The sequence below is a fragment of the Bacillus rossius genome, chromosome 1, assembly GCF_032445375.1.
Source record: "Bacillus rossius redtenbacheri isolate Brsri chromosome 1, Brsri_v3, whole genome shotgun sequence".
NCBI classification, from domain to species: domain Eukaryota; kingdom Metazoa; phylum Arthropoda; class Insecta; order Phasmatodea; family Bacillidae; genus Bacillus; species Bacillus rossius.
The window spans coordinates 10,664,846-10,736,934 of NC_086330.1; the positions used below are offsets into that span (position 1 = coordinate 10,664,846).

The window sequence follows — 72,089 nt, forward strand, 5'->3', positions numbered from 1 at the left end:
TAATTATTCATTGGCATTTATTATGAGAATGAAATTTTAGATGTCAAAACGATTGGTTGATATTTTGGTAATTTGTATTTTGTAATTGGTAATTATCGAAGCAAAAAAAAAAGAAGCTTAAAACATGTTTAAAACAAATGCGACACAAGTTTTTTTTCTTCGAAAAATTGAGATCTAGTACCTTATTTTATTTATTCAGAAAAAGTGTCAATTGGAAAAACGACCACAGTAAAATAACGATCGTTTGTGAATCTTCATGTTTCTTCCGCGACCCGAGAGTTGTTGCTGTAGCCAGCCACACGAGGAACTAAATTTGGATTTGACACACCCTCCTTACCTCCCACGCTCTACTGCATCTCCCACGCTCTACTCCCACCCACGCTCCACGCCCACCCACGCTCTACACGGAAGAAGGGATAAATCTAGTCCAATAACACAGGAGCCTGTTTCCGTCGCAGCCAACGGGACTTCCTTTGCCGGGGCGAATCCATCTTCGAGTCCCGACGGCCCAAGAGCGTAGCAGCAATTGGCTCGGGCAGTCGTTACATTCGCAGTGGGTTGCTCGCCTGTTCCCGTGGCTGCGTCCACGCTTCTGGTTGTGTTTCTCTATTTTGCCGTTCTTCGGTAAGATTTACTCCCGGCGCTCGTTATTCGTTTTTTTTGTCCCATCACGTGTAACATCTCAGCTCTCGGAATACTGCATTTGGTAGGAGTAACTTTTGTTCTGCCGTATGGTTACTTTAAATGCGTTGCTTTGTCATATTTTTGAATTATGTTATGCAATGTCAAACGTCATTTTGTTAAATTCTTGTGACTGTTACTCATTGTTTTTGCACTACCGTTTCTGAATTTGATAGGATTGTGGGTTTTAGCTTCATAAAACGTGTAAATAACGACAGCTGCTGTTCAGGGTGGTATGCTAGTATATGACATGCATATTGTCTATTTACGATTATTAAAAAAAATTGAAACATTAGCCATAATTATAAACCACTGTCTGTAAACTGGGGATAATTAAATTTATAAAATAATGATGTACCGACACCACGTATGGTTTTGACAGCGTTTTCGGGACACATACAATAGTTCTCCAAATAAACGTCTTATGAAAAGCTTCACAGATTTTACGTTGCTAGCCCCTGAAATTGGTTTATTTTATTGATTCATAAACATCTTAGCTCTCGGTATACGGATTTTGGTAATAATTTCGTGAAAATAGAACGCAAGTCGATGAACGGAAATGTGACACAAAGATGGCGGACCCGCACGAACCCATAAAAAGTCACTTTCGTAAACATAACGAAATGGTGTGCCAAACTAAACTTTATAATAGTAAAATCATCCTTTAACACTATATGTTAAAATGTATAGTTATAAAAATAAATTACACCTTCAGAAATACGCAAAACAATTTTGACAATGCTTAGTTAACATCGGAATGCTGTGATAGCGCAACGTTCGTCATACTATGTAGCGACAAGAAATTATTATCACATAAATATATTTGACGCAATTTTTAATAACATATTTTCTTGGTTTAATTTTTAACTGTTCAATCAGCTGAATAGAATAAGTTCGTAGGATATATACATATATATAATATATATATAATATATTGCTCAGCAGTCGGCATTTTATCCGCCACAAAATCATTGACAACAGCAAAGCATGTGATGGAAGTACACTTGAAACAGACCCTAGGTTGAGGACGCTGAAATTGTTAATCTAAACGCAAGTCAAAAGTACGTAAAAAAAAAACATGCTTTCAGGTTGTTTTTCTGAACTGGAGTGGGGACTTTCCTTGTTATCATGCCGGGTCCTCTCGTAGCTGTCAATCCATCCGTCCTCTTGAGGGGGGTAGAGGGGGAGGAGGTTCTCTCTCAATCCCAGAGCTCGGTCGCCAACTATCCCCCCCCCCCCCGGTGATCGACAAGCCCCCTCGGTAATTAGTTTTCCTTGATTAACTTACCAGTCGGCCGGCCCGTCCATGTCCGCCGACGCACTGAGCTCCATGGAGACATCCTGCAATCGCCGTCTCATCGTCCGTCGTGTGGAAAAAAAAGAAGAAGGAAGGAACTGACGTCACAAAACGAATGTTCAGCATTGTTCCCGTGTTTGTACGACCGACTGTGTTACAACCCGATCCACAGCGACCGTCGCCGAAGTCTCAGGTAGCACGCATGAGTCGTGCGTGTGGTACGTGAAGACGTTGAACTTGGACGAAACATAACTCCTGAAGACCACTGACTGCACCGACAGGCGAATCAGCAAAGAGTTATAATTTGTTCTGATAAATATATTAGCTATGTATGTTTACGAATACACACTTGGAAAGCACCCTATGCTGTTTAACATGAACCTTCTGACGTTTCATTGTCATTACCTGTTTGCGATTGGGCCTTACAAAGATTTATGTGCCAAGTAATGTGGCACGTTTTTAATGGACTGCGATTATCACTGTGACTTACACATCAGTTATTACCTGCGGCATCTTTGTTGAACGAGCTTGTTGGGTTGTTTACTTATTTATTTTCTGAAACGTTACCCAAACAATGGTTTTATTGGGGTATGGTGTGGTTTTGCGGTTCATATTGACAAATTAAAGAGGACAACATATAACTATTCATATCTTTTACATTTACATACTTTTTGGAAAAGTCACAATACATATGCTGCCACAAAGATTTCTAAAATTGCGAACAAGTGCTAAGACAGCCTTTATCTTTGTGAGCCTCTTTTGTAAAAACAACCTTCTATTATGTACTCTGTGATATTTCCGTTCATTAGCCCCCACGGTAAGATAGTGGATTACATTAATACAAAAAAACACGTTTTAAATATTGACCAAGGAATGAAAAGTTGCACTAAAAAAATGTTTATTGACAGAATTATAGCGGGAAAATACTGATTTGTTATGAGTATATATATGTGTGTATATATATATATATATATATTTGAAATAGGCATTTGTGAGCTGTTCGAAACTAGACAAAAGTTATCTTCGATTCCAATCTAAAATTTATTTGAAAGAAACATGACAGCAAGTTAACTAGAAATTGTTCAAGATAAAATATATGTGAATGTAAAAAATCTTTTTTCCGGCTAATTCAAAAACCACTCTGCTAGCTAGGAATACTCCATTTTATTTCATTGTTTACGCATTTTCTCATTGCACAGTTTAATAAATGTTCTCAAAGAAATTCCTTTGATAACTGTTATTACATTCTTTAAAAATAATTGCAGTGACTGTTAATCAAACTTTGATTCTGCGAAGAGGGAATTGGACGTCATACAATGAAGACTAATGAAATTTCCGATTATAAAAATATGCACCAAACGGTAAAGACTCAGCAGAAAGCAAAGCGAAAAAAAAATTATAAGTGTTCTCATTTAATGTATACCTGGAAATCTCACATAGTAGTTAAGGAGAATACCTGAAACTATTTGCAAATAGAAGTCAGAAGGTTGAGAACACATGCATATACTGAGAAAACTAATGGTAGTTATAACTATGTTGGAGTTTTTGAAATGCAAATAAAGGTGAAAATTAATGGAAGAACGTCTAGTTGGTTAACTGTGCTGATGTAAAGTTTCGCGGTTACATAAATAATTTAAAATGCATTCTTAGTCTTACCTCACTTTCAGATTTGGAGGTTCTCTTTATTACTCAGACGTGCAGATACACTGTGAACAGATTTTTAAGGCCAACGACTATAAATTTTCAACTAAAGCAAAACTCTAAATGCTACAGGTTGTGCGAAGTTTTTTTTTGTCTATGATCATCACTTCATCACACATACATATATCATGTTGGTTATTTAATTTGTAAAACATTGCATTGGTATTACGGCTATTCCTGCAAATTTAATAGTATAACTCTCTTGACTGTTATTTAGTTGTTTCAAATATAGTTCCTTAGCATTATTTGCAAGTTGTGAAATATCTTCCACGTAACCATAGTAATGCACATTTGCGTGAATTTTACCACTATTATATAACACTTGCATAGCAGTGGTTGGCAATATTTATGACGAAGCAGAAATTGCAAGAGAGATATCACGGTAAATTTACACGATTGGCTCTCAATAACAATAAAACTATTAGAAAAAACATGGCACGTAGATTGAGCCTTAAGATAAATCAATAAATAAGATCCCAACGTTTTTGTCGAAAACATATGAACGGCCATTAGACTGCAATATGGTATGTTTTCGCCACTGCTTACTTCCTTGTGATTGGCGGCCTTCTGAAAGAAATGCCGTTGCCTTATTTGGCCAGGCGAATCAGGACTCTTTTGCTTTTGCACAGTATTGATGTGATTTTTCTGCCGACAGTTGACATTAACCTGACAGAAATTCGATCAATCATGAAACACTGACTATGCTACAGGGTTTTAACTCCCAGCTAGTCTCGAAACGTTTTCGCGAAAAAACATAGGCCCTTAACAATAAACCGGAATACCTAAACGGGAAGAATCTTGTATATTATAAGACTTACAAACACTTTGAACGCATTCAATGGTGTGACTGAGAAAAGAGATGTGATTATTTTGGTTCTCCAAGCCATATTTTTTCCAACCATTTGCAGTTTTGGTTGGTAGTATCAAAAATGTTTTAAGATAAATGATTTTGGTATTACTCTAACAAGTTATAATACGTTTAAACTGATGTCAATTCATAATATTTTTTTTTGACGTGACAACGTCTAATAAATCGATGAAAGCCGGCTGCACGCACGAAAATGTGTCCCGTTACGCACATTGTTCCGTTACGCGGTGTCCCGTTACGCTCATTGTACGCTTGCACCGCATATATCTCTCTTCCACTCGACTGTTTATAAAGTGAAGTGAAAAGTTAATGTGGTTTTCATTTCTTATTACAACAACTATTTCGGCAATAAAGGTTAATTATTCTTGCATTTTAAAAATCTGATTACTAGTATAATTTAAAGTATTTATTCTTTTATTATTAAAATAAAAAGTATTAAATTTTATTCATAAAGTATGCAATCATTTCATCGATGTTTTGTTATGACGTTGACACGTTAAACTATCGTTCGTAAACCGACTTTACAGACAACCAATTTTTTGCTTTAATTCTAATTTTTTTTTCCTTTCTATACATAATTTTTTGGCATGTCAAGGGATAAATCTTATCTCAAGATCTCCTATACTTCGTCGCAAACACATGTTTACTAACAGGCTCTAGTCTGTCAGCATTACGTATTTCACGTGTGCGACTAGCAATATCGTGATAATCATACCAGTTCACTAGTAGTTTATGCTAAGTCCTGTGCCATTTCCAGTCAATACAAATTAATAAAGAATTATTATTGCATGTAATATAAAAATACGTGAAATTGCAATAAGGAAAGCCCTAATCCCCCTTAGGTGCTTTTTAATAAGTCTTGATCACTGGCCTCTGCCTCATTATTGTGTCTCTTTGAGTAGTGAGTAGTGGCGAGTCTGTGATTCAAGGCGGTGGTTTATGGTGGCCATACCCTGTCATTGAAGCCTAACTTGTTAAAACAACTTTTCTTCGAAATTGTGTGTTTTGGCCAGCCACCCTTTAAATTTTGTTACGCATTCGTTTTTGCCTCGATAATCCTTTTAGAGAGGCACTTATCGCCGTTTTCGTAGGGATTATTTGATTATTTTCCCTTTTTTGACGCTACACATGTTTCATGTCTCTCGCCTCGACATAGTCAAAACATTTTATCTTCAATCTACGAAGAACGCTGGTTACAAACTATACAGGGATCTTAGTAAATTTACGGACACTGATTTCACTTACCCTGGACATGAGCCCAAAAGAATATTCTTAGTATGTTAGCAAAACATGAAGAAACTGGTTATGTCTACAGCTCATTTTTTGTCCACTTTGTTTAGAATGAAATATATAACGGGAAATTATAAATACGGCGTAAATTCTACGAAGATTAGGTTATTTGAAATTATGATGAGCTCTTCGTTTGAAAATTCCGTAAACGAACTGCAATTTCTAACAGTGCATGAACCATGTTTTAATTGAGGGATCTTGTTTAAACGTTGGTACGAGCTAATGTGACTTCTCCCTGGGAGCTAATATTGTCGCATAACATGGTTGATAAATTTGAAAGCTTTTTTTGTGTCAGCGCATATTTTGGTATCAACCCTATACTCCGATCCGTACGATTTCAGCGTTTAAGCCCCTGTGTTGATACAGAGAAATTATGTCGAATTGTCAAATTAACTTTGTACAAATTGCTCTCGCTGTTTTATCATGCTTGTACCTGAGGGTATTTAGCTTATTTTACCGTGCTTGAACATTGTAACGGACGTAAAGTTGAATGTTACCTGTGGAGCCGTCATTGCGGTTTAACTTTATCGTTGCTTGCAGAGCGTTTCATAACATTAAGTCTATCTGTATAATCTTTGTTTTGTTTACTGGTCTATTAAATGTAAATACTCTTTGTGTGACATGAGAATGATACGGGATTCTAAATTGCGATCCATGAAGGATACAATTTTTATGATGCACATCAGTTTTATTTTTATGAATCACATCGTTTATTAGTTCTCTCGGCTTCCGTTCAATTTGAGGAGAATTTTCAACGTATCGGGATCGTGGTTCGAAGCCAGTACGGTGAATTTGGGCAGAACTGACCTCTTGATGTTAATTTGGTAAATATTTACCCTCTATATTCATATTTCTCTTCATGTCGTCTGTATGTTAGCCTATTAATTGTGTGAAATTATTAGCTTCATATATTTTATTTTAAATATTTTCATGAAATAAATTCATAATTTTAATTTTTCCCCCCACCAAAACTACATTGCTAATTGTGGTGATTTGTCGCGAAAAAATCCAACTGTTTGATGGATTTCAATTCACTTTGGCCGTTATCTGGATCATTTCTCTTCTTGTTGGCTGAGACCCGTGGGAGAAATCTCGCACCGCACTTGACTCTGCCAATGAGGAAGTATAACCTCACTGATTCGCCGTAAAATAACTTTGCTGAGTGAAACATATTTCTTTCAAACCGTAAGAGCCAGAAGGACGTTACAGAGGATATTTCAGGCGATAACTCACTATCTCTAGCCGTTGCTTCAACACTTACTTACACAGTTTGATGAGATAAAAGGAGTTAGTAAAAGTTGACTCGCGTATTTCGCTAGGATTCAGTTCATCACACCCTTGTCTCCATTACGCCCCGAGAGAAAAAAAGGGGGAGGGGAAGAAGGACTAATATTCAAACATTTTAGTTAATTTTGTTTTATTAGGCAGTTAATACTCGAAAACTATTCAGGGAACAGTTTACAAATATCTTCAACTATTGGAGGTACTGGAACAACACAAAGCATAAATGACTGAGTAAGAATCCGAATCCAGTATTACTGCGAACACCATTTTGTAGTGATACGGTTGTTTTCATGTAAATACACAAACTTACAAATGTCCGTAATTTTACATGAATATTTATTGTTCCATTTACAAAGAAAATACAGTGCAACCGCCAACAGATTAAAAAAAAATGTTTCTAAAACACAAGGTAAGTGCTATGGAGAAGGCTATTCACAAAATAAACTCACAACATTGGTTTAATTAATTTGTAGTTGCGAAAGTTAATCGACTTTTTCAATATATGATTTTATACTAACATCAGTATTATGACAAACAGCTATATAAATCATTTTACATTATTTATCAGCCTATTTTCAGTAGGCTATTCATGTTTACAAAGTGGAGACCGAAGATATAAAAAAGATCTTTGACTCCTTAAAGACCTTTCATAATGTAAGAGGATTGCTCCTTTAAATTTATCACCCTCTTTCCGATTCATCCTCTCCAAATCTTGTTACTAAATCCGTTTAATTAGTTTCCCGGCAGGAACTAGGTCACTACTAGACTTTGACAGGACTTCCACTAGTTCCTTCACAACATCCTGCTGAACTCGAAGGTGGGATGACTTCCGATGAGGCTGGATTTTCAAGAAGGAACGGGAAATTTATTGAGGGTTTCAAGTCACAGTGGAAATAATAGCCTTAAAATTATGTTACCATGCACTGAGAAGACGCAAATATAATGTATCACGACCAATGAACTACAGATATTTCCACTCACTTCACATTGAGTACGAAAAGTTACTTTTTATTTATGAAACGAATTTTAGAAGATGGAATAATAATATATTTTATCTTTAATCCAGATTATACTTCCTGGTTTCGTTGTTAATGATATTTAATTTAATTTTTATTTGTTAACTTTCTACATAAATCTATTTCTATTGAAATTAATTTAAATTATCGAACCACTTAACGCTGATAAAACATTTATTGTTCACAGGATAAGTACTAACCTATTAGTAGAGACATAAATAATTCGCGAATTCATTTCGCGATAGGCTAAAATACAAATAGTTATACCTGAGTGCTGCATCTGCTATTGGCTCACAACTCACCTGGATGTCTCTGGGCCAATGAGAAACACACAACCTAAGGCTTTATCGAATCACAGGCTGCTACGTTGGGACGTCTCACAAGACAGCAGCCAATAAGTGGGTGGCATTTGACCGAGTGTACGTAGAACTATGGAGTTCAACCTACAGGTCATTGAACCCGCGATTTTTTCCGGTCACTACCTATTAGATATACAAAAATGATTTTTTTTTTCCAAGTTTTAATTTACGGAAATTTCTCACAAATATCATTCGGCCGGCAGTGCGCGACTCAACCGCTAGGAGCACTGCGATCGCTAGGCGAGGGAGGAGGGGGTGGAGGGGTGGTAGGAGCAGTACAGGGGGAGGGGGGAGGGGGGGACGACGGCCGTAACTCGTCCCTCTGGAGCGCTGTGATTGGCCCGCGTCCAGACGCCACTCCAAGGCGCCAGACGCGAGCCTCCACGCACCCTGGGCCTCCCAGTGATGCCGGCGGCCATTGCCAGACGATGCTAATGAGGGTCGCGTCGCTTCGAGAAGGGCCACGGACATTACTGTCCTCGGAAGCACACCCCGGCGCTTTAGCAGCCAGCGCGAGAAGACACTGCCCATTAGTACGATTCATTGCAATTTGTTTGTGTTTGTATACTATATGTAAGTTCTGGCCACCAGTTCCACGCCAATGAGGAGTCAGCATCTAAGCGGACAAGGAGTGAGGGACGCATAGAGACGTTTACATGCTTTTTGACGTGACAAAGTTTAATAAATCGATGAACTCCGGCTGCACGCACGAAAAAGTGTCCCGTTACGCACATTGTCCCGTTACTCTGTGTCCCGTTACGCTCATTGTACGCTTGCGCCGCATCTATCTCTCTTCCACTCGATTGGAACAACCATCGATTTGACTTTTTCGAGGCACATTAAACTTGAAACACTCCCATTCGTTTCCTACTTTTCCTATCATCGTCCTATACTTAACAGAATAACACAGATTGGAAGAAGTTAAATAGCAAACATGTATAAAAGTTATAGTTAAAATAATAATCTCTTCGTTAAAGTAATAAACATATTTGAATTAATGAGTGCAAATAAAAGTAAATTTATCATTTAAATTGTAGATTTCATTTCACTCCTTCTTTGTATCCATACCAAATAATGATAATTCAATAAAAATGATTCAATTTTATTCATATAAGTATGCAATCATTTCATCAATGTTTTGTTATGACGTTATCACGTTAAACTATCGTCCGTAAACCGACTTTACAGACAACCAATTTTTTTTTCTGAAATGGAGATGGGAAACCCACATTTTCGTACAAGTAATTTTGGCTTAAACAGCGTATGATACTGAAAGTCAAGCATCGAACTCATCCTCATGTTTTATTCTGACAAACCCGGTGTGAAGAACGATTCGGTATAGAACTAAGAAAGGGAGTAAGGAAAAAGCTATCGCACGAGCAAAAAACACCGTCTGTGTTTTCTCTAGAGTATTTATCTAGGCCTTCTGGTACTTTACTCTTTCGACTGTAATGGTTAGTATATTTGTGTATGCATATATAATGTTTTTGTGATTCTTCTGATTGTTGAATCTTTCGTAGGTCCGTTTCTTTTCTGACAATAGCTTAATTGCTTCTTGTTGTGAAATTTAGTAATTTTCTATGAGTATACAATACAAATATGTAAAAAAAATGTTTATGTGATACATCTTGCATTAAATAAATTTACATAACATTTTAAACTAAGAATGATTAAAATGTAAATAAAAAACAAGAATCCATTAATATATCGCTAAAAGTAAAACCGGGGCAGATAAGTACAGTATGCTACAAACAGAAAAAGGTTCATTAACATAATGACGAACATCTTGTTGATACGAATTTTGTGTTTTAAAAAGATGTGTATCCTGTGTTAAGTAGCATATTTCTGAATGAAACTCAACTGTTGGGATAAAAACTTTGCACCAAGTTTTAAAACCACATATAAAAAAAAACAACTTTCAATTAAGTTATGTTTATTGTGTTTTGTACGAAAGCTGTACTACCACAAAGTGTCCGTACAGACATTTAATTCTTATTTAAATGTATTTTCAGTATTATTTATATACTTTCTTTTGTTTGAATTAACCTTCTCTCGTGTCAATGTATTTTTACGAGCACGCTATTGTTGATTTACCTTAACTTGAAAAACACTATAGGCCTACCCTGAAAACAAGAACTTATAAGTATTTTGAACCTTATTATTATGAACTTATTTTTCCTATGTATTGTTGGAAGTCCTACTAATTTTCCATGTATGTTTCATCCTGTTAACATTTTTTTTATTTGGAATTTTATTGTTTTTCGAGATATTACTTACCTGTGATTTAACACTATTGTTGTGACCGAAGGCCATGAGATGCTGCTCTGGATCTCCCAGACAGGGTCTTCACGGGATTCGGCAGCACCGGAACAGGAAGTAGATTAAAAATTAAGTTGGAAGGTTTTTTTTGGCGTTACCACGTATAGGCTGAGGCCTAACGCCTTGGTGATTAAAATCTATAAAATATGGTTTTCTTGCATTGTTGCTTATATGGTGTAATGTAAAATTGTGCATCTCGACCCAGACATCGAAGTGAGTAAAGTTGTTATGGTACTAAGCAAATTATTTTAGGTGCAAATTTTTATTGAGTTTCACTAGTAAAGGTACGCCATAAGCAAATAGCGTCGCCATTGTACTAAGCAAGGGGCTTATAGCAAAAGTGATTTTACGCCCGCGTTAATTGTTGAACTGTACCGTCACGTAAACTATGTAACCTTAAACATTATTTGGAACGAAGATCAAATATTTTTGGCTGTTTTTTAAAGAGAAGTACGTTTTCCGAACACTCAGTGGTCCTTCAGATCGATTAAAAATTGCTTCTACTGAGTAATGCCGTGTACCTTAAGTAACTATTATTTTCTGTTTTCGTTATAACTATCTCTTTGAATTTAAACTGTATTAAAGTATCTACAAACATTTGAAATTTATCTGTGCCTCCGTATCTCCCAATGAGTTTAGCTACAATTAGACTCCAGAAGGGATTGCTCACATGTAAATTTTAAATATTCAAAATAATTTTAATATATTATTTTTTTTTTGCTCAGAAATAAAGCCTGTAAAATATTATAAATTTTCCACTAATCCTCAATTACGTCATACACCAAAGAGAATTGTAAACTTAATGTAAGATTTTCATGTTTATTAATCTTAATATTGTTTAAGTAAGATTTTGAAGGTTTTCAGTAATCATTGTTTGGTTCTGTGTGTCAGTGTTTTGTTGTTAGTGAAAGTGTTTGCTGTGTTTCGCCTCCTGTTTATAGTCATTTTATATATCTACCATTTCCACCTTCAAAACTATATTTTCATCCAGACTGCTCTTAATTTTAAATAATAAATCTTCCACCATTAATTTTTTTTTTCATCATAATTCTCTTGTTATTTCTTTTTCTAACTGCATTCCTACCAGTATACTATAGTCTAGGGTTCCATAGCATACTGACCATATCATTTACAGTTTATCAGCAACAGGAGTCATTTGTTGTTGGTTCATTTATTTTAATGTATTTAGTGTTCAAGGGTTTTAGTTCAAATTAGTTTTAAATATGTCAACGAGTCATCAACACCACAGATTAAACATTTTCTTCACCTCTGTGGTATCACCCATCATACTCAAGTATTAATTCTGTAAGCTGAAGTATAAGGTTAAGTTCCGAGCTCAGAAAATAAATAAAAATATACATAGAAGGAGTGGGGGACTGCCCAGAGAGGGTAAGTGGCGCCCGCAACGTGGTGGCTCCGAAGAAATAGTGCCGAACATAGCAACTTCAAGAGTAAGTGTGCATTCTACGTGTTGGCACCAGGGAAACGACTTCTCTACTGTTGTACTCCAAAATGTCATTCAACAAGGTGTATGAGTTGAGGAACCGGTCTGAGACCAGCAGTAATGTGGGCGAGACTGCACCACCTGTGCCAGGCCAGGAACATACGACCACAGCACAGACCTGCCAACAAGAAAAGTACGAGCAGGTGTACCAACATCTACTGGATGTACAGCCTGGACAGGACACACAGTCCTATGTAGCTGTACCTGAAGGTATACTGGTCCTCACTGAACACAACACGCCGGAGAGGTGTGAAACCAACAGGGAAGGTGGGACAGCAGCAGCCACACCTGCAGCTGCTACTGAAGAGGAAAAGGCACCAGCAGGGGAATCGGATATGTCTGCCCCCACCACTCCTACAGGTGACATACCATCGGCTGATTTAACCAGCATCTTGCTGATGTTGCAACGTATGAATAGCAAGATGGACATCAACGCCCAGAACATGAGTGAAAAGATTGATGCAGTCGCGGGGCAACTGGACGCTAACCTCTGCGAGTTAAAGAGTGAGCTGAATATAAGGATAGAGAGCTTAGATCGCCAGCTGCAAACAGGCCTCAGTGACCTGGAGGTACGATTGGATGCCAGACTGCAAGAGCAATCTCAGTCAGTGGGACAGCTGGCCAGTCAAGTGCAAACACAGCAGGAAAGGGTGGAAAACCTATAATCCCACACCACGTCTCTGATTAGATCTGTGGACCGAGTACGGATGGAGGGACAGGGCCAGTCGCAAGTGATCCACCAGAGGCTCGAACGCATTGAAGAAACCACAGTCACTCTACAGGCAAGAATTGAAACTGTTGAGTCAGGAGCAAGATCAGCCGCCGAACAAGCTGCACAGGCATGTGCCAGCGCTCTCCAGCAACAAGTCCAACAGCGAGTGGAAGAGCTGCACAGCAGGATGGCGACAACAAACACCTCCATGACCGAGCTACCCAGCCTGCAGCCTGCAGTGACAGCCAGCCAAGACTCACCACCACCCCCAGCTATCTCATCACTTGTCACACCACCTCATCCCACCTCATCGTGCAGCACCCCACATCTTGACCAGGCCGCATTACTGCATCATCCAGCCAAACATTGGGCCGAGTCCATGCCCATGTTCTCTGGCAAGTCATTGGAGAACCCAGTCAGATTCCTCAATAAATTTGAGGAATACGCAAAGACTTTCTCATTAAGTGACAGTGAAAAATTGAAGTGCCTGAATGTAGCACTCAAAAGCACTGCTTTTTTCTGGTGGGAGCTCCAGAGCCTACATATCACCTCCTACGAACAGTTCAGAGAAAAGTTCAGAGCACAGTTCTGGAACTTAAAAGTGCAAGGCAATTTGAGGGCCCAATTGCACACGGACCGGTTTGACTGTCGCAAGGGGAGTAGCCTGGAAGCTCACATTTCAGCTATGTATGAGCGTACACGGTACTTAGATATAACTATGTCAGATGATGAGTTCATAGCAACCATGTTGACACAGCTCCCACTCGCCTACCAGATCCAGATGTCGGGACACACATACAAAGATGTCACCGAATTCCGAGATCATGTTCTGGCAGTAGACAAGCTGCAGAAGCTGCAGCGAGGGCAAGGAGCTAAGGATGAGGCTGAACGAATACCTCAGCAGCCTCCCAGTAAAAATGTGCCAGTGCACAATTACTGGCAAAATCGGCCCAGGGATGACCGCCAGGCAAATGTGCACACCCTGACATGGGAGAGGTCAGGTAAAAATGACGAGTACCTCAGCCAAGGGCAGCAAGGGAAAAATCACAAGGGCAAGTACAACCGCAAAAGCAATCGTAACAAGCCCTACCACAAGACCACCTGGTGGTCAAGCAAGCAGACCTGCAGCGACGGTGAGGAGGACCCCAACAGCCAGTTCCAGGGGAAGACATCAACTGAACGGCCACCCAGGAAGTTCACCTACCCGCAGCGCTACGCCGAGTCAGATGGTGAGGCTGACTACCATCACCAGGGCCAGAAGCGGTTTTATTCTGACTACGCTAGTGGGAAACCTGAATTCCGCCCGCCACACCGCAAGACCCCTGCCAGTCCGGAGAGAAGCTGCAGACCACAGTATCACACCGGCTCATCTGGCGGCATCCAAAATCATTTTCCATACCCACCACCCTCATTCTCATCGCAAGACAATTCCCAGCCTCAACAGGGCTACTTCCAGCGCAATGCGCCAGTGAATCCTGTTGCTGCAGAGTTTCAGGCAGCAGTAAACAGGGCTTCTAATGGTCCAAGTAATTGGACAGGGCCTAACCCAGCAGGTTCAGCTGCCCAGCAGTGCAGCCAGAACAACCAGGATAGAGCGTTAAACTAGAACGGGTCAGGTTTGCATCGCCCCGAACTCATACCCGCTATCCAGAGCCTACATGTCACCCCTTATGAAGCTCTGTATCTGGATAGATCGGTGGCGATCGACCCGCTCTATATGCCCAAATTTGACATGGAAACTGATCAGGCAGAACTACCCACAGGTAGTGAGGTAGAACAGTTGATCAACGACCGCCTACAGTCTGAGGCGCAAGCAAGGCAAAGAAGGAAGAGTGCTTCTAAAATCAAGCAGTTCAGTATAGGAGACCTAGTGTTATGCAGGAGTGCAAGCGGGAGCAAGAAGTGGGACCATGTTACCAAGAAGTTGTTCTTGCTGTTCAAGGGACCCTATGTGGTCATAAACAGAATTCACAACAACTGCTATGAGTTGGCAGACCCTGCCACCAACATCATCATAGGCAGGTATAACCTAACCCAACTAAGGGCCTACCACAAGCCTATTGTCCCACAGTAACATGTGTTGTTTGTGTGCTAGCTAGTATAATTGTTTTTTTTCCATGTGAAGTATAGAAACAACATTAGTGTACATGTTGTCTACACTGTGTAGTCCTATGTGATCAAGGACCTGTACATCGAACACTGTTAAGTGTGTGAAGCTCAATGTTTCGTGTCCAAGTCAGGACCTGTGCTAGCCAAGGTTGTACGGTACGCTGTATTTGTTAGTGTAAGGAAATGCACTAGTCTGGTAGCCTGATGAGCTTAAAACCAGTGTGTTGTCTCGTGACGGTCTAAGACTAAGGCTCTGCCGCACTGGGATTTGTTGTCCAGCACTAACCTAGGGTTATTATGGTACCGTAATGTATGGCTATGGCATGACCTAAATGGGTATGAAGCTTCGGTGACACATGTGAGCAGGACTAGATGTCTACTAACAGTGTAATCATGTTGTTTACTCTGAAGGAAAAAAAAAACCTACTGATCCACTATAGTGTGAGCTAACCAACCTAACAAGAGTGACTACTATGTGTTAATTTTTTCGCCGACCAGCTGTGTGACTCCTAAGCAGTACATGCACATTGCGTACTACAAGCACAAGAACACTTGCAACTACTAAGCCATGCACACTCTAACTGCTAGTTACCTGCAGATATGATACTCCTTCTTGTAGCACTCTGAGCCTTAGCTTGTTGTTGTATCACCCACAAAGCTATCTAATTTGAAAAAAAAAAAAATTGAAAAAAAAAATAATAATAATAATTTAAAAATTTAATAATATTTTGCAATTTAAAAAAAAAAATTTTATGGAAGCTTGATATGAAGAAATTTGTGGAATTTATTTTGCTCAATCAGAATGAAAGAAAAAAAAACTGCATTGGAACTGATTTATTTTGGAATTTGATTTTATAAATTATGGGCACAAATTAATTTTATGAACGCCAAATATTATTTTTGATGTGTAACACATAATTCGAAGCACTGTCATCTTGAGGATCACACTGTCACGCGAGTGACGTCACTGTTGTTCAGCAGCACATGATGATGTGATTGTCTTCTGAGTTGTTATCCACAGTAGCAAGGAACACTGGTGTTGCGAGAGAAAGTCTGCTCTTATGCTGCCCAGTTGTTGTCTGAAGTCACTGTAACAGAAGTGTGACAAATGTATAAAAGTGCAAAAAATTTTTATATGTCAGTGTAAATAGGTGTAACACCTGACTGGAAGATCATGAACATTCTTGAAATGATATGAGACTCTGCATCAGCCAGTAACTGACAGGCTATCTAACAAGACAACAGCATTCTGCAAGTAATCTACTGTGCAGCTGTGTCCAGAGTAACAGAGTGAGAGACTGTGAACAATCAGCTGAAAGCCTCACCATATTCAAGAGAGAATACTGTACCTTTCAAAGACTGTATATAAATTATTATTCATCTGGCAAGAAATAATAATACTAGTCTTGAATACAAATAATAAATGTCAAGGTATCATAAGAAATGATAATATTTGATTATGTATAAGCTTAAGCATGTATATAATTTTTCAACTGGTTATTTTTGTGTGTAAATATTTTTCTTGTGTTATGTTACTATTTAATAATCTCTTAGAATTGTTTTCCATGTAATAAATAATTTTGATTTGTGATGTATGAACACCAAACATCACATGAAAGTGATATATCCATATGTAAACAAAACCAAAATCACTGAGATCAAATAGTAAAAACAAAAAAAAAAAACTCTTGAAGTGTTTTCAGAATTACTCTATGGAGTATATTTCCTAAAATGCCAATATCTATAATGTAAAATGTGGTCTAGTTGGGCGCCGTGAAAACTCTATAAAGTACTAGTGCTGTGATTGTGTATGTATCACAACTACTAACCTCTACAGAATATTAACTAAAATATGTCTTGTTATGTTGATAGTGAAAATAAATTATTCTCAAGTTGTATGTACTGGTGTAGTTTGACTCAGTGTGAATACCAAACAATAAAATGTCGTATAATTCCTTAGCAGTATGTCTCCTTCTCTTTGGTGTAAGTATTCTGACCTTAAAATCAACAAATATAAGTAGTGTGTTTAAAAGCATTAACTTCTCTATGACTGCTGATTTCAGTGTAATAAAAACTAATTATTCTTTCAAGACAATCCAAGCTAAATATTTCTGTCTATCTGGTTTAACATACACATGATATGTAAGTATGGTTATCAATCGGAAAAATAAAATATAATGAAAATTTAACTTTTTACTAGGGTCAAAATCATGGTTGTATGGGTGACAATACTCTTTTGCAACATATCCAACTGTAACATGAAAAGTGACAGAGTCAATGATTAGCAAGCAACATACAAATACCTTTGAGACAATTATTCATGTTTAAATAGGTTTTTCATTAAACAAAATTTCAATATCCGTTATACTTAAATGTCTTTCAGAACTAATTACGTTTTACGTAATTGTATCACTGAATAATAGTTTGGTTATCAGTCAATATTTTAAATATTATTGAAACACATTTTAACTGGCAAATTAGTCTTTTCTTTGTTTTTACTAGCTCAGTCTCTTTCGGTAGATCAAACTGTCTCAAGACTTCTGGACCTGGGGCTATTCTTTAAACATTCAAGACAATTAATGACTTTAACAGATTTTAATTTTGATATCGTACATATTACTGATCAATGTCAGTTAACCAGGTCCAGTATGTACAAGCTACAAGTCTTTACGTAGTTAAGTAGTATTAAGTTGTTTTGCGAGTTTCAAATTAGGTCTTGATCGTAAACATCATAGTTTAAGATATCTTGCCATTAAAATAGGACAGGTAACTTCTCGCTGTTCTTGTTAATTCGGGGATGGGGCAAACAAACCTCGTCGCGTCGTTACAATACCAAGAGGCTGTGGAAAACCTCTCCGAACCCCTGTCTCTCCTCCGATGTTGCTGGTTATATCTCACTCTCCTCCGATGTCGCTGGTTGGGTCTCCGTCTCGATGCACCTCCTCTCGTGCTGCTGGTACTCCAGCAGGACTGGCGTCGGTCACCTGGAGTCGTCTAGAAGGATGATGTCCTCCGGTACACCGTCTACGATGCCGTCTACCGCTGTCGAACTCCTTCCATATCGAAGATTGATAGTCCTTTTCTTCGTTTCTTCTTAATTCGTCGTTGATCCAGTTCTATTTATGCTGTTAGTCAAAACTTATCGTCGTCGTCGATTCTTTAGTAGAGCTTCGAACATCGGTAACTACCTCTTCTTCATTGTGTAGTTCCGGTATTTATTATAAAATCATCAATTTCACGTAGATTCTAGCTATTCCGTCGTCGTACCAATGTTTTACGTGATATTCTTACATTCATTTATGACTAAATCACGGAGCTCTTTCTCTCTAATCCTTCTCCCATGATAGTAGAACAGAAACTCAAGTTCCAATTTGTTTCAAACAGTCAAAGCTTTCTCTATTGAACACTCTCCGAAATCACACTGGAAATACTAAATTCTTTAAATAAAATATATGCGCAGTCGAGCGTCCAATCACATATACTCTTTCCTCAGTAATGACCCAAAAACAATATTAAAAGGTGTAAGCTCATTTCCTATTCGTCGCCGTTTAACAAATGTTTGCAAAGACATTTCATAAAATTATTACTTAGATAAAACATGAAAATACTTAAAGAGTAAAACCAAATTGACCTGACCATAGAGATACAATACTGGTAAATATAATTCATAACAGGACTAAGACAAAGTCATAGAGGTAAGAAGTAAAATAATAAACATAAAATTCATTTCTATTGAGGGCTTCTCAAATACCTCTATAGAATAGTCCCCTTCAGAAATGTGACTAACGAACTATACTCTGATATAGGTCTTAGGACCATTTCTCATCATACAAACATCTCATCTATATTCTAATTATTTGCAGAAAATTTACATTTCATATTATTGACCTTATTTACATACTTACTTGCAAACATAGAGTATTGTCACCGATATATGTCTTCAAACGGACATATGTGTAACAGTGTATACTATTCTACAGGAGTGTAATATTTCCTCAACTGCGTTATATTATAGTGTCCTATTACTTGTTTCGTTTTAATGTCAGACAGTTCGTAACAGTTACTTCTAATAATCTTCGTGATCATATATGGTCCATCGAAGAGTAGAAATAGCTTCTTAGTAACGTACTTCCAAAATTGGCTTACTGGATTCGTTCTCTTGAGTACTAAATCTCCACAATTAAAACTCATCTTGCTGGAATCTTTCTGGTATTTTCTCCGAAGATCCGCCGTGGATGTCAACTTGGCTGCGACCAACTCTTCAGTTTCCTTCTGTATCTCGACTAATTCTTTATCTTCTGCGGCCAGAGCTTCATTGTGATGTCTCGGTAGTAACGATGACGGTATTATCAATGATCTTTTTCCTGTTAACGCTTCATATGGAGTAACACTGGTAGAACTGTGTACAGTATTATTCAAAATGCATTCAATGAAAGTTAATTTTGTTGATCTCCCTCGCGTCAAGGCATAAACGTACTGTTCCGTCTTTCTTTCGCACACAGAGTATCGCATTCGTGAATGGGCTAGGCGCTCGCTTTATTACATTCCATTCCAACATTAAGTCTAGATATTCTTCAGCCTCTTTCAAATATTTCGCCGGGATGGGATACGACTTTTTATGGAATGGTTCACCGGGTATGACCTGAATACTAGCTGTATATAATTTGTTTAACCCAGGTTTTTCGGAAAATATATTTTGAAAATTTCTTAAGACATGAAGAAGATTATTTCTACCGGTTTCATTTACCATGGTAATTCCCTTTACAGCTTCTATTAAATCAGCTCCGGTCGCCATCAAATTTATGTCACTATTAATACACGAAGTTTCCTTATGAATGATTGCAATGCATTTTTCCGAAACTTCCCAATTTTCAGTAGTTTTCGTATTTTCTGTGTCATCCATAGCAGTTACCATCCAACCTGCAAAATTCAAAATTATTTTATGGCTAGTTAGAAAGTCTACACCGAAAATTACTGGTTTAGCCAATCCTTTTACGATTAATACATTAATGTACTTGGTGCTACCTAAACCTTCTACTTCCAATAAGGTCTGACGATTAATGATGGGACTAGCCCTTGATGTAACCCCTAGAATCTTTAAACTCGGTACTGGCATTCTCGGTAATGATATTCCGGTGCTCTCTATCATGGCTACGCAGTCTTCGCTGATGCAGGATATCTCTGCGCCGCTGTCTAATAGTACAGGCACTTTAACTCCGTTTAAAGTTAACGATATCTCCGGGCATAGCGCTTGTTTCGCTTGAACTTCGGTTTCTGTGGGCTCGCTGAGTAAATATTCACGCTAGTTTTCTTTGAACATAATGGTGTGTATGCTTTGACAATTAGTCTTGTCATTTGCGTCGGGATCCAATTTTATACTAGCCCCGTCTAACTTACAATTAGGGACTGACGTGCGGAGCGGGTTTTCGCCATCCCTAATTAGTTTACCGCACTGTCCTTAAATCCTCTAATTTGCTCTTGTGACAAATTAGCAAATCCATTATTTGCATTCGGTGAAATCAAAAATGTGTTACTACCTCCTTGGTTTGTGTCTGGGTTTCTGCTAGATTGCATGCGCGGCCATTCCGTGTTGCTTTGCTCGTGACTTGGCGCTATAGAATATGAATTTCTTTCTCCTTGTCGCGCGTCGAGAATGGTGGTGCTAAAGCTGTTCCCTTTTTCAGACGGTACAAACGTTTGTGCATTTATGCTGTACTGACCTCCGGAATGATTATTGTAATTTGCCGATCGTTCTTTCGTTGTTCGATTTTCGCCTGAATTCTCTCTGAAATTAACTGTCCCCTCCTGACGTTTATTCTCCCACTGTGATTCATTTTCGCGTCTGTCTTGTCGCTTCTCGTTTCTACGACGATAGTACTGTGGTTTATAAAATCCGTTACCATATCGCTGACCTCGATATCCATTGTGATACCAATTACTTCCGCAGTTTTCAACGTTCAGTGTGTGAATTTGAGGTTGTTTGTGTCCGCTGTTCTGCCCTTCATTTCGGTTACGCCAGTTATTGTATAACGGTGTCTGTTGGTTCGTGTTCTTGCGCTCGTTAGTTTCTTTGTGCGTTACCGTTTTATCGAGCTTAACGAGTCGTTCATACGTTAACAGTTGTTCCTTGAAATCTACAATATTACTGTATTGCCGTCCACTAAGTTGTAATTGATAATTGAGTGGTAATTGCGAAATTATCATGGCAATAAACTCTTCGTCTTCCATACGGCAATCAAGATAACGAGTTCTCTCGTACATATCGCTGATATGCGCCTCTAAATTTTGAAATTTACGATTTTCGAATTTTTCAGAATGCAACTGTATTCGCAAATTGCTTTGGATACGAGTATTCCAAAATTGGGATATGAAAGCTTTCTGAAACGATTCGTATGCGTCTACCGAATCTTTCGCCAACTCCCACCAATAATATGCCGTGTTTTTCAAGCAGTGGCTAACGCATTTCCATTTTTCTGCGTCTGTTAACTTAAATGTGTGGCAATATTCTCCAAACTGATTTAAGAATCTTCGAGGGTTTTCATTACTTTTCCCTGAATATGTTGGAACGTCATCCAACCATTTCTTAGAAGGGTGGTGTAGTGTAAGTACCGGATCTGCTGACATAATTGCAGTACTAATATTCGCGGGATTTCGCTCGGCTTCTATCGTTATCGATTTGTTTACCGGCGTGTCTTCCTTGTCGGTATTACATTCGCTAGTGTGGTGAGTCGTTAGTTGGGGCGAGAATGTTGCGATGTGTCTGGATTCTCTTTCTATTTCCCCTATTTTCGCCTCTACCATATCTAACCTTCCTGTTAGACGCTCGCTTAAGTGTACTACTTTATCGTCAGTGCGTTTACTGAATATTTCTACACCTTCAATACGAGTGTGTACACGGGAAAACTTCTGTTGCATCTCGTGCTGTGTTTCAGTTAAGTCATGCCTGATTTCTGCTGTTTCATCTGCAATCCTGCCTAAAGTGTTATTTAAGACTTGCACTAAATTGTCTAGTCTTTCGGCGTTTTCTCGCTCCTTTTGTTCCCTTTCTAACTTCTCCTCCTGTTCTATACGCTCACGTTCTTGTTTCTCCCGTTCCCGTTCTAGTTTCTCCTCCTGTTCTTTACGCTCCCGTTCTAATTTCTCCTTATTCATGAACTGGAACAGTGCATCTAGGGTAACAGTTGGTGTCGGCGGCGAATGACCCAACTCCATTTCCTGCTGTGACTCCATACCAGTAGTCTCGATGTGCTGTTCTGGTACTACTTCTCTAGGTTCTCGTTCAGGACTAGAGTCAGAAGTGTCATTGCTACCTCTCAAAAAATATGACTTCCTACCTGTGTCTGTCATCTTGACAAAATAAAATTACTGTCTGTATTTTTCAAAGTGTCTTGAGTTGTTCAAAAAAAAATCATAAAATAGTCCCTAACGTTGGCTTACACGTTGTGCGCCAAAAATTCTGAAGTGTTTTCAGAATTACTCTATGGAGTATATTTCCTAAAATGCCAATATCTATAATGTAAAATGTGGTCTAGTTGGGCGCCGTGAAAACTCTATAAAGTACTAGTGCTGTGATTGTGTATGTATCACAACTACTAACCTCTACAGAATATTAACTAAAATATGTCTTGTTATGTTGATAGTGAAAATAAATTATTCTCAAGTTGTATGTACTGGTGTAGTTTGACTCAGTGTGAATACCAAACAATAAAATGTCGTATAATTCCTTAGCAGTATGTATCCTTCTCTTTGGTGTAAGTATTCTGACCTTAAAATCAACAAATATAAGTAGTGTGTTTAAAAGCATTAACTTCTCTATGACTGCTGATTTCAGTGTAATAAAAACTAATTATTCTTTCAAGACAATCCAAGCTAAATATTTCTGTCTATCTGGTTTAACATACACATGATATGTAAGTATGGTTATCAATCGGAAAAATAAAATATAATGAAAATTTAACTTTTTACTAGGGTCAAAATCATGGTTGTATGGGTGACAATACTCTTTTGCAACATATCCAACTGTAACATGAAAAGTGACAGAGTCAATGATTAGCAAGCAACATACAAATACCTTTGAGACAATTATTCATGTTTAAATAGGTTTTTCATTAAACAAAATTTCAATATCCGTTATACTTAAATGTCTTTCAGAACTAATTACGTTTTACGTAATTGTATCACTGAATAATAGTTTGGTTATCAGTCAATATTTTAAATATTATTGAAACACATTTTAACTGGCAAATTAGTCTTTTCTTTGTTTTTACTAGCTCAGTCTCTTTCGGTAGATCAAACTGTCTCAAGACTTCTGGACCTGGGGCTATTCTTTAAACATTCAAGACAATTAATGACTTTTAACAGATTTTAACTTTGATATCGTACATATTACTGATCAATGTCAGTTAACCAGGTCCAGTATGTACAAGCTACAAGTCTTTACGTAGTTAAGTAGTATTAAGTTGTTTTGCGAGTTTCAAATTAGGTCTTGATCGTAAACATCATAGTTTAAGATATCTTGCCATTAAAATAGGACAGGTAACTTCTCGCTGTTCTTGTTAATTCGGGGATGGGGCAAACAAACCTCGTCGCGTCGTTACAATACCAAGAGGCTGTGGAAAACCTCTCCGAACCCCTGTCTCTCCTCCGATGTTGCTGGTTAGATCTCACTCTCCTCCGATGTCGCTGGTTGGGTCTCCGTCTCGATGCACCTCCTCTCGTGCTGCTGGTACTCCAGCAGGACTGGCGTCGGTCACCTGGAGTCGTCTAGAAGGATGATGTCCTCCGGTACACCGTCTACGATGCCGTCTACCGCTGTCGAACTCCTTCCATATCGAAGATTGATAGTCCTTTTCTTCGTTTCTTCTTAATTCGTCGTTGATCCAGTTCTATTTATGCTGTTAGTCAAAACTTATCGTCGTCGTCGATTCTTTAGTAGAGCTTCGAACATCGGTAACTACCTCTTCTTCATTGTGTAGTTCCGGTATTTATTATAAAATCATCAATTTCACGTAGATTCTAGCTATTCCGTCGTCGTACCAATGTTTTACGTGATATTCTTACATTCATTTATGACTAAATCACGGAGCTCTTTCTCTCTAATCCTTCTCCCATGATAGTAGAACAGAAACTCAAGTTCCAATTTGTTTCAAACAGTCAAAGCTTTCTCTATTGAACACTCTCCGAAATCACACTGGAAATACTAAATTCTTTAAATAAAATATATGCGCAGTCGAGCGTCCAATCACATATACTCTTTCCTCAGTAATGACCCAAAAACAATATTAAAAGGTGTAAGCTCATTTCCTATTCGTCGCCGTTTAACAAATGTTTGCAAAGACATTTCATAAAATTATTACTTAGATAAAACATGAAAATACTTAAAGAGTAAAACCAAATTGACCTGACCATAGAGATACAATACTGGTAAATATAATTCATAACAGGACTAAGACAAAGTCATAGAGGTAAGAAGTAAAATAATAAACATAAAATTCATTTCTATTGAGGGCTTCTCAAATACCTCTATACTCTTAAAATATGTTATAAAATTTGTAATAATACTGCTAATTGCATTAGTAGTCAACAAGTTTACTCAGCTAATAGTAAACAAAATGCTGTTTAAACATTTTAAGTATTGTAAATATTTTATGTTTGTTATGATTCAAATCACAAGACTGTTATATGTCAGTAAAATAAGCTGAATAGCAATTGTATACTAAATTATCATAATGTCTAAGGATAATAATTAGAATGAAAACAATTTTCATAATTTTTCTGAAAGGAAAAAAATGCCAACCAACCATGATAAGTATTTCTATTGTAATTGCAAGTTTTATGGTAACAAGTTATAGTATTATTGTACAGTACCAAGGCTAGAGTACTATATGTAAACAAAGCCAGCAAGACAGTTAAACCATTGTACAACTGAAAGACTAGTTAACCAAGAATAAAACTAGCAGTACCATTGTGTAAATAGTGTATTCCTATCATATTTAATAATTATAGCAAAATATTAGTGTTTAAGAAGTAATAAGATGTTATGCGATTGTTGCATACTATACTGTATTCTCATAAGTCAATGATAATTAATTATAAGAATTCTTAATAATTTCATATTTTTCATAATAATGATAATTTTTTTTTTGTATGTGATCACATCCCTATTGTTGTCTTACACCAATGCGACAGTGAGGGCGAATCCAGAAAGCAACCAGTAAGCACAGAACATTGTTATGATTATTTATGGAGTAAGTTATGAGACCGCGAGATACTAGAGACACGCCTGTCATGTGCCTTGTGCGGAAATGAAAACGAGTGTAGGACACGGCCATGTACTTAGCGGTGCGACGACGGAGCTGGACCCGCTCCAACGGGACGTCCGGTCGACGCCACGTCCGCTGACGCAGCTGCGTCAGCATGGGACCTCCGTCCACCCCCTGCTGTACACCACTGGTCCCCGTGTGGAACGGCTCTAGGGCTGCCCTGTGGACCGCCTGTCAGGACCCGCCGCCGTCAGCCGCTCATCCCCACGAGCGCGGGTGACCCCGGCACGGCACGTCCTGCTGCCCTCTCGGTAGCAGGCACCCTCCGCAATGGCGTGGAGAGGACGTTGCTGTCTGCCCCGGCGTGGATCGGCACACCACAACGCCGTGGTCACACCTGCAGAACGACTGAGGGTTGTTAATGGTACACCTAGCACTGAATCGCCGTCCACTGCATTCAATTGTAAGTAAACTCACCAGTGTCCTGAGCCTGCCTGATGCTAGACACCCTCCCAACACCTTACCACCAGCACGACGACGAGACAACGGAGTTTTCGCGCCATTTCTGGAGCGCGGAGCAGCGAGGTGTTGCTTCGAGGACGGCCGGCGGTAGACAACGAGTCACTCCGAGCGCCAGCACTTGGTTGGTCGCCGCTCGCGCGCCAGTTACCCCCACCCCTCCGCCAATTCTCAACCGTCGCGCGGGAACCTGAAGCGCATGCTACGTAAGACAGAGACAGATGGGCTATCACTAAACCGGCGGCCACGTAGTTCGTGTCCACTGCGTTTTATTGTTACCCCATGGGACAGCTTCTGTACTACCACAAAGTGTCCGTACAGACATTTAATTCTTATTTAAATGTATTTTCAGTATTATTTATATACTTTCTTTTGTTTGAATTAACCTTCTCTCGTGTCAATGTATTTTTACGAGCACGCTATTGTTGATTTACCTCAACTTGAAAAACACTATAGGCCTAACCTGAAAACAAGAACTTATAATAAGTATTTTGAACCTTATTATTATGAACTTATTTTTCCTATGTATTGTTGGAAGTCTACTAATTTTCCATGTATGTTTCATCCTGTTAACATTTTTTTTTATTTGGAATTTTATTGTTTTTCGAGATATTACTTACCTGTGATTTAACACTATTGTTGTGACCGAAGGCCATGAGATGCTGCTCTGGATCTCCCAGACAGGGTCTTCACGGGATTCGGCAGCACCGGAACAGGAAGTAGATTAAAAATTAAGTTGGAAGGTTTTTTTTGGCGTTACCACGTATAGGCTGAGGCCTAACGCCTTGGTGATTAAAATCTATAAAATATGGTTTTCTTGCATTGTTGCTTATATGGTGTAATGTAAAATTGTGCATCTCGACCCAGACATCGAAGTGAGTAAAGTTGTTATGGTACTAAGCAAATTATTTTAGGTGCAAATTTTTATTGAGTTTCACTAGTAAAGGTACGCCATAAGCAAATAGCGTCGCCATTGTACTAAGCAAGGGGCTTATAGCAAAAGTGATTTTACGCCCGCGTTAATTGTTGAACTGTACCGTCACGTAAACTATGTAACCTTAAACATTATTTGGAACGAAGATCAAATATTTTTGGCTGTTTTTTAAAGAGAAGTACGTTTTCCGAACACTCAGTGGTCCTTCAGATCGATTAAAAATTGCTTCTACTGAGTAATGCCGTGTACCTTAAGTAACTATTATTTTCTGTTTTCGTTATAACTATCTCTTTGAATTTAAACTGTATTAAAGTATCTACAAACATTTGAAATTTATCTGTGCCTCCGTATCTCCCAATGAGTTTAGCTACAATTAGACTCCAGAAGGGATTGCTCACATGCAGTGGCGTAGCCAGGATTTGTGTATGGGGGGTGTTAAGTAGCATGCCCCCCCCCCCCCTACGTATTAAGGCGGGGGGTCCGGGGGTCCTCCCCCGGGAAAATTTTGATTTTAAGGTGTAAAATAGTGCTATTTTAGCAGTTTTCGGTACTTAAATTTAAATATTGTAATGGTAAAAATTTTATTAATTTTTAATATGAAATTTCTTTGAGTGATGAATAAGAAATTTAATTAAAGTTTTGGGGCTAAGGGGGGGGGGTTTAACCCCTAAAACCCCCCCCTGGCTACGCCCCTGCTCACATGTAAATTTTAAATATTCAAAATAATTTTAATATATTATTTTTTTTTTTGCTCAGAAATAAAGCCTGTAAAATATTATAAATTTTCCACTAATCCTCAATTACGTCATACACCAAAGAGAATTGTAAACTTAATGTAAGATTTTCATGTTTATTAATCTTAATATTGTTTAAGTAAGATTTTGAAGGTTTTCAGTAATCATTGTTTGGTTCTGTGTGTCAGTGTTTTGTTTTTAGTGAAAGTGTTTGCTGTGTTTTGCCTCCTGTTTATAGTCATTTTATATATCTACCATTTCCACCTTCAAAACTATATTTTCATCCAGACTGCTCTTAATTTTAAATAATAAATCTTCCACCATTAATTTTTTTTTCATCATAATTCTCTTGTTATTTCTTTTTCTAACTGCATTCCTACCAGTATACTATAGTCTAGGGTTCCATAGCATACTGACCATATCATTTACAGTTTATCAGCAACAGGAGTCATTTGTTGTTGGTTCATTTATTTTAATGTATTTAGTGTTCAAGGGTTTTAGTTCAAATTAGTTTTAAATATGTCAACGAGTCATCAACACCACAGATTAAACATTTTCTTCACCTCTGTGGTATCACCCATCATACTCAAGTATTAATTCTGTAAGCTGAAGTATAAGGTTAAGTTCCGAGCTCAGAAAATAAATAAAAATATACATAGAAGGAGTGGGGACTGCCCAAAGCAAAAAAAAAAAAAAATATCTAGACACTGCATAAGAACGAATTCTAGTTTTTATTATTATTTTAGTCTTTAACGCTATGTTTAAAAAATGATCGTTATATAGACGAACACATGCGATGAAGACAGTGCAGGGAATATTCTGAAAGTATCGACCAACAACATAAGTGTACCGCTCTCCCTCTTCTTTTTAATAAACATATCGCCGTGAAAAATGCTAACCCTTAAATCAGCAATGGCTGGACACAGTATTGGAACGCATGCTCCGTGGAATGCGTGTTCAATATCTCACCGATGTTCCACCTTGTTGTGTTTGAAAAGTTTGGATGAACAAACACAAACACGTGTCTAATTTCTTATTAAAACTGGGTCCGATAAAGCACACATAAAAAAATAATTCTGTACTTTTACACAAGATTTGTTTGGAAATCAGTTTACCAGAAATATTTTGTAATAGGCTATTGCAAGAAATATAGATATTTTAACTTTGTACAACACATGGCTGTGGCTATTTTTGCATTTATTAAATACGTTATTGGAGTTAATACTGAGCAGTTCTTACGAAAATTGGCGCATAATTTAATATTTTAATTCATGTGTCATTCAAACATAATTTTTTAAACCATGAAAAAATTTAATCCACCACAGTAGTATAGGAATGACGGTCCTGGGACAGGGTCCAGGGTGAGGATTGAGGAGTGGGATTGTCGGTCCACCATATTGGATTGTGACGTCACGGCGGCCATCTCGGAGGATAGTAACGGGACATAGCGTAACGGGACAAGTTTGACCTTGACCCCGGCGGCCATTTTGGATCCGCCATCTTGGATCCGCCATTTTGGATGACGTATTTGTGTGTTCTCGAAAATTCCGGCGTTGTGTGTTCCGCCATCTTGGATGATGACGTCACTGTTGCAATTTCCGTTACGGTCGTCATATTTAACTTTTTTTATTTATTATCCGTATTTAATGAAATTTTTTTTAAAAATTATAAAAAAATTCAAATAATAAAATTTTAATAAAATAATTACAAAAAACAAACATGTACGACACGGAGTTCGGAGTCCTCGGTTCGAACCCGGTGAGGGCAAAAAAAAATGGCGACCGATCCTTCCCTCACAGTGACTGCTGGCATACTGACTCCCACCACTTTTTTCATAGCATATATATCATCCGGCAGTATGAAGTCATATACGCCATCTTGAAATTTGGAAGCCATCTTGAAAATCTTTATTTATTATCCGATTTTAATGAAAAAAATTCCAAAATTCATCAAAAAATTAACGTATTTGAATTATGTTTGATTATATCGATGTACGTCCTTGGTTCGATTCCCGGCGAGAGTAAACGGTCGATCCTTCCTCCATGAAAGCTACCTAGACTGATCTACCACCACCAGTACCAAGGTATATATCATCAACTGGTATGACATCATGTCCGCCATCTTGTCTTCATCCGCTGGAGACCACCATCTTGTTTTCGTCAGCTAGAGTGTGCCGATACCATGTAGTATAATTATCTGGTCACTAAACTTGTGTCCTCAACTGTTGACATTGAACATTGACCTTGAACTTTGACCTTGACCTTGAAATTTGACCTTGACCTTGAAATTTGACATTGACCTTGAAATTTGACCTTGACCTTGAAATATGACTTTGTCCCTGAAATTTGACTTTGTCCTTGTCGACCATCATGGATCCGGCATTTTATGTTCAGTACATGCTACCAGAGGATACCACCTGCCGGAGTACGCCATCTTGTGTGTGTACTTGTATTATAGAGTACATTTCCATCTGGATTATTTTATTCTAACCTGCTACAGTGCAGTAATCATTTATTACGGAGGTGCCCCCCGCCATCTTGAAATTCGACCGCCATCTTGAAATCATGTAATAATGTAGCTAGAAAAGCGGGAAAAAATCCAAAATTCATCAAAAAAATCACTCATTAACTTACATATCGATTCGATCCGCTCCAGTCCTTGGTTCGATCCCTGAATGATGCAAAACATTTAATTTTATGAAAAAATAATAACTTCAATAAGCCACGTTCAACATTCTTAAAGAGACTTTAAAACCTCTACTACCATCATCCTATAAGCCATCAAGACCACCATATTGAAAATTCGTAATAATTAAACTAAAAATTCAGGAAAAAGTTAAAAATTCATTAAATAAATTTGCAAACAATATACTGATTAATTAGGTCGTCTAAGGTCCTTGGAACGATCCTGGACGAAGCTAAAATAAATTTAATTTAAATACCAGAAAAGCGTAAGGTTCGAGAAATAAAACACCACAAAGTCGTTTACAAACATAATATTTATTACACAATTTCTATCCTACTACAGAATCACTTGCGAAAGCCAGCAAACTTATAAACATTTAGCTTTGCATAGACGTGCAACGACTACTTCTTAGCTCCAAATGGCTCCAAATGCTCCAAACGGCCTCCAAATGGCTCCAAAAGCTCCAACAGCCTCCAAATGCTTAACACAGTTCCAAATGGCTCCAAATGCTCCAAACGGCCTCCAAATGCTTGACAGCACCAAATGTTTCCAGCAGCTCCAAATGCTCCAAATGCTTGACAGCTCCAAATGCTTCAAAAGGCTCCAAATGCTCCAAATGCTCCAAACGGCCTCCAAATGACTCCAACAGCTCCAACAGCCTCCAAATGCTTGACAGCTCCAAATGTTTCCAGCAGCTCCAAATGCTCCAAATGGCTCCAACAGCCTCCAAATGCTTAACACAGCTCTAAATGGCTCCAAATGCTCCAAACGGCCTCCAAATGCTTGACAGCTCCAAATGTCTCCAGCAGCTCCAAATGCTCCAAATGCTTGACAGCTCCAAATGCTTCAAAAGGCTCCAAATGCTCCAAATGCTCCAAACGGCCTCCAAATGGCTCCAACAGCTCCAACAGCCTCCAAATGCTTGACAGCTCCAAATGTTTCCAGCAGCTCCAAATGCTCCAAATGGCTCCAACAGCCTCCAAATGCTTAACACAGCTCTAAATGGCTCCAAATGCTCCAAACGGCCTCCAAATGCTTGACAGCTCCAAATGTCTCCAGCAGCTCCAAATGCTCCAAATGCTTGTCAGCTCCAAATGCTCCAACAGCCTCCAAATGCTTAACACAGCTCCAAATGGCTCCAAATGCTTGACAGCTCCAAATGTTTCCAGCAGCTCCAAATGCTCCAAATGGCTCCAACAGCCTCCAAATGCTTAACACAGCTCTAAATGGCTCCAAATGTTCCAAACGGCCTCCAAATGCTTGACAGCTCCAAATGTCTCCAGCAGCTCCAATTGCTCCAACAGCTCCAAAAAAGGCTCCAAAATGCTCCAACAGCCTCCAAATGCTTAACACAGCTCCAAATGGCTCCAAATGCTTGACAGCTCCAAATGTCTCCAGCAGCTCCAAATGCTCCAACAGCTCCAAAAAAAAGGCTCCAAAATGCTCCAACAGCCTCCAAATGCTTAACACAGCTCCAAATGGCTCCAAATGCTTGGCAGCTCCAAATGCTTCAAAAGGCTCCAAATGCTCCAAATGGCTCCAACAGCTCCAAAAGACTCCAAATGCTTCAAAAGGCTCCAATTGCTCCAAGAGCTCCATCTTCAATTGGTTTCAACTGATTCCAATACTTTTATCGAACTTGGCATGATTACTAACATGTCTTTATCAGTATACATTTTGACTGGCAGTGGTAACGTTTTTTACACCTTTAAGTTATAAGTTTTATTTGGAAATCAGATTTCGATAAATGATAGCTTCCATCTGGAAAGAAAATATATTAATTTATCTTCAAGTTTATACACATACATTTAATTTAATCCATTATTGTATGTAGCCAGCTTCCCTCAGTTCTTTGAGTATGAAGGATATTTCTTTAATGTTCGAATAGTTTCCTGCACAAAGCGATCCATGTAGTAGTCGTAGCCTGTTAACCAATATGTTAGGATCTTCCCATGAGGTATAATCAATCTCATCTGCTGCCTTCTTCATCCTTGCATGTTTATAATAAATATTATCTCTGGTGTCTATCGTTTTAACACCAACCACAAGGTCACTTTCGTCATCTTGCCAGTGATTATCACAAGCTTGATCAGGATAATTTATTTTATTACGTCGTTTCCATCGTTTTGGTCTCAAACCACCATCACAGTCTTCGCTCTTGCATGCTTTTGGTGCTTCAGTACAGTACTCAATCATGTCAGCCTCAGATGTGTCACCACAGTCTTCGATCACGCCAGCCTCAGATGATTCATCAAAGTCTTCGACATTGTAAGCTTCAGGTGGTTCTCCATCTTTCACATTTTCATGGAGACGACTAGATATTGGAGTAAATATATTTTCATTTCTAATGTGGTTACAACTTCCTTCGTTTGTTTTAAATTTTAAATTATTATCTTGATCTAGATCAGTAATTTTAGCATTAGCTTTTTCGCCTTCGTTCCTCTTCCGCGATGTTGTAGCCCAGTCTTCGTTATCTTTATTCATCTTAATTGTACAGGTCTTGTAATGTCTATCCAAGTAATATCTTCTACCAAAGGATTTCTGACACTGACTTAAATGAAATGGTTTTTGACAAGGACCCAAATTACACTCGCTTCTCTCATGTCGTTTAGCATTCTTTCTCAAGGTAAACACCTTGCTACAGTATCTACAGTGATGACGTTTTGATACAGCAACAACTCCCGTTTCAGGATTCATATTAGTTATTGAGACGAATGCCAGATGCAAACTAAGAGTTTTAAATTAGATATATTACTTAAATAGAATTTTTTAATTATTTCATCAGCGAGAATTAATTTATCTCATTCAAAGGTACTTGTTGCAAGTAGTTCTGCTTTTCAACAACAGATGTCGCCACATGTTACTTGCAGGTAAATAATATTTAGTTCTTTTATGCGGGATGCGGGATGCTCACTAACGATCGCAAAAGAAGGATGGCTTCGCTAGACTCCAAGGAGAAGGAAGTTCGTCCATCCTGTTAGTGCTTCTTAGATTTCTCAGAGATTATTTGACTGAGTAATGATATTTTTTTTTAAATTTCCACCTGATAAAAATATTACAAGTGCTGATTTATTGGCAGAATTTCAATAATTAAATGCAACCTTGAATAAAAAATGACATGACGCATTAAGTAAAAAATTCTTCATGCAGAGATCAATTCCTCATCAGTAACCAGAAACACTCGGAGAAAACCATCAGATGTCTAGTCAGGAATAATCAGAAGCACCCAGAGAAAACCATCAAAATATTGTCAAGAATAATCAGGAGCACACGGAGAAAACTACCATAATATTGTCAAGAATAAACGGGAGCACACGGAGAAATCCACCATAATATTGACAAGAATAATCAGGAGCACACGGAGAAAACCACCGCAAGTTTTCTTTGATATCATAAAATTTTAGGAAAAAAATAATAAAGAATTAAAATAAATTAATAAAAAATTTAAAAAAAAAATAAAATAAAAAAATACATAAAATTCTGGCTTGTACTAGAACTCTATTTTTGTTCAACAATGAGAAGTTCACAAGCTAGCAGAATATATTTATGTATTTTTTTATTTTATTTTTTTTAATTTTTTATTAATTTATTTTTATTTTTTATTATTTTTTTCCTGAAATTTTATGATATCAAAGAAAACTTGCGGTGGTTTTCTCCGTGTGCTCCTGATTATTCTTGTCAATATTATGGTGGATTTCTCCGTGTGCTCCCGTTTATTCTTGACAATATTATGGTAGTTTTCTCCGTGTGCTCCTGATTATTCTTGACAATATTTTGATGGTTTTCTCTGGGTGCTTCTGATTATTCCTGACTAGACATCTGATGGTTTTCTCCGAGTGCTTCTGGTTACTGATGAGGAATGGATCTCTGCATGAAGAATTTTTTACTTAATGCGTCATGTCATTTTTTATTCAAGGTTGCATTTAATTATTGAAATTCTGCCAATAAATCAGCACTTGTAATATTTTTATCAGGTGGAAATTTAAAAAAAAATATCATTACTCAGTCAAATAATCTCTGAGAAATCTAAGAAGCACTAACAGGATGGACGAACTTCCTTCTCCTTGGAGTCTAGCGAAGCCATCCTTCTTTTGCGATCGTTAGTGAGCATCCCGCATCCCGCATAAAAGAACTAAATATTATTTACCTGCAAGTAACATGTGGCGACATCTGTTGTTGAAAAGCAGAACTACTTGCAACAAGTACCTTTGAATGAGATAAATTAATTCTCGCTGATGAAATAATTAAAAAATTCTATTTAAGTAATATATCTAATTTAAAACTCTTAGTTTGCATCTGGCATTCGTCTCAATAACTAATATGAATCCTGAAACGGGAGTTGTTGCTGTATCAAAACGTCATCACTGTAGATACTGTAGCAAGGTGTTTACCTTGAGAAAGAATGCTAAACGACATGAGAGAAGCGAGTGTAATTTGGGTCCTTGTCAAAAACCATTTCATTTAAGTCAGTGTCAGAAATCCTTTGGTAGAAGATATTACTTGGATAGACATTACAAGACCTGTACAATTAAGATGAATAAAGATAACGAAGACTGGGCTGCAACATCGCGGAAGAGGAACGAAGGCGAAAAAGCTAATGCTAAAATTACTGATCTAGATCAAGATAATAATTTAAAATTTAAAACAAACGAAGGAAGTTGTAACCACATTAGAAATGAAAATATATTTACTCCAATATCTAGTCGTCTCCATGAAAATGTGAAAGATGGAGAACCACCTGAAGCTTACAAGGTCGAAGACTTTGATGAATCATCTGAGGCTGGCATGATTGAAGATTGTGGTGACACATCTGAGGCTGACATGATTGAGTACTGTACTGAAACACCTAAAGCAGGCAAGATCGAAGACTGTGATGGCAGTCTGAGACCAAAACGATGGAAACGACGTAATAAAATAAATTATCCTGATCAAGTTTGTGGTGCTGACATGATTGAAGACTGTGGTGACACATCAGAAGCTGGCATGATTGAAGATTGTGGTGACACATCTGAGGCTGACATGATTGAGTACTGTACTGAAGCACCAAAAGCATGCAAGAGCGAAGACTGTGATGGTGGTTTGAGACCAAAACGATGGAAACGACGTAATAAAATAAATTATCCTAATCAAGCTTGTGATAATCACTGGCAAGATGACGAAAGTGACCTTGTGGTTGGTGTTAAAACGATAGACACCAGAGATAATATTTATTATAAACATGCAAGGATGATGAAGGCAGCAGAAGAGATTGATTATACCTCATGGGAAGATCCTAACATATTGGTTAACAGGCTACGACTACTACATGGATCGCTTTGTGCAGGAAACTATTCGAACATTAAAGAAATATCCTTCATACTCAAAGAACTGAGGGAAGCTGGCTACATACAATAATGGATTAAATTAAATGTATGTGTATAAACTTGAAGATAAATTAATATATTTTCTTTCCAGATGGAAGCTATCATTTATCGAAATCTGATTTCTAAATAAAACTTATAACTTAAAGGTGTAAAAAACGTTACCACTGCCAGTCAAAATGTATACTGATAAAGACATGTTAGTAATCATGCCAAGTTCGATAAAAGTAATAGGAATCAGTTGGAACCAATTGAAGATGGAGCTCTTGGAGCAATTGGAGCCTTTTGAAGCATTTGGAGTCTTTTGGAGCTGTTGGAGCCATTTGGAGCATTTGGAGCCTTTTGAAGCATTTGGAGCTGCCAAGCATTTGGAGCCATTTGGAGCTGTGTTAAGCATTTGGAGGCTGTTGGAGCATTTGGAGCCTTTATTTGGAGCTGTTGGAGCATTTGGAGCTGCTGGAGACATTTGGAGCTGTCAAGCATTTGGAGCTGTGTTAAGCATTTGGAGCTGCTGGAGACATTTGGAGCTGTCAAGCATTTGGAGGCCGTTTGGAGCATTTGGAGCCATTTAGAGCTGTGTTAAGCATTTGGAGGCTGTTGGAGCCATTTGGAGCATTTGGAGCTGCTGGAAACATTTGGAGCTGTCAAGCATTTGGAGGCTGTTGGAGCTGTTGGAGCCATTTGGAGGCCGTTTGGAGCATTTGGAGCATTTGGAGCCTTTTGAAGCATTTGGAGCATTTGGAGCCTTTTGAAGCATTTGGAGCTGTCAAGCATTTGGAGCCATTTGGAACTGTGTTAAGCATTTGGAGGCTGTTGGAGCTTTTGGAGCCATTTGGAGGCCGTTTGGAGCATTTGGAGCCATTTGGAGCTAAGAAGTAGTCGTTGTACGTCTATGCAGGGCTAAATTTTTATAAGATTGCTGTCTTTCGCAAGTGATTCTGTAGTAGAATAGAAATTGTGTAATAAATATTATGTTTGTAAAAGACTTTTAGGTGTTTTATTCCTCGAACCTTACACTTTTCTGGTATTTTAATTAAATTTATTTTAGCTTCGTCCAGGATCGTGTCAAGGACCTTAGTCGATCTAATCAATCAGTTTTTAGATTACAAATTTATTTAATGAGTTTTGAACTTTTTCCCGAATCTCTAGAATTACAATTACGAATTTCCAATATGATGGTCTTGATGTCTGATAGGATGATGGTAGTAGATGATTTAAAGTCTCTTTAAGAATGTTGAACATGGTTTATTGGAATTATTATTTTTTTTCATAAAATTAAATGTTTTGCATCGATCGAGGATCGAACCAAGGACTGGAGCGGATCGAATCGAAATGTAAGTTAATGAGTGATTTATTTAATGAATTTTGGATTTTTTCCCGCTTTTCTAGCTACATTATTACATGATTTCAAGATGGCGGTCGAATTTCAAGATGGCGGGGGGCACCTCCGTAATAAATGATTACTGCACTGTAGCGGGTTAGAATAAAATAATCCAGATGGAAATGTACTCTATAATACAAGTACACACACAAGATGGCGTACTCCAGCAGGTGGTATCCTCTGGTAGCATTTACTGAACATAAAATGTCGGATCCATGATGGTCGACAAGGACAAAGTCAAATTTCAGGGACAAAGTCAAATTTCAAGGTCAAGGTCAAATTTCAAGATCAAGGTCAAATTTCAAGGTCAAGGTCAAATTTCAAGGTCAAGGTCAAATTTCAAGGTCAAGGTCAAAGTTCAAGGTCAATGTTCAATGTCAACAGTTGAGGACACAAGTTTAGTGACCAGATAATTATACTACATGGTATCGGCACACTCTAGCTGACGAAAACAAGATGGTGGTCTCCAGCGGATGAAGACAAGATGGCGGACATGATGTCATACCAGTTGATGATATATACCTTGGTACTGGTGGTGGTAGATCAGTCTAGGTATCTTTCATGGAGGAAGGATCGACCGTTTACTCTCGCCGGGAATCGAACCAAGGACGTACATCGATATAATCAAACAGAATTCAAATACGTTAATTTTTTGATGAATTTTGGAATTTTTTTCATTAAAATCGGATAATAAATAAAGATTTTCAAGATGGCTTCCAAATTTCAAGATGGCGTATATGACTTCATACTGCCGGATGATATATATGCTATGAAAAAAGTGGTGGGAGTCAGTATGCCAGCAGTCACTGTGAGGGAAGGATCGGTCGCCATTTTTTTTTGCCCTCACCGGGTTCGAACCGAGGACTCCGAACTCCGTGTCGTACATGTTTGTTTTTTGTAATTATTTTATTAAAATTTTATTATTTGAATTTTTTTATAATTTTTAAAAAAAATTTCATTAAATTCGGATAATAAATAAAAAAGTTAAAGATGACGACCGTAACGGAAATTGCAACAGTGACGTCATCATCCAAGATGGCGGAACACACAACGCCGGAATTTTCGAGAACACACAAATACGTCATCCAAAATGGCGGATCCAAGATGGCGGATCCAAAATGGCCGCCGGGGTCAAGGTCAAACTTGTCCCGTTACGCTATGTCCCGTTACACTCCTCCGAGATGGCCGCCGTGACGTCACAATCCAATATGGTGGACCGACAATCCCACTCCTCAATCCTGACCTTGGACCCTGTCCCAGGTCCGTCATTCCTATACTACTCACCACTCAATCATTGGACTTTATTTTGTTTTATTACGGTCATTAATGTGCGCAGTTAATACGGTAAAGCTATTCAGGAAACGGTTTACAAATAACTTAAACAATTGGAGGTAATGGGACAAAACAAAGCATAAATGACCGGGTAAGGATCCGAACCCAGTATTACTGCGAACAATGTTCTGTGGCGTTTCAGTTGTTTTCATGTAAATGTACAAATTTGAAAAAATATCTGAAACCTTACATATATTTTTCTGTTCCATTTACAGAAAGGAATCACAGCGCAGGGTCGGATATACTTCAACAGACGCTGAGTCTCCCTGTATCAGGAAGTGTGTCTCCTTCCCTGCGGCAATGTGGTTGAGCAGGCAGGGAGTTTGGTGCCTGGCGGGGGGGGGGGGGGGGGTGTTTGCCACTGGATTGATGTCACTAGCCACTTTCGGTCGTAGTAAGCCGCACGGAGGGTCAGCGAAGATGGCTTAAGACGATGCCGACAGACGCAAGACTTTTACTTTTTCCCTTCCTTTCGGTTCCAGCCCAATCGGGTCACAACGGCTTTATTTCATCTTACAAGCCATGTTATTTATTTATTTGTGTCATACCTACAAATCAAGCGATGTTCCCGTAAATTGATCATGATAGCTTTCTTTCATTTAAGTATCGTCTCAAATTTTTTTCTTTCTTCTCTCTCTCTCTCTCTCTCTCTCTCTCTCTCTCTATATATATATATATATATATATAACCAACGTTGCCCAGGCTGAACACAGGGTGACATATTATCCGCGAGTTAAAGCAAAATGGTAAGCGCTATATGACAATGTGGTGTACATAGAGAAATGACACACAATTACTGTATGTCTATGACCTATGATTTTCTGTTTACCCATGGTGATCGGTTGAACGGTTTAGAAGTTGATGCACTGCAGCGTCATCTAGCGGTGAATTACAAAAAACAAAAAAGGATCACATCAAAACCTTCTCCATGAAAAATGTTTGATGTGCCAACTTTCATGGCGATCGGTCTAAAACAGGATGTTGGTATGTATTACGTTGTTAAACTCCGACACCGTTTGACCGATTTCCAGGAAAGTTACCATATCTAGGGTTTTTCACGGAGAAGGTTTAGTAAGATATTTTACGAGTAACACGTTTTGATGGATGGTTAACTTATGTAGTTTTGCAATTTTTACCAAATCAAGACATGCATGATTGATTGTGAGCGTGTACTAGAATTTTCCACGGGCTCTATAATACATATATCAGATACTGGAATAAATTGTACAAGGGCTAGAGAATTACATTTAAAGTTTTTAATTTTATGATCATGAAAAAATATTAATTGTTCTATTAAAGGTAAATTTAATTTGCTAATGAAAATAAAATACCTACTTCATTAAAATCAAGCTTCTACAATAAATGGTACAAGGGGAAGCGATTTAATGTTGTGTATCGACAATTGTAAATAATAGAATTCTTGTTTGTCTAAACATGATTAAAATAAATTTTTTAATGTTTTAAATGCAAGCTGTTAATTTTTTTAATTTGCCAGATTGCTTGGAATTCAATGTTTAAGAATAATTAGAAAGTTTATGGTTTTGAATTCCGTATATGCTCTGTTCACGGTGTGTATAAGAAATGTTTTTTTTTGTTGTTCATGCATTAATAAAATAAATTACATGTGTCACAGAATCTTTGGGATCATGCGAGCATAAAGGTTGTGGGGCATCTTTGAGTCATTGTGAAGCAAGAGCGTTTACAACTTGATTTATGTTTGTTATTGATATTTTAATGCAGGTTACTTTATTGAATGCAATCGTGTTTGTGGCTCGACGCATGTATTCTCTTTGCTTACGAGTTATCACCGAACTCAGCCAGCTGTCACGAGAGGCAGCAAGGTGGGATCAGAAGTTCTGAGGTTTCCGTGGAAGAGTCGGGTCTCTTCTGGCGTCTCCACTCGACATCTCCAAAAACCCCGCGCAGTCATTAAGGTGGTGCCTCCCATTTCAGGTCAAGATTTTATATTTAAAGTAATTACAGATAATTTTGTAGACTTTTTCAATTGTTTAACTTTCACGAAATGAAAAATATATACAGCGCATACTTTTTGCAGAATTAGCTGCCAAAGTTACATATTTAACGTTTCTGGGTTGTACAAATAAGAACTTAAGTTATTGCAGAACTGAAACATTTTACGTTTAACTGCAATGCTACTTATTACTTCAAGAAATGGTTTGAATTTATTTCAGAAATTATTAATTAATTTTACCTGGCATTTCAAAATTCTCAAATTTGTTACGGTTTTGACAACCACGAAACATGAAATAATTTTTTTCGATAGAAATGCAAACCATACAATGAAGTGGCCAGTGACATTGCAGTTAAACCTAAAAAAGTTTCAGTTCTGCAATAAATTAAATTCTCCTTATTCGTACAACCCAAAATCGTTAAAAATGTAACTTTGGCAGCTAACTATGCAAAAAGTATGTAATGCCTACAGGCATAAGGATGTATATATTTCTCATTTCGTGAAGGTTAAACAATTGAAAAAATCTACAAGTAGATCAGTGATTAGTATAAATATAAAATCATGACCTGAAATGGGAGGCGCCCCCTTAAACCCACGAAGCACTCTCAGGGTTCTCGCAGCACTCGCTGGTAATCGCACTCTCCGCCACTCTCGCTTTAGTTACACCAGATGGCGTTTAGTCGAAAACTTTCACAGCGCTGCTTCAATTATACTTTTATGACATTGCTGTATTTTTTTTTAAAATTGAACAGAAAATTTACATGTAAAATTACAGATATTTGTAAATTTGTTTATTTACAACTGCGTATTTATAGAAAAAAGACTCTTACCCGAGTATTTATGCTTTGTGTTGTCCCAGTGCTTCAAATAGTTAAAGTTATTTGTAGACAGTTACCTGACTAGCTTTCCAGTATTAACTGCACACAAAATAAGCAGGATACAACAAAGTAAAGTCAAATTGTTGAATATCCGAATATATTTTCCACGGTTTATAAAATTATGTTTGAATTAAATATCATTTAAAATATAAAATTATACCACAATTTCGTATTTAATTTATGCAAACATAACCGTAGTTGTAAAATTTACAATTACAATGTTTGGCACCTATTTATCAAAGTTTTTGGGGAACAAATATTTTTATATCATTTCAAAGTAATTGCAATGATCTTTAAATTTTTTAAACTCGGTTCTTTGGTACAGATTCAGATAAGTGTTTCTTAGACGTTTACTGATTTCGTATGAACTACTTGGTATTCAGAGGTAGACGTACTGAAAATTCAAGCTATATGCATTTTAGGCAAGCCATGTGAGAGAATTTTGCGTAATTATTTTAAGTCTAACAGAATAATAAATACAAACTATAGCGATAGTGTGTAATTTGGTCGTATGTTTTACTCCGATGTCTATAACATATTTCGTAATTGCCAATGTGCTGCCTTTAAACGGAAATGCGTGGCTTAGTGGGGAGATAATGCACGTCAGGCTTGAAAAATAGGGTGGTTTTTAGCGAGGAGAAAAAAAAAAAACATGTGTCTTTTGAATGGCTGGAAATAAATCTTTGATTGCCGAACTTATCTGCTTTTGCACTAACAAATGTTCCAAAGGCCATTTTCTCTCGGGGGCACAAGTAGTGCCTTACCACCTCTCGTCAGGAAGGTGTGTGGAAGGTGCTAGAAGTCAGCCAAGTCCATGTCGGGCGGGTGTGTTGGCAGTACTGGCAGTAAGCAGGATTGCCACCCGGCGACCGCGCGAGCAGCCTTCAAGGACACAGCGGCACAAGGAACCGAGACACGTCGAGATACTCCAGCGTACCTGACAACGGCACCAACTCTTGAAAATCAAATTCATTAATTATATCTATACAATTATCGATAGCTGTTTGAAATTATTTTACCAATAATGAAACTCGAAATTTTGACAACTGCTTTCTGCATGGCCATCATTAACAGGTATGGAATTTGTAAGAGAAAAGTCAGTCGATGAAATGCAGATGATATCGGGTAGGCTACACGAAAGATCTAATTAACCAGCATGCTAGGAACTTATTCTGCAAAATTTGTTTGGCACCTATTTATCAAAGCAGTTGTAAACCTAAGATTTGAATATAATTCAGTCTGAAACCCTCAAGCACTACTAATTATGTTATGGTAGTGCAGGGTGATCTCATTGAAGTGAGGGTTTTCTCTGCCAGCAAAGGATCTTGCTCGGAGCGAGCTCGGAAGGTGAGGGTTCGCCAATCCTGATCAGAGCTGAAGTGGTGAGCGGCTATAAGGACACCTGTTGGACAGGCCTCCACCGGACTTCGGATTTTCCGGGTGACTGAGGGATCCCAGAAGGATGTGGTGGATATATATTAGCCCAAGCAGTATTGATAATGTCTGGGGGCTAAGGTCGCAGTCAACTGTCTGATTAGGTTAGTGAGCTAGAGGGACGAGTTGGGATTGGGTAGCCTCAGTCTCTCGTCATAGCCAAATCTCTAACGGCTTTCCCGTTTGCGTAAACGGGTGCACCCTTTTCCCAAGTCTACGGAGGTCCCAGGATCGACAGGGCCATACGGCCCAGAGCGCTGGGTTAGCGAAGAAAAGGTTTAGAAATCCCTGCATGGTCTACACGTAGCTTCACTGGTAAAGCGACGAGAACAAGCAGTGCAAGAGGGTCCGAAGAGGAGGCCCATGTCTTGAACGACAACCAGGTCTCGTATATCAAGAATCATGCTGGACATTGGGTATGAAACAATGACCTGACCCACTGGCCACGTGGGCACATAGTCCCCAGATGGCATCGGTGGTCACTAAAATTTAATATCTACTGTCATAGTTTATACTTTTTTTTGAAGTGAAAACTTCTATAGGAAGGGGGAAGCCTTCATTTCACAGACGAGAAAGCCACACCCGAAGTTCCCCGAAGTTCATGCTCGCTTTTTTTTTCATACCACAACAGGTGTATTTATATGGGAAAAAAAATTCGCGGCCATTTATTCTCCAAATGAGCGGGTTTAACTTATAAGATGTCATTCTTGAAATTAGCAAGAAGTCATTTAAATAATTATTTAGTAAATAAAGATAAAACGTTTTCTGGTTTTTTTTAGTCAAAAGAAGCATATGATAGGTTAGCTACATTATAAATACTTTAAAACATTGTGGATGGTTGGTTATATTAGGTAAGTGTAGCTACATTAAAAATACTGTAAAATCATTTTATGTTTGCTTAGCAAATAACTTTTTAATATGTAGCTATCCAGCGCTAGGAAACCATTTACATGATTTCACAGTATCTTTAATGTAGCTATCCTAACTAAATCAACCGTCTACAATGTGTTAAACTATTAATAATGTAGCTAACCTAAATTAATTGACCATTAGTATCCTTTTATCAACACTGCCATATTTATTTACAATGAACAAAAAAAAAAAACCGAAGATGCACGATCGGGAGTTTGGCTCTCTCGTCTGTGAAAAGAAGGCTTCCCGCTTAGATAGGGAGTAAATTCATAAGTCGTTATCGACATGGACACGTGACGAGTTAATTTTTTATATTTAAAGGATAAAACTTAATTTATTACATTTTTTTAAAGATAAAAGTTTGCATTTTTATATTTATTTTCCAAGGAAATGTTTTAACGTTTTTGTGTGGTACATATTGCGAGTATTGGATATTTTTAGTAGGTAGTTAAGTTGAGGTTAATTTTTTTTTCTTTTGTTTATTTATTTACGATGTGAATTTCTTCAAATGTCAGGTTATTGATTTATTAGAGATAATGTTGATTATTTGTAGATTTAAGTTAATAATATTTTATTCTTTCAATGAAAAAACTTCATTTCTTCTAGTTTAAAGTTATTATTGGTAGGGGCAAAACTTATGGGTTCGCGTCACCGAAATGCTAGTGATATAATACCAAAATCATTTTCTTGCGTACATTTGACGTAGAAATGATTTCATATCACACATTTAAAAAAAAAAAATTAAGTTTTCACTTCTGTCGACAGACCCCATGACTGACTTTAAGTTTATTTTTTATTTTTTAGTATTTTAGCATCAACAACGTTTCCCCAGCGTTTTTCCCGCATTTTATGTGAAATTTTGGGCATAACTTCAGTAAATTGTGGGGTCTTTTCCCCAGCATTTGAAAAAATAAAGTATAATTAAATTTAAACGTTACATAAATATGTTATTTTGTTAGATTTCAAGCAATTTAACAGTCATGTAGTGAATTTCTGTCGGTGTGGCAGGCCATGGGTTGTTGACCTTTGAAAAAGTTTTCCTTCTCTTTTTTGTCTGCATCATGGGTGTATACATCGGGGGAGGGAGAAAAAAAGGCAGATGGTATCTGCCCCACGTGCCGAAGTGGAAAAATTTAATGAAAAGTAAAGCCCTGTAGTTAGATAATGTTTCTAACTAATCCTCACAAACTATTATTAGATTTTATATAAATAAATGTTTTTACTTTTACTATTTTTTATCATTGGATGGCCCAATGCCCTCCTCAGACATAGAAGAGGTTGAATTCCGCAAAATGCCCTCCCTTCTGTTTTAGCTGGATACGATGTTGGTCGGAGTGTTTAGTAGACGTTACCTACAATACCGGCAGGGAAAGCCAATGCTTGCTGGCTCTTATACATCTTTCTCCAACAATACCTCTAACGGTTATCTGGGGACTGGATGAAAACCTTACATGCCTCGACCTTATAAATTGGTTCCCCTCCGGCGAACACAGGCTCTTTACGATGCGGGCAGGATAATTGGCTGCTGTTCAAGTACCTATTAGGCAACATGATCGCCGTTACTGCAGTGACTATCTAAGGTGCAATCGCTTTGTTCGCACGTGGGGCGGCTTAACTGAATCATTGACCCTTCCGTGAAATTCAGGCCCAAATGCCTTGGTGTTAGCACAAAAGAGATACGAAAATACCAAAACGGTCTTTAGACCATATACAATGACCATTTTTTCTACAAAACAATATGAGCGAACATTAAATGAGAATTTACTTTTCTCACACCATTTTCTTTTTATTTCTACTGTGGTACGAATGAGATGTATTTTTTTTAAAAAAAAAATCAACATTTATTTAACTGTAAATGTGCACAAATAACTTAAAGTGAAAGAAAGTATTTATAATTAAGTTAAATGCAATATTTAAGACATTGAAGTAGATCGTATTTAATAAGAACTATTGGGTTTTTCAAGCTTAGCTGTGCAATTGTTAATTCACATACAAACAATAAAAAGGAAAGTTGTGCAAATTCGATTTTTGTGACAAATGCCAAGTTGATTAAACCATTTTCCCACGAGAAGGAATTATATTGAAAACATGACATTTCCATAATGTATCTCAACATCACTGAAATTGTTCTTTTTCCTGTGGAATAATATTGAAGATAATCGTTTTGTGCCTTATTTTTCAATAAATAGCAAACATTTTCTTTGACTTATAATGACGGCTGAAGATGCAACCAACGATACTAATTTATAATTGTATGTGACCAATGCTATTGGGTGATCAGGCAATATAATGGGACATTACCATTCAGACTGGGAAAATTATGTTGATGATCGGCATTCAGTGACGGGCTATGTTTACCCAATGCAAATAGGCACTATTATTTGGAACAGTAAGTAACAGAGGACTATATCGCTAGAAACAGCTAAAGCAGAATAAATGACGCTTTCTGCTGGATGTCAAGAAGCACTATGTCTCAGAGGACGGGTAAGCGAGCTAGACAAGGACTGTTTTCATACAACTATGAACTTCCTACGTGACAATAGAAGTGCGATTGATTTGGCAGCGACAGTTGAGCATCGAGTGAGATCCAAACACATTGACACAATACATCACTTCACACATCAACTCATTGACGTAAAAGTTATCAAGTTGTTTCATCAGAGTCCAACAAATATGATAGCTTATGTGCTAACCAAGAGCTTGCCAATCACCAAGTACAAGTTTTGATTTAAGGGACTGGGACAAAGGCAACAGATTTAATTCAAACTCAAATTGTGTTCTAGTGGGAGTGTTGTGAATAACAACAGACTTCTTTTGTGGTGACTTGAATATCTTACAGCAGTTTCTTTTTGATAGAATAACCCATAATATGCATTCCTGAACTTTCTAGGTCTTTTATCATTCTCCTATATTCGTCTGGCAATCCAATGCTCACCTACCTCAAAATTGATGCCTCGATGTTTGTGTGCTTTGTTTATAATGGCGCTGAAATATTCGTCCACGCAATGGCAGGATTACAATTTGGTTTTGATCAGAGTTATCACCCTTTGTGTCAATCATTAATTCTGAAAATGACCCTTTAACTTGTCCCGTGACTTCTTTGCTGTAGTACTGTCTTGGACATGTACATAGTTCAGCGAACAAATAGAAAACAAATTATCTTTGCCCGAACATGTGTAACCTTCATGGCGTCCATTCCTTCCCCAGTAACACTCTGCCAAAATTCTTCATGTTCGAGGTAAATTCTAATGGAAAGCTGTCATGTGTTGTATTTTCTCAGCTAACCAACTTCTCAATTGGGTGGTAATGTGCTGTGGGAATGTACTGTGGCCAAGTTGGGCCTTCTTTACGTCATTTAAGCCCGTTGATTACTTCTGCATCATTATCGGCATCTATACGAAATCACTCATATCTTCAACAGTGTACTTCTCATCACTATAATTTTAGAATCATTTTGTCCCTGGTCCATAAACTGTTGTGATTTATAGGACCGAATAAAAAACATTTCACTGCAACATTTAACGTGCACACTCACGTAGATTACAAACATAAAAGACACACACGGACAAAATACTAGCTAGCACACACATAGAAAATTAAAAAAAAAAATTAAACAAATAATAATCAACTGAAACATGTAGATACTTATTCACAACAATTATTTGTTAGACGGTTTTTATCGGTAAATAAATACAATGTAACAAAACTGGTTTTACTTTTATCACACTCCCCCTCAGTCTCCCAACGCACGTGAAACTGACATTTAGGGAACGATTGTGAGATTGTCGGGACAATGCAGTGGGCGTGGCTTCGCTGGACCTGGTCTCGGTTGTGGGCCTGGAGAAAGGGGGAGGGGGCGGCGAGGAGGCGATCGATGGCAACGGGGTCCAGTGGGATGCTGGGACGGCAGAGCAGACAACTGGGCATCACCAGCACCATCTCTCTCTCTCTTTCTCTCTGTGTGGGGGGGGGGGGGGTAGTACTGATCCCCAGCGGGAAATGGTCACAAGTGAGGGAAGGAGGGACAGGCTGACCGCCCCGTCCAATTGGGCGGAGGGGGAAGGGGGGGGGGGGTAGAGGGATGAAGGGGGCAGTCGAGGAGATGAGGAAATTTGAGGTCGCGATGAAACGAAGAGGAAGGATGAATGCGGTCGCGCCTGGCTGGGAAATGCTTAGTCGGACCTCGGCCTGCTCACATCGGGGTTCTCGTGAGATGCCACCACGCGGGTGTTGCATTCACAGGAAAAGAAAAACAATATTATTTGCATGGATGCAAATACGTGTCATGAACTCTGAATTTCATTCTCTACTTTAAAAATAAAAAAAAATATTGCTGAAAGAGTAATGGTTAGATATTATAAAATCATCTACTGGAGGTTTAAAATGATATATTTTGGTAAATATATACATATAAAAAAATCTATTTAGAAACAATTGCAAAAATGTTTTTTTTATTAAATTCCTGCCAATTAGTGCTAAACCCAAAATCCAATTAATAATGCCCCTTTTAAATGTTGCCTGTTCGTCAGGTCCACTGTCGTATAGTTATGTCAGTAGTAGTGTATAATAGTTCCTTCTGGTGCAATGTATAATAGTTCCTTCTGGTTCCTTATTGGATTACGAATTTGTGGTCGCTTCTGGTGTCGGCTTGCCGATAGTAAGGATTCTGCTATGTTCGGGTGACTTCGCCCCAGGATGCTTATGATCGGGACTTCGTTGTCCATCTTGGATGGCATCACGTCCGCCATCTTGGAATCCACAATTTTGAATTTTTCCTTTAAACAGCTGAGAAATGATATCATGCAAGACGAAAAGACGAACTTCCTTCTTCTTGAGGTCTAGCGAAGCCCTCCTCTTGCGATCGTGAGAAGGCATCAGGCATCCCACTGAGACGCCCTGCGCCTCAAGTATATTTTTACATGAAATTTTAATTAATTAAATAATTAAGGGCATCACTAACTTTTTGTATTCAGGCCTACTCTTAATGTTAATTTGTTTGTTACCCACGATTGAGACTTTTAGCAGGACACGATTAAAGACTCTTTTACTGGTACGCGCGCCATAGCTTCTGTGTTTTGCGCACCTTTTTTTTTGTGTGACGGGTCGTACCGTAACTTTCGTCGTGTTGTGTTGGTTCGCGAGCTGACCGCTGAGCGGCGCTTGGATCGGCAGCGACGCGAGGAGTTGCGTCCAGTCGGACCGGAGCTGCTGACTCTCTCGTGTGACGGACTTGTCGTTCCCACCCGGACTGCGTCAGCCACCCGCGGCTCCGTCAGCTACACGCCCTGACGGAGACTGCAGCGCCGATAGCGCAACTGAGAGAGCTGCATGGGTGTAGTGAGCCAGACGTCGGGCTCGTATATGCACTGACGCTAGTGGCGTTGGGCTTAGTGGTGCGAACGGTAATTGCTTGGATGATTTTTCGCTGCCCCAGTCATTGCTTCACAACGCAGTTTGGGCTGGGTCTGTCCTTAACGACACATTTTGCTAAAAGAATTGCATTTTTTGACGTGACAACGTCTAATAAATCGATTAACGCCGGCTGCACGCACGAAAAAGGTCCCGTTACGCACATTGTCCCGTTTCGCTGTGTTCCGTTACGCTCATTTTATATTTCTCTTTGCTAACCTGAACCTCCTAGCATTGCGACCGAGTCCGTGGCGTAATTCTGTTTTCATGCATTTCAATGTAACGTTTTCATTGCTCTTTGCTAACCCGTTCCTCCTAGCATTGCTGCAGAGTCCGTGGCGCAAATATATTATTTTTGACTGCATATTGGTGTTGGGTAAGCCATTTTCCTTCACATCATCCTTGAAACACTCCCATTCGTTTCCTACTTTTCCTATCATCGTCCTATAACACAGATTGGAAGAAGTTAAATAGCAAACATGTATAAAAGTTAAAGTTAAAATAATCTGTTCGTTAAAGTAATAAACATATTTGAATTAATGAGTGCAAATAAAATTAAATTTATCAATTAAATTGTAGATTTCATTTCACTCCTTCTTCCTTCCCATACAAATTTTCATAAGTCAATAAAAATTATTCAATTTTATTCATAAAATTATGAAATAATTTCATCAATGTTTTGTTATGACGTTGTCACGTTAAACTATCGTCCGTAAACCGACTTTACAGACAACCAATTTTTTTTTTACTTAATACGTTTACCGTCAATTGTAATTTGCACCGGTGAGATACTTGTTTTGTTTCCGAAACAATCGCGCATCCCACACACCAAGAAGCGCGGTCTCGTGCATAGCAGAGCGGACGGGACGTCGGGAGCTTCATCACTTCCAATTAGCGGTCGTCTCGCAGTTCCATCCGCACAGCAACTTCGCTTGTCCGCACAAACACTGCTGAAGTACGATCTGTCATTGTTCCGGCCACACACGTCCTGCCTTTGTGCACCGAGACCATTAGCTTCACCCTCCTGTCGGGGCCTGTACGTTCCACGACTGATTCATGCGCTTTATATCGCGCATTCCACTGCAGCGTCTCTCCTCTGCAGGGCCACGTTCCGTATCTGTTCCTTCCCTGTGCTGTCATTGAAGTCCTCCTCCAAGGCTCTTCCCTGCCTCGCAGTGAAGGTACATGCATTCATAGCGGGAATATCTCCCCGACAACTTTGAACATCTCTCCGTTTGTATTCACCCGAACGTCTCGAGTTCACAGCATACCTGACAAATACCTCTAAAGTTTATTTTTATTTTTGATGCAACGTACAGTAAATAAATTAGTTCAAACGAAATAAAATATATTCTACGCTCACAGTAAGATTAATTTTGAAGGGCTTGATTATCGGTGGTCGCATCTGCCGAAGAATCATAGGTACATTAACGTTAACAGAACTACGCACACCCCTTCACGTAGTACTTCCAATCCAGTTATTTCAAGTCTTTTAATATTAATTGTTTACAGGTCAATTTCACATAAAACGTTTGTCAAGTGATTTATATATTTAATGATAATATAATGTAAGTTTTATACGCGACAAGCTTTTAACTACCAAATAAAATTATACCTAGCATGCTTACATTGTTCTTGTGATTTTAACATCAGGAGATATTGAAGCGTGAATATTATATTTTTTAAAAAATTGTAGGAGTGTTTTTCAGTTTTTGCCAGTGTTTTATGTAAACATCTTACCTCGGTAACGATCAAATTCATTTGTTCTCACGTTGCAAATAAACTCATAATATAAATCTTGGTCACGAAATTTAACTTTTAATTCTTGAAAATACTGTCGAGCGTAATAAATATACCTAAATAGTGTTTTCAAATACACATCTTGACGCGAATCACACGTAGTTTCCTCAACCTCCCCCCCCCCCCCCCCCCCCCCGGCCAGAATTTTCCTACTGGAGCAGCTACGACTATCAAATCATTCGATTTACAGAGCGAAAGATTCAATTAAACTATATTATGAAACCTATCCGATAAAATGACAAAAAAAAGACTTGAAAAAATACTAAACCCAGGCTTGGTAGTACATAAATTTGTTAAAATTCACTAAACAGCTTAAAAAAAATTGGTTGTCTGTAAAGTCGGTTTACGGACGATAGTTTAACGTGACAACGTCATAACAAAACATTGATGAAATGATTGCATACTTATAAATAAAATAAAATTATTTTTAATGAATTATCACTATTTTGTATGGATACAAAGAAGAAGTGAAATAAAATCTACAATTTAATTGATAAGTTTACGTTTATTTGCACTCATTAATTCAAATATGTTTATTACTTTAACGACAGATTTTTTTAACTATAACTTTTATACATGTTTGCTATTTAACTTCTTCCAATCTGTGTTATTCTGTTAAGGATAGGACGATGATAGGAAAAGTAGGAAACGAGTGTTTCAAGTTTGATGTGCCTGAAAATGTCAAATCGATGGTTGTTCCAATCGAATGGAAGAGAGATAGATGCGGCGCAAGCGTACAATGAGCGCAACGGGACAAAGCGTAAAGGGACAATGTGCATAACGGGACAATGAGTCGTCCATTTTCGTGCGTGCAGCCGGCGTTCATCGATTTATTAGACGTTGTCACGTCAAAAATTTATTTTTCCTTTGGTGTATGAATTTTAATTTGCGCCATCCACCACAGATGGCAGCATCGTGGATGCACATTTCCTTTCCACGTGACTTCCCGTTCGAAATTTATTTCACCCAAATGCGGCGCATATGCAAAATAAGAATAAAAAAAAATTCTTAGTGATCGCACAAAATTTCGAACCGACGTTATAGCGCATTGTTTGCCGCCCGGCGCCATGTAAGCTCTCTGATTGTCTCGGAAGTTGGCGGCGGTGTTGTCGGGGAGGAAGTGAGGAACTCCCGTTGGGCCCCCCCAGTGGTTCGGCGCCGGAAATTGGATCCTTGCGGCTGTGGCTGGCACCTCCTTCAGACTTCAGTTCCTCTCCCACCACCCTCCCTCCTTGACGATCTCCAGATCACTCTCTCTCTCTCTCTCTCTCTCTCTCTCTCTCTCTCTCTCTCTCCCCCCTTGCTTTGAGAGCCACCGAGCTCCGTCATTGGGAGGCCTTTCCTGCCGCCGACGAGACAATGCCCCTTTGCGTCGTCCGGTCTGCCCCACCAATGCGAACTGTACCCTTTGCGGCCTTCACCCAAGGGAAGTTTCACTGCATTCTGGTGGTGTACAGTGCTTCATTCACCCCTTTCAACCGAAACACCACCAACTATCTGGAGGGCCCGGGCCGCAGTGAAACCCCGATCCCAATGTTTGTCTCCCGCGATTTTGTACCCCGAGTCCTCTTTCCTTGTGTCGAAACTTACCCAGTTGCATTGCGAACTCAAACGAGAGAAAATGTGATTTGAAAACTTACCACTTTGATACTAACTGAAAACGACTAAATCGTTCATATGCTTCATTTCGGCATCAGAAACCCTCCATATTACTTTGACATGGATTCGTTGAATATCAATAATTTAAAACATATTTTTGCTCTACACAAATTTTGGGTAATCGCCACATAGTACCTACATAGTATGGACGGATTCAGGTAGATTATTGAAATTAAAATGCACCTTGCATAAAAACAATATCTATCATAGGTCAATAGAATCCACAGTGAATTTTTCATAGGAATGTTTTGATGTACTGTATATTGCAGCGGAACTTTCATTCAGTACAAAACAGCACTAGAAAACGTAAATATATATACAATATAAGGTATGATAAATTTTACTGGCATATTCTTCTTTCCTTGCACAAGATTATTCAAATATATTGTAAGCACAGTGCCATATTTTTAATATCATCCATGATAGTAATTTATCTCACAAGGAAACACAAGTAATAAAAAAAACTTATCACTCATTCTGAGTTTAAATAATAAGGTAAAAAATTTCCTTTTACTTTGTACTAAACAATAAAAGTTACTATCACCTCCTCTTTACATAATTTAAAATGAAACCTTTTATAAAAAAAAGGCGTTTAAATTCCACAGCGTAAAGAAATTGTAATTTAAAATACATGTGCAATAAGGGAATAACTACGCACAAGCTTTCTCCTTAAAGTAATTTATTTTAGGAAAATTTTGTCTTGAATAACTTCTATCCAGGAATGTGAATAACTTCATGTATCGTATTTAAAAGCATCGGGGTGGGAAAACTTTCGACAGAAGAGCAAACTGTAGCCTTGTATAGTGGAGGCGATATTCTATTTAAGATATCGCATATGAAAGGTTCGACAACAATGAAAAATGACAAACTGGACTTGTACAAGACCTGTAATGTGGCTCAGTATGTATGTTAGCTTGGCACTTAGCTGCTGCAAATAGTGGACTTGAAATCCTAATCTAGTCAGCTCTTCCCTGAGAGCTCAGTAGGTGCGTGTCTACTCAAAGCTTTGTTCACTACTTTATGACCGCAATCATCAGGATTCAAGAGAGAGTGGTTGGGGAAGTTGTTGACTCAGAAACATTGTTACTGCATCTTTGGTGCGATCTATCGGCATGGTTGTAACATTTCCGAGACCACAGCTACTACCACTTATCGTGTAACTTTATTGTGGCAATGGTCATGGACACAATGGCGGATGTCTCAGAATTTAATAATACAAAACAAAAGATACTTTTGTAAACGCTTCAAGTAAATTTGTGTAATCTTTAACAAACAATTTTCTTTATTGACTAGATATTTTCATCATCTGGATTGCGGACTATTAGTGGATTTTGTCCGTAAAGCATTCTTATGAAAAATATTTTAAAACATCAATTTATGTAGTAATTTTTTGCATCCATTAATATTTGACTTTACTTTGAATAATCCAACGACTTTCCCAATGAATTTTGACAGTAGGGCAAACATTGACTTAACTTCTTTGACTGGTTTCCTTTCTTCCAGTTCAGAGCCAGTAAGTTTTTTTCTAAGAATGCATTTGTATTTTAAAAGAAGATTATTTTTAATATGAAACTCATTGACTTAATAAGACATGTTTTTAAATAGCCGTAATACATATTCTATGCAGAATAAAATACTTATATTTTGCTAGCAAAATACAGTATGTCCATAAAAGAATTTCCCAGATATAAAATTTAATAGTATCAACTGTAAGCATTGTAGAGTATTAGTTCAAATTCATAATTAAGAGTAACTCGAAACAGTTTTAGATACGCGCATACGAGTACTGCTTTGTGGTTTTCTTGCTTGCAGTGCGAAAGAATTGTTCTTTTCCCATTTAGTAGAGGGTGAACCTGTAAATTTTAACTGACAACAGGATGGAGCCCCTTCCCATTGGAATCATTTTGTACGAGAGTGGTTGAACGTCGAAGTCCCTGACCGATGGATTGGTCGTAATGGTCGAGACGACAGAGCTCTATTTTGCTGGCCTCCACGTTCACCTGACATAACGCCGTACGATTTTTTTCCCTTTTTGACTTTATAAAAGATCGTGTCTACGTTCCACCGCTACCTAATTATCTTCCAGAGTTGAGACACAGAATTGAAGAGGCTATTTCTTTCATCACTCCGGACATGTTAACTAAAGTCTGGGAAGAATGGGACTTTTAGGTTGGATGTGAGACGTACAACTTAAGGTACACATACATTTGTAAGAAAAACTAAGTTGGTATACTTTGAATTCGATATATTATTTGTTGTAAATAGTCTTAATTAAACTGCTATAATATACCATTGAATCTGGGAATTTTTTAATGGACACTCTGTATTTTTACTTATAAGTTTTGTGATTTTGTTTCTCTGGAAACAACATTGCGGTGTGTTAGATGCAATCCTGTTGTTGGTATACTTAGCATTCCTGGCGGTCGCGTTGCCGGCGTAAGGCAAAGCTGTTGTCGATTCCTCTCCTACAACATTGGCCATTGTCTAGAGTTGCTTGGGTTCTGGGTTGTAGCCGTCAAGATCTCACCAACGTTTCGGTTGACCTTTCATTCGCCATCATCAGGAAATTAATTGCGAGTGTGTTTGAGTGTGGCGTGTGTGAGTGTGTGAGTGTGGCGTGTGTTGGTGTGTGAGTGTGAGTGTGGTGTGAGTGTGGCGTGTGTGAGTGTGTGTGAGTGTGGCGTGTGTTGGTGTGTGAGTGTGGTGTGAGTGTGTGTGTGAGTGTGGCGTGTGTGAGTGTGTGAGTGTGTGAGTGTGGTGTGAGTGTGTGAGTGTGTGAGTGTGGTGTGAGCTCTCTCCGCAGGTCTCATCTCCGACGGGGCGGTGTTCTCGCGTCCGACTGCTGCCGAGACCTGGTGCGCGGACCGCCCAGGCCACGATGTGCCACTCAGCCAACCAGAGGCCCGCGAGACCCTAGGGTAAGGGGGGAGGGTCCGAGAGGGCCTAACCTTCCCCCCCTTCCCCCCCTACCCTAAACCCGTAGCGGGTAGCCAGTGGCGTGTGCACAAGAGATAGGCGCCCGGATAGAAGGAGATCACAGTGTTTCTGCTGCTCCGCACAGTCTTCCAAAAGTAACAAAAAAAAAAAAAAAAGATATATATTTTCCACATCCCCTTCTCTCTTTCTTTCCACGTGAAACAAACCTGAAAAAAAGAAGATAATTTGTGATTTTGTTTTCGTCGCGAAACGCCGAGAAGCGCGTGGCTCTGACAAACCGAGCGATAAATTGGAGACCGTTCAGTTCCTGCGCGGTTACAATTCGCATTAAATTTCTTCGAACTCTTCGATGAAGATTTCACCCGAAATGAACGAAGAGTTCTTCTCAGTTTGAAATAACGGGATGCTCGTAGAAACTGTGCCGTGTTTTCTACTTCTGGAGCTTTTTCTTGATAGACAGGATCGACAGACGTACACGTGTTCCTGAAGCGGTTGAAACAAGTTTTTGAATGCTTTTTTTGTTCGCCAAGATTATTCTTGTGGATTCGTGTTTAAAGAAAGTGAACTTAATACTCTCTAATTAACGAATATAACGATATATTTACGAAAAACCCTTGATAATTTGTAACTGTGAATCTTCGCAAACATAAAGTGAACATTTTTAACAGTGTGCTGGCGATCCTTCAAGGAGAATATTTATTTACGTAGTTGAGTAGCTTCAATTACGTGCGCCAATAGGCCTCAAGAAACTTTCTCAGTCACAACACGAACCAGTTAAATTTGAATTAAAAATTATTAATACAGTTTCATCATGAATCTGTTTTGAGTAGTGGTAATAGACGTCCATAAAAATTCCACCAATTTTTCAGTGTTTTACTGTTTCACATTGATAGTATAGTTATGAATTAACTATAAAAGAACAAAATGGCTATAACAAAGAATTATGTTGTAAATTAAAAGTAATATAACTCAAAGTAACAATTTAAAAAAATCTAATTATGAACTTCGCTATGTATTGAGTGTAATTGAAGAAAGGTCAATATTACTGGTGGTCCTAATCTTTTTCTTTTGAAATGATAATGAGCCCTCAAACTAGGAAATAGTAACTACCATGAAAAATAAAAGCTTTAAATTGTAACTGAATAATGAGATATTATTAGTGAGTAACGCCACTTATACCTATAGCCACTAAAGGAAGGCAAAACTACTAAGTTAAAGTGATGACAGGGGTTTAAGCGGTTGAGTTTGTATTATTTGTAACGCAGACAATATGTGCAAACAACCACAGGAGAGAATGAAAATCTACAAATAAAGTGTTGTAGTGATAAGTGATTTATTAGATGGATCACGCGAGTAATTCGTCAGAAATGCACATTCAAATTTAAGAGGCATATTACGTTACATTGGTTCTAACTGCTATGAACGGAGAAACAATACAATGGACTGAAAGCTGCGTCTGAACAGTTGTATTTTATTTTAAATGTAAAATGATGCGCTGTTTAAGAAGTGGACCTATAACTGAAATTTAATGAATTCCAAAGAAAATAGTTCAGCACATCTGAAGTTGTATTTAACTTTATTACAGCCGTTTCTGCAATTCCAACTGAAAAGTGCAGAAACCCAGAGAAAAGATGAAAAAACACATAAAACTAAATGGAAATGAGAATGAGAATGAGATAAAAAAGGGGCGCTTTCTTATAATGGGTTCCTCGAAGCAGCGTGATCCTCAATTAGAGAGACGTTGATCATCTGGCAAACGAGCAGACAGAGACTCTACAAGCTCTCCCTTTGAAAGGTTCTGGATACTTGGCGCCCGGCCATCTGCGAAGAGGGGCGTCTGTTGCCGACGGCCCCGCGTTCCTGGGTGAGGGGGGGGGGGTTGTTGTTGATGGAGGGGGGGGGGGTGGAGGGACGAAGGGGCAAGGGGCTAGGATTTTCATCCCAGACAAAGCCGATATCGTTCCTCGACTTTGTTTGATCTTCTCAGTTCGGCTACTTCGGTTTGGAAAACGCGACTTTCCACCCACGCGAAACCCAACTCAAGAGTGGCTGTTTGGTAAAAAAAAAAAAAAAAAGTATCCCGGGTGGAAATAAAAGAAGGGAAGAAGATGAGTTCGTTTCACGGCCGGTCACACGGAGTTGGGCTCAGGTCTTGGCGAGGTGCCATCATCCCCCTGCCTCCATACCCGCGCGGGAGGCAACGGGAACCCATCTTGGAATCACGCCCTCCCGGCGCTCGGGATGGCCTCTTCTAAACGCCCTGCTTTAGCCAGTGTTCCAGCGACCTCCCTCTTCACCAGTGGAACTGACACCGGTGTCATCGGTAGGGACCGGAAAAATTCGCGGATTCAATGACCTGCAGGACGAACTCCATAGTTCTACGTACACTCGGTCAAATGTCACCCACTCATTGGCTGCTGTGTTTTGAGACGTACCAACGTAGCAGACTGTGATTCGATGAAGTTTTGGTTGGGTGTTTCTCATTGGCCCAGAGTCATCCAGGTGAGTTGTGAGCAAATTACAGAGGCAGCACTAAGGTATAACAATTTGTATTTTAGCCTATCGCGAAATGTTTTCGCGAATTTTTCCGGTCTCTAGTCATCGGCCTGAGAGTGCAACACCAGTACCCACGCATCGCTCTGCAACTCCCCAAGAACCTTTACGATTAGCCCATTGCCTGATACTGGTGAAGATTTGTGTGTTAATTACTTCGCAATAAAAGTTTGGGGTTTTTTTACGACTATAAACTTAAACATTACACAGCTGGGTGTTGAATAAGACTGCTCTTTAATTCCGTTAAATGCGTCTTGTAAAGGAGATTATATTTTTACAAGTAATACAGTATTTAAAAAGTTAAAAATAGGTTTGTTCTCATTGAATAACTTATTTAATAAAAGTTGTATTTTTTAACGGCGTATAGGAACGAGTGTTGAATTTACGTTTCAAAGATAAGTATTATGTGTTGTTTTTGTGACATCCTTGTGCTTTGAATATCCAATGTACGTGCAAAGTTGTGGTTTGTTACGTGACTTAGATGGTGACGGCTTATGATGTTTGTTTGTGTAATATAAAAAAAGAGTGCTGGAGGGGTTTACTTTTTTAAAAAAATTCCCGTGTTATTATCCAGAGGTTGAAATAATTACGTATATCCCGAAGTTCAGGAATAGTCTGTTTCGCTACTCTTATACCAAATTTCTGAATCCGGTCTACCATTATATATACATATATATAAACACAAACGAATGAGTTACGCGGGTCCCGCCATATTTTTAGAGGTTCCTCAGACTACTGCGCAGGCGCGCCGTTGTTACGAATTTCCGTTGCATTCACGAAATTACTTCTACCGAACGCCGTATAGCGACAGCTAAGATGTTCACACGTAGAAAAGTTTTTGAATTGACAACGTCTAATAAATAGATGAACGCCGGCTGCACGCATGAAAATATGTCCCGTTACGCACATTGTTCCGTTACGCTGTGTCCCGTTACGCTCATTGTACGCTTGCGCCGCATCTATCTCTTTTCCACTCGATTAGCCTATGCGTCCGAGGAGAAGAAAGACAGCGGCAGCACACAACTTACATCTACACGTGAACTGTTTCGTCGACTGGTTATAAAGTGAAGTGAAAAGTTAATGTGGTTTTCATTTCTTATTACAACAACAATTTCGGCAATAAAGGTTAATTATTATTGCATTTTAAAAATCTGATTACTAGTATAATTTCAGGTATTTATTCTTTTATTATTAAAATAAAAATGATTTAATTTTATTCATAAAATTATGCAATCATTTCATCAATGTTTTGTTATGACGTTGTCACGTTAAACTATCGTCCGTAAACAGACTTTACAGACAACCAATTTTTTTCTTATGAAACAGCGCCTTAAACACCTGTAATTGATAACGTAATATCTGATTGGTTGGTGTTGTGTCGTGGTCTGGCCGGGATCCAGTCACGGAGGGAGACGCAGATGCGAGGTCTCACCAGCGCCTCGCGCGTCCCGAGACACGGAGACACCGGCGCCGTTGTCCCGAACTCGCGAGGCGGATAACTTCATCCGCAAGCTGATTTCCATGAGAATATCGCCGGCAAATAACATTAGCACCGCCGGGGGCTCTTAAGTGCCTGTGTGCCCCGGCAGCAGGGCGCGCAGGGGAGCGCGGCGGGCTGCCTAATGCGACAGGGGGAAGAGATGTGGCGCGTTGGGCGGGCTGCAGAAGGGCGCAGGGGAAACGCTTGCGGATGGGTTGCAGATGTCGGGAGGTAGGAGACAAGAATTCCAACAGTTGTTTCTTAGTGCGTGTAGACGTCTGCACGTGCCGCACCCCTTACCCCCACCCTGCTCAGCCCCTTAACGGCGTCGTAACAGTTTGAACGACCAATCCCAGGAGGCAGAGCGCAGCATCGTCGCGCTACACAGGCCCACTTGAAACAAATTGCCTTTTCCAACTGCGTTAGTAGTCGCTCTAACGCGGGCGCCACGAACATAAGGACCTTTGTTTTTTAGTCCACTTCGTCACCAAGTCACTCCCTCTTGCGAGAAATGTTCGGGGCAAGTGTTGTAAGATCGGTACTAAATATATTTCACGAATCATATTATAATAAATATTTGAATGTTTGTAAAAAAAGTAATAAAAACTAAAATATGCTCAAATTTCCTTTTTTAAAGATAAAGAGACAATTTTTTCAAATAAAATGTTTTTTTATAAATAATAAAGCGAACTGACTAATCTTTCACTCATAATTAGTTACGTCAATTAAGGTGTCAAATCTTCAATCAGCACTAAAAATCCAACCAAAGTCATCGAGTCGTTCAATAATTTGTAAATACTATTTGTGTTTTCATAAATAACGGAAAACTATTTTATTATAATTTTGGCATTTATGTTTTAAAATAATCTGTGTTAACGTACTTCAGCTTACATAAAAACAAGTTGCTTCTTTTGTGTGTCACTTTATGTTTCCATTAAATAATAACTGTTTAAAATAACTATTCGTAAGGTTACAATTTATCAAAAAGAATTAAATACGTTTGGCTTTGAGTATTAATGTTTTTAAGAAAATTAAACGTTCAATACGACTTATAATACAACAGATTTTAGCTATATTTTGAAAAAATATATTTTAATCACTCAACAATACGCCAAGAAACAAAACTATGGCAGTGCAATACCTTTCGTGAGTGATGGCAATGTTAATTGGTGGATTTAAATTAAGTATGATGGAAGTGTGCTTGGCTTATTATTATTTTTTAATTTATTCAGCCCACTGGCGATCATTCTCACGCTTATAACCAGACAGTCTGTAGAAGGCGTCGCTAATTCAGTGAAGATGTTAAAGCAAATGTGGAGACAAGAGGCTAACCGCTAGAATTAACGTCCACGCAAGCATTTATCTATGCCATAAGTACGAAAAAAAACATGCCTGGGAACATAGTATTTGAACATAATCTTCAGCGGAGACACACAAATCATTCGGGACTTGAAATTAGTAATGATTTGAAAACAAATTTAATTAATTTTAATGAGTATCTGCTTTCATTTTGAAGTAAATTATTGGCACTGGTGAAAGGTTAATTGGAAAGTAGTATTATTTAAATTTGTTTGACACATAATTAATGTCTACCGATTTAATTATCTGTAAACCTTTGCTTTCGAAACGAATAAAAATCCCTAATAAATAGTGAAACATTGAAATATTATCATAACAGTTGCGAATTTTTAAATTTTTAGGTTGATTTTCTTTTTTATGTGCTTTTAAAAGAGACTTTTTTGATGAGTTAGCAAACGATTTTCATGAATAATATTGATATGCCATGATTTAGACTTTTGTCAAATATTATATTATCAATACATATTTACAATTTTATTTTAATTTCTTAGGTATGGTTATAAAGATAGGGTATATATTACGACATTAACTTTAATCTTTTTTTTTTTAGTTGTGCGTCGCAACTGAATCGTACAAAATGTTACAATGAAACAGATTTTAAATTCCTTCTTTTGGAAATAATTGATAAAAAAAGTGCAAGGACAAAGATTACCAAAAGATTTCCTGCTTGTGTATATTCATACGAGTTTCTGCAAATGAGCTGATTCTGTATACAGTAGCACACCTATCCAATAATTAGAAGACGCAAATCCGTAAACAAAAAATTTAAATTGTACACTTCAGTTGTTACGAAAATTTATCAATTCTGACTTGAGTGATTAAATTTAGAACTAATTAACCAGTATTAGCCAATGAGTAGGGACCGGATAAATACGCGGGTTCAATGACCTGTAGGATGAACTCCATAGTTCTACGTACACTCGGTCAAATGTAACCCACTAATTGGCTGCTGTCTTGTGAGACGTCCCAACGTAGCAGCCTGTGATTCGATAAAGCTTTGGTTGGGTGTTTCTCATTGGCCCAGAGTCCTTCAGGTGAGTTGTGAGCCAATAGCAGAGGCAGCACTGAGGTATAACTATTTGTATTTTAGCCTATCGCGAAATGAATTCGCGAATTTTTCCTGTCTCTACCAATGAGTCTTCTTGAAGAGCTGTAGAGCGGTGCAACTGGTGTTGCGGTTAGTGGGGAGGACATAACGGTGGCAATCTTTAAGACCAAGAAGGAAAAAAAAAAACTTTTTAATATTTGACATCAAAATAATTTGGTCTTCAATCACAAAAAAGATTTTTTTTTATTATCAAATAAAACGTTTCAAACTCACCACGAACCACAAACATGGAGCAATGAAACGAAATAAAATACCACTAATAACAGGTTATTAATTTGCGTTTATGTTATACTAATAAAGAAGCATTCAACACTTTTACACGTACTTGTTGACTGTAGCGAGGTCGTTTACGACTTGCGATTAGTTACGTTTGATAACCGACATGGCGCTACAACTCTGGTCGAACATGCAGATAGACGACACACCAAAATATCTGACTTTAAATAAATAAAAAAAATATGTTTATGTATTTTCCTCCTTATCCGAGTATCTGAAATGCAAGTTGTGTTATTTGCTGACGCTAAAAGTGTTTTGCTTGCTGGCGAGTTGCTTGAATTATTATTTTTTTAAACTGAGAGGTTCCACTTAATTTAATTCCACTTTCACGGGAACCATCTGTCAAGATGACACCGATGTTACTTCACGTACGCAAGATTTTCCATTAACTTGAAACCTGCGAGGGAGTTGATATTTCCACAGATGAGAAGACTCTCTTTACTTTACCCGCCGCCGGAAATAAAAACACTTTCAGTAACAAAAAAAAATCGTGGGAAATCGCACTCTATTTTGATGAAAAATCTTAACCGATTTTCATCATCGTTTTCTCTCAGTAACAGTTCACACGTTCCTGATGTTCAGTCGTGAAGTTTAAATAATAAATTACGTTTTTTCCCGTGTTTTTTTATTCATTGCATGGCTATACGGTGGCTCAAATTAATTACAGAACCATAAATTAACTGCTAATTTGAAACCAAAGTTAGACTATTTTTAGATATTAATATTTTTTATCATATTGGTGTCTTTATCGTAAGAAAAGGATAATTCCCAAGCGTTTACTACTTCGTCTGGTTTAGTGAAAACTACAGTTAGCACTCGGAGTGAAGTTCCGGGCTAGTTTCGAAACCTGGTCAAGGAATTTAAAGAGTTCTAAAGTTTTTTTCTACGTGGGATTGAATATTATAATTGTTAGATTTCAAAGAACTGTATTATTTCATTCTAAAGTCTGACATGGGATTCGTAGGAACAAAAAAAATCCCTAACGGCACACCCTACCGGCGTAGGTAGATTTCGAAGTATATACTTATTCTGGAAATATTTTGGAATTTTCAATAAACATCTGGAACATTTTAAGAACTTAATTTACCTAACATATTTATGTTATCCAATATTACAAAATTATTGATTAAATATTTGTCCATTTTCCTTGCAGAAAAAAAAAATAAAATGAATATTTTTAACTCAATGTATCCAGCACTCTAAGTTTACAAAGCAGCATTGAATAGCTTAGAACGAATCACATATTATTTAACCTTCAAACAAAATTTTTCATCCCTTGCACTAATAACGTTGTCGTATAAAAATTATTATATTTTTTCAAAACAGTGAAAAAAATAATATTAAGATTGTTTGGATAAAAACAAACGAAATTGATACTAAGCCAGTTTTGAATTTGTTTAAAATTTAACCCATTATTTTATGGTAATAATTCGTTTTTTAACAAAAACTGTTTCAGCTAAAGTTTTTAATGAATTTTAAAATTCACACAATAAATTATAACACATATAATAGTATATATATATATATACATTTTTTAAAAAAGGTATTGGTAATTATTTACTTTCAAACATTATTTCCACCCCTTGCTGTAATATTTGGGTAAACAAAATTCTTTTAAGAATAAATTTAATGAATATTTAGACAGTTAAACAAAAATTAAAAAAAAATGATCCGATAGTGTAGCGGGTAGGGTAGTTTTATTTATTTTATCATTCCAACTCCAGGTTTTTCAACCCCTTGCAATAATGGATTTGTATTATCAAAATTTGTTTCACACAAAAGTGTTAGATAAAATCATAAGATTTATTAACAATTCTTATAGATTTGAGAATGTGCCTTTTAATGAGTAATGAATTTTTTTGTTATTCAACCCCTGTTAATTTCACCCCTTACAGTCTTGGTAGGTCCTATAAAATATTATTTCAGACAAAAGTTGTAGATAACTACTATTCAATGTTTTTTCAATAAATTTTAACGAATTTTAATAGCGTACATGGTACGGAAATTATAATTATTTAAAATTCTACCTTTTTTCAACCCCCTGCAGCAATAACTCATCTTATCAAAAATTGTTTGATGCACAAGTTTTAGATAAATATAATAAGATTTAAAAACAATTTAACGGTTCCTATTGTGTTCTTACTAAGAGTGTGATAATTTTTTTTTTTACTTCAACCCTTGTTTTTTCCACCCCTTTCAGTTATGGTTAGTCGTATGAAAAATTATTTCAGCAGAAAGTTTTAGATAATATTTATAGCTTTATAAACAATTCCAAACAATTTAATAGTATCCATATTAAGGGAGTTATGCAATTTTTTTTGTATTCGACCGCTGTTACTTTCCACCCCTTGCAGTAATAGTTGGTCATCATTTTATCATAATGCTACTAAAGAGTATAACCGCAAAAAAAATTTGTTGTCTGTAAAGTCGGTTTACGGACGATAGTTTAACGTGACAACGTCATAACAAGACATTGATGAAATGATTGCATACTTTATGAATAAAATTGAATCACTTTTATTTTAATAATAGAAGAATAAATACTTGAAATTATACTAGTGTTACCTAGTCGTTGGAAATTAGAATGGCAACAAGAGCTTAAGGAAACACAGAGCAATGTATAACACATATTTAGTACGGCATGTACAGAAATTTATTCACACATTATACAAACACATATAATCCTCATACATTAATATAAATTTTCTTATTATGTTGGTTTTTACACCTTACTGCTACAATTCATGTTCCAGCGATTACCAACAAAACACCTGAAATAAACTTATACAAAATTACGTACCATTCACTACTTTTTTAAACATTTTCTCATAACTACACGAATTATTCCTCAATAAATAATTCTAAATGGACCCTTTTCTTTTAGTTATAATTACAAATTCTTTTTTTTATACAAAATACTTAAACCTTCAATTACAGATCAAAATTAGACATTGTTTTAACAGTACCAGAGACTTAGGAACGAGATATTTCTAACACAATTTAAATTTCAACACTTCGCCCCAAATAAAATTGGCTAAAATCTTCAGTGTCGTTTAAGTGATAGCGGCGAATGTTTTTTATTTCCGTTGATCCTTGACCTGATCACCCCAGTCGGACCGGAAACATCGACGGAGTGAATGTCTTTATTCTACCTCTGCCGCCGTGCTGATTCCCTGATACTTGCACATTTTCGCCGGCTCTTAATTCACACTATTTGGTAATAAAACGAACACTATACTAGTGCAGAAAATTGGAGACAAATCACCTAACATGCTGTTGCTTGAAATTATTTTAAAACAGTTTTTCATTAAAAATTTACCTCCTTGTTTATGTTCATTGGTAGTCTTAAACGCCACGACTGGTAGTCCCGCTAATGCCACTGCACTACGCCCTTAATGTTTTAATCAAGTAGTAACACCTTTTATTTTCACCGTATTAATAGAACGAGAAAATATATTTTCTTTTTTTAAGGTATTGCTGAGCAGAACTCTGTTATGCTCCTAGTCGCAAACCACTTCATGACCCTCGGCGGAATTTTCTATGTTCCCCTTGGTCATTTTACTGCAAAGTCCGACACATACTTTTTACTTCCGAAGTCCCGTGCCAACTTGCAAATTGTTTCTGGGCTACCACTGAATTATTACCAAGTCCGTAACTGACTTGTATAATTTGCGGCCTCTCTTACCGCCTTGTTCGGCATCCATGCGCAGCTTGAAGACCTCAGCGGGCAGCCTTTCGGCGTCGATGATCGCAGGTGCGGGTCGTTGTCACCGCATTATTCACGCAGCCGGTTGAGAGAAGACTCTGTGGAACTCGTGCTAGCAGCCTGCTTATATACTCGCTGCGCTCCATACTAAAACAGCGAGGAATATTCTGGACATCCTGAATCGGAAACGCGGCTCGGAAACTTCCGACCACGTCCACGTGCTCCGATCAAAGGCGATTCGGCACGAGTGGACCCGAGGATCTGCTATCCAACGCGCATCAATTGAAATTCGCGCGCCGAGTCCGTGCAGTGTATGGCGGGTGGTATCCCACTAGCCCGCAGGGGCGAGTTTCCTCGTTACGCAGTACCAACCTGCGTAACACTAGTAATCAGATTTTTAAAATGCAAGAATAATTAGCCTTTATTGCCGAAATTGTTGTAGTAATAAGCAATGAAAACCACATTAATTTTTCACTTCACTTTATAAACAGTCGAGTGGAAGAGAGATAGATGCGGCGCAAGCGTACAATGAACGTAACGGGACACAGTGTAACGGAACAATGCGCGTAACGGGACACTTTAGTGCGTGCAGGCGGCGTTCATCGGTTTATTAGACGTCACGTCAAAAAAAATCGAAACTTAATGTATACAATTTTTTTACAGTTTGTAATTTTCTAAAGAAAATTCGATAATGATGAAGAAGGTAACTAGCCTTCGTCCCCCGGTAGGTGATGGCAGACCACTGCAGACTCAACCTGCGTGACGAGTGTCCGTAGTGGTGGGTCCACACAGTCTGCCCGGATCACACAAATCATCGCCGCCGCCTGCACCGCATCACCGGCGGGAATACGGCAGCGCGGTGGCTTGATTTATCCCAAAACCATCGTGCGACACATGATGCAGTGGGTCTTTAAATGGAGGCAAACGTTATTTCTTTTTTTTTTAAACATTGATCCATGGCTGCCGTCGGCGGGTTTTGAGAGCCATCGGCGTGACGCGAAATCTTTTTTTTTTTGTTTGTTTGCGCCACACTCAAACCGTTATTTCCCTTCGCGGGGAGCGCGCCGGCGCGATCAATCAAAACGGGGAGGTCGGTATACATCGACAGCTACCCGCGTGACCCGCCGCCGGGTGACGGATAGAGGACGAGCATGGGAAGTCATCGACCGAGCTTCCCCCTGCAACTTGTCAGACGCAACACGCCGCACACACTGCGTGGCAGGTTGCCAGTCCTTCCAGGCTCTTCGTCTTCCACGTCACGCGCATCGGCCGAGAGCGTTCGGCTGAAGTCTAGCTTACGATCTTAGACTATAAATTAAAAAAAACAATGAATAATGTGGTACAGCGTGGGTAAAATGTCACCAAGGGGTTATAACTGTGGATAACCTTTTTTATTCATCCTTAGTTCCATTGATTATCACTAGAAACCGGAAAAATTCGCGAATTCATTTCGCGATAGACTAAAATACAAATTGTAATACCTGAGTGCTGCCTCTGCTATTGGCTCACAACCCACTTGGATTAATCTAGGCCAATGAGAAACACCAAACCAAAGCTTTATCGAATCACAGGATGCTACGTTGGGACGTCTCAAAAGACAGCAGCCAATGAGTGGGTGACATTTGAACATTTGACCGAGTGTACGTAGAACTAAGGAGTTCATCCTACAGGTCATTGAACCCGAGAATTTTTCCGGTCCCTAATTTATCACGCGTTATATTCCAAACCCAAGTATAAACAATCTCTCATTCTTGGAATTTAAGTCGGTGAAAAATAAATATGAACTAATTAGAAATAAAAAATGTTATTTTCTCAGTAATAACCATTCGTGACTTTTTAGCCCACCCTGGTCATAGATCTTCAATTACTTGTTTTCCCTACATTATATTATTCAAAACTTATTTTCTACGACTGTTAGTATTATGAAAACTTTAATTACCTATAAAAATCATCGGTAGAAAGAATACGTTTTACTGTAAAAAATTTCTCTCTTAAGCTGCATCAGGAATTGAAACAGGCAGTAAAATATAACCATCATCCTCCCATTTAAATTTTAAAAGATGGTTTTCATTGCCTAATACGTGTTACCAGCAAATAACAAATAAGAAAACACACACTGGACAAAAATAGCAGTTAAACTGTCTACGTTGTACTACTCTCTGTCTGTAGAGGTAACACAGCTTGTGTATGTACAATACTACAATTTGCTGTTTCACATGTCTTCTGTACTGTTATTCTCTCTGGAAATTATGTTACTGTTATTATTATAATTCGGCGCCTTTATCTTCTGTTGTATTAATATTGACTTACTGATGGGGTCGTTTTGTGCTAGTATTAAGATACCCAGGAGATAACTTCCAGAAGATGGATGCAACTGACATAAGTTTGAAATAAACACAGATAAAACTGAGAAAAACTGAGAATTTGGTATACTGTGTGGAGGTTGTGGAAGTGTATAATGTAAGTATGTAAAGCCGTAATAACGAGATATTAATGTTTTGGGGCACAGGACACAAAACACATTTAATATAGTATTAACACTGAAATTACACATACATATACCCTTACACTGCACTAATACTAAATATACACAATAACACACTCATAAATGCAATTGAATTTGTATTGACGGAAGTTAAAATAAAAAAAAGTATAGATGTTATTTAGTGTGATTAGGGCAGACCTGGTGATGTATAACTGGATGAAACTGTCGGGATTTATGGTGAGATAGATTATTCAAAAGTTCGTTGCTTGCATTCAAATGAAAATAGGTCCGGAAAACGATTAACTCAGCTTTAAATTTTTACTATTTTAGTTTATGCAGTTGTATCACAAATGAACTCTCAAAATGTACCACGTCTAGATAGTTCAGTGGGAGCAATGATCACTAGACACGCAGACCACTGGTATATTATTCCAGCTAAAATATCTCTTCGAAAAATGTTAATTGGAAAATGCTATAATATAATTAATAATTATCTTGACATGTAGCACAGCTCGTAATTCAAACAAAATTTCCAACGAAGTTACTGAATCGTTACGTGGCATTATTAATATAAGCGTGGCTATAATGTCGATGTCTTAGGCTTCCTTCTAATTATGGAAATAATTAAGTACATCGTAGATATTTCCTGCCACATTTACTCACGGCACGCCCCGGTATCATGTAGACTCTGATGCGCTATTATTTATCACCACGTGTAATAAATAAGTTAAATGATATAAAAATTTCTACACATCGGCATCGGGCTAAGCCTTACGACGGACGCCTCAGACATTTTCATTTTTTCTATTCTCTCATTTCTCCCTGTTGTACAAAAGTCTCATTGTTAGCTTTAAAAATCAGATTGCTGATTGGCTGCTGTAAAAACATAATAGGAGGCCTTCGTATACATGTACGCAGCAAGATACAGGTAAGTGAGAAAAATAAATAAAATAACAATAAATTATAGTTAAATACCAAAATAACATAAAACAATTTAAAATAAATTCAGTTCATGATAGATTGTAAAATAAGTGCTGTAAATGATGTAATGTCTATTGTTGACGAAATTATAAATCAGAGTTTCTATTGTTTGTGGTTGTAGCTTATAGACACTTATTCAACAATATAATATTATTCTGACATTACAATAATAAAATATTAAAATATAACCATTAATTTGACAAAAATAAATAAACAAAATCTGAACGAAAACTGTTGTTATAGTACAACGTAAAAGTACAAAATCTAATATAAAATTTTTGTTTGGGAAACACATTGTCAGCTAAGAAAATTATGAAACAAAAAAAAAATTCGCCGTAAAAATGTTTGAACTCGCGTATAATGAAGAGATAATAAACTACAACACAGCAAAACAACAATACAAACTAAGGCAAATTGAACACAACATAAATTAACTTAAAAAAAGTGAGTGGACAGAGAAGAGAACGTAAAGCGAGACACCACATGCACGAAAGAGTCGTAGGAGAATTTTTTGTACATGTATTGGCAAACGTAAGGTTCTTCGATAATTTTGAATAGGTACGCACAAAAGTGAATTACAGAAAAAAATTTCAAAGCAGTCATGAGGACTGCCGACAGAAGTGAAAACGTTTACGAAAACATTTTATTGCACAACAAATTTGTTCTATCACGTTAGCAAAATAACTCCTAAATTACTGTAAAGTACGCATTGCATAGTAATTGTAGGTATTAAACAATAAATAATAATGTTCTTAATTTTTTGTTATATTGTTACAAAGACTCCGTTTTCTTCGTTATTCAAACTATGTGTCTATATGGAAATCTTAATATATTTAATACTCTCTGTTTAATGCACAGTGTTCGTATACTTAAGATTTAAAAGCGCAATAAGTTATACTAATAGGAACAGATATAGTGTTATCGTTAACACGTCACGTGATTTTGTCGATGACGACTTACATGAATTTACTCACTATACAAACCTTCCCATAGAAGTTTTCACTTCAAAAAAAAGATGAAATACCATCGTAATAAAGAAGATCGACGGTTGTTTGGAACGAAGGACTTGATTCCCGCCATGTTTGCGATGACCAGACACCAGTTGACGCTGGGAGCTACAGGGTGTGCCGTATCCCTCGCCACGGTGCCGGAGCGTCGCTTCATGGTCACCCGGTCACACGGAGCACTGGCCCGCCGCGCGCCAGATGACGTCACGTCCGCAGCGAACCGGCGCGCGCCGGTGTTCCGTCGCACTTCCGGCGCCCGAGCGCGCGTCGCTGACGTCACCTCAACCGAACCCTAACCCCCCCCCCCTTTTTATACATACTGCAGGGGAATTCGCGGCGGAAAAAAAAATATAGAGCTATCCCAAAGCGGAATTAAACCTATTATGAATTCACAAAATCAGTTGCAGAGGACTGAAATAGCGAAGGAACCCGCTTGCGTTGTGGTTCGCGAATCACAAGTATAATTATTTGTATGATTCATTTGGCCCGAGAAGAGAATCCGAAAGCTTACTTTTTAAACAATTGTTTTACTGTACCGCAGATAAATAAACTCTCTCATCCAATCATAATAATTTAACTTTGGAGCGAAAAAAATTCTTGTACCACAGGAGTTTCCTTCAAACAAGAACCAAACCAAATAAGCCAAAATGGCTTTTACACTAATTTTCAAATTCCTCTGATGGAAAGTGAATTCACAATATAATATTCAGGACACAAACCAAATAAGTTGTTCTATGGTAAAATTAATGATTAAATTTGGCGAAATTTGCCTTCAAATAGACAAATTAAATTCGTTAGAAATTTTAACTCATGCAAAATAATTTATTTCTGCCGTATTTTATTTATGACGATTATGACGATACAAAAAATACTTGGGCGCTCTACCTTGGTAAAACTATCTTTTAAAACAATGTATAAAGTAATTTTCTTTTCTTTGTGTTTCTTAGCTGACAAACAGCTCACTCTATAAATGCAGTTGTCATTAATGACATAATAATTTTACAAACAACGGCAAAATTTCTTAAAGCATAAAAAATGTCACTTCTGTCCTACTTGCATATAAATTAATGTTAGCCTTCCAAATTATAATGATTAATTTTTTTTGTTCTTAAGTACTTACTATTTCCCCCTCTGTTATGGATTATTTCAACTTATATAATACAATAGTGGAAAGTGTATTATCCATTTTATCTGTTTAAAAACAATTAATTTTATTTTTAAGAACTAAAGAAACTATTAAGTTACACAAACGCAATACATTTGTAACCCACCCGCAACCTGTTTGTTTTAAATTTAAAATGGCCTGTTGGTTATTCACGTTTTCGGGTTGGAAATCAAATGGGATTATAAAATGACATATCTTTTCATCTTGAAAAACATGCAACGTTAAGCAGCTGTTGAATGGTTTCATAGCCCATACAAACGTTGCCTGTTGTGGAGAATCCGTAGCAAATAGCTTGCAGCCAAAAGCAAACATTTTTTTTCGACTCGTAGAATAAGGATACGAATTAAAACACATGCGGGCATTAAAGACGGTTTAGATTTACACACCTAATGCATATCTTAGTATGACAACTATGTTAACAAAAAATATTTTAATCGTAAAAGTTTTAAGAATATTGTATTGACGGTATAATATTTAGCTACTAAAAGATAATATAAATAATTTCAAACAATCATCACAGTTCTGAATTACATTTCCATTAATCGCAATTATATAAATTACAATTAAGAAAGTTATATATATATTTTTTAACTTTCGTTTTTCATAAAATTGAAAACATAT

At 37.9% G+C, this 72,089-nt stretch overlaps 1 long non-coding RNA gene across 1 annotated transcript; it reads right to left on the minus strand.

Annotated features, from left to right (window-relative positions):
* Nucleotides 1–15,959: 15,959 nt before the first annotated feature.
* Nucleotides 15,960–25,585, minus strand: LOC134541829 (uncharacterized). The gene is made up of 2 exons (XR_010076692.1): nucleotides 25,476–25,585; nucleotides 15,960–16,228 (listed from the first exon to the last, which is right to left on the minus strand). It is a non-coding gene; the product is annotated as an uncharacterized LOC134541829 (long non-coding RNA).
* Between the last annotated feature and the right edge of the window lie 46,504 nt (nucleotides 25,586–72,089).